The sequence below is a fragment of the Gossypium hirsutum genome, chromosome A05 (assembly GCF_007990345.1).
Source record: "Gossypium hirsutum isolate 1008001.06 chromosome A05, Gossypium_hirsutum_v2.1, whole genome shotgun sequence".
Lineage (NCBI taxonomy): Eukaryota > Viridiplantae > Streptophyta > Magnoliopsida > Malvales > Malvaceae > Gossypium > Gossypium hirsutum.
Genome location: NC_053428.1, coordinates 28,045,783 through 28,106,730, shown reverse-complemented (window position 1 = coordinate 28,106,730; position 60,948 = coordinate 28,045,783). Strand labels below are relative to the sequence as shown.

At 32.0% G+C, this 60,948-nt stretch overlaps 4 protein-coding genes and 1 long non-coding RNA gene across 8 annotated transcripts; 2 read left to right on the top strand and 3 right to left on the bottom strand.

Moving 5' to 3' along the window:
- Window positions 1-13,927: 13,927 nt before the first annotated feature.
- On the top strand, window positions 13,928-15,790 carry LOC107957624 (uncharacterized). The gene is made up of 2 exons (XM_016893169.2): window positions 13,928-14,331; window positions 15,550-15,790. Exons 1-2 carry the CDS (start codon window positions 14,219-14,221, stop codon window positions 15,755-15,757), a joined length of 321 nt encoding a protein of 106 aa, XP_016748658.1. The 5' UTR covers window positions 13,928-14,218; the 3' UTR covers window positions 15,758-15,790.
- A 2,552-nt stretch (window positions 15,791-18,342) lies between these two features.
- Window positions 18,343-22,925, top strand: LOC107957626 (WD repeat-containing protein DWA2). Its single transcript, XM_016893172.2, has 13 exons — window positions 18,343-18,514; window positions 18,588-18,671; window positions 18,793-18,925; window positions 19,230-19,341; window positions 19,447-19,546; window positions 20,286-20,413; window positions 20,731-20,800; window positions 21,552-21,640; window positions 21,839-21,884; window positions 22,110-22,183; window positions 22,272-22,345; window positions 22,423-22,481; window positions 22,608-22,925. The coding sequence occupies exons 1-13, from the start codon at window positions 18,470-18,472 to the stop codon at window positions 22,647-22,649; spliced, it is 1,056 nt and encodes a 351-aa protein (XP_016748661.1). The 5' UTR covers window positions 18,343-18,469; the 3' UTR covers window positions 22,650-22,925.
- A 74-nt stretch (window positions 22,926-22,999) lies between these two features.
- LOC121229008 (uncharacterized) lies at window positions 23,000-24,684 on the bottom strand. The gene is made up of 2 exons (XR_005926425.1): window positions 23,437-24,684; window positions 23,000-23,366 (listed from the first exon to the last, which is right to left on the bottom strand). It is a non-coding gene; the product is annotated as an uncharacterized lncRNA (long non-coding RNA).
- A 596-nt stretch (window positions 24,685-25,280) lies between these two features.
- Window positions 25,281-28,321, bottom strand: LOC107957625 (cyclin-B2-4). Of its 4 annotated transcripts, none has more exons than XM_016893170.2 (12): window positions 27,981-28,209; window positions 27,713-27,795; window positions 27,487-27,622; window positions 27,187-27,243; window positions 27,046-27,091; window positions 26,832-26,960; window positions 26,617-26,748; window positions 26,442-26,531; window positions 26,136-26,357; window positions 25,955-26,053; window positions 25,684-25,862; window positions 25,281-25,603 (listed from the first exon to the last, which is right to left on the bottom strand). In XM_016893170.2, exons 2-12 carry the CDS (start codon window positions 27,765-27,767, stop codon window positions 25,465-25,467), a joined length of 1,284 nt encoding a protein of 427 aa, XP_016748659.1. In that variant the 5' UTR covers window positions 27,768-27,795; window positions 27,981-28,209; the 3' UTR covers window positions 25,281-25,464. The 4 variants fall into 4 exon arrangements, with proteins under 4 accessions (XP_016748659.1, XP_016748660.1, XP_040968048.1 ...); XM_016893171.2 differs by having other exon boundaries at window positions 26,617-26,745; XM_041112114.1 differs by lacking the exon at window positions 27,187-27,243 and having other exon boundaries at window positions 27,981-28,321.
- Window positions 28,322-39,216: 10,895 nt separating this feature from the next.
- Window positions 39,217-40,025, bottom strand: LOC107957627 (oleosin H2). Its single transcript, XM_016893173.2, has one exon. The coding sequence runs from the start codon at window positions 39,939-39,941 to the stop codon at window positions 39,390-39,392; it is 552 nt and encodes a 183-aa protein (XP_016748662.1). The 5' UTR covers window positions 39,942-40,025; the 3' UTR covers window positions 39,217-39,389.
- Window positions 40,026-60,948: the final 20,923 nt, after the last annotated feature.

Sequence of the window (60,948 nt, the reverse complement as noted above, 5' to 3'; positions counted from 1 at the left end):
ATATGGGTCGTTACACAAACCCTTTGTTCTTAGCCTACTAATTTTTTGTTCTTCAAGAATTTTCCCTGATTTTATCGTTTGTTTCATCATTTCAATCTTGTATTAAGAAGAAAAACTACAACTGAGCACTACACTGCACTAAAAAAATCTTAAAAAATTTCCAACTACAAGCTAAATTTTTGCATTCATTGTAGAAATGGAAATTACAACTCGTATTTGCAGATACCCCCAATTGATCAATAATCTAATCTAAACTCAGAAAATTTAGAAACGAGACGAAAACATAACATGAACATAATATCATACTCAACACAAATATATATAAAAAAACTAACCTTTAGGTAAAGAAAAAAATAGTAGTCACAGCCAAGAACAAAGCAAAAAAATAGGGAGAAACCAACAATAATCACTATTTTAGTTCTCAAATCTAAAAAACAAGTGATTGTTTTGTTCCCAAATTTGAAAACAAATAAGGTTGGGAAAGAAATTAGTTTAACTTTCAAGGATAAAATGGTAAAATAATAAATAAAAGTATGATTACTTTTGTCTGTTAAAAACACCTACTGCTTTAGTCAGTTGAACTAGTGCTAAAACCTCCAATCAATTTTGAGGCTATCAGTATGATTGAAATAAATTTGAACGTACTGTTGATGCTGTTCAAAACAGGCTATCAGTGAGGTTGCTAGCAGTTATCTACCTCAAACTGGCATTAAATGTTAAACCAAAGGAAGCCTAAGTTATGTTAAAAATTAAAATATATAGACCAAACCTCAAAATTAAGCATATTAAAGGGATTAAAATTGAAATTTAACTTTTCATTGTAAAATGCAAAAAAATAATGATAAAATAAAAAATTGGTTGAATGCTCTGCGTGTAAAAAGAAGGAAGTTCCTATATTTAGGTATATAGATTATTTGCAACTAACATGAGTAAATTTGTCAATATATGTCACGCCCCGATATATTAGTGATTAGGTGCCTAAATTAAGTAAGAAATGAGCTATGGGCTTAACGGTTAAGTGTTGGCGTATTCATCTTAAAAATCTTAGGTTCAAGCCTTGTTCCTCTCATTCATTTTTCTTTTGTATTTTCGGCAAGCTTGGAAAAATTACTTGTGCCACCCCTAGTGTTTACTAACCCTAGATATTTAATCTATTCCTTTTCCTATTTTGAATTTCACATTGGTCCTTTTCAGATTCTGCCTTCCACATTCTTTTTCCTTTACTTTTCTCTCATTCTTGCACCATATTTCTATTTTTTGTGTTGCCAAATTTCCCTTATTGAATCGCTCATCGTTTATTCGATTTCTAACAGTATTTAGATTTTTTGTTAAATAGCATCCATTGTCTTTGTCGAAGGACGGTAAGTGCATTCGTTTCAATGATTAGATATTGTATTTTCGTAATATTATCATCTCACGTTAATCTTTCGATTCAATTAATCAATCTTTTTCAAATATTGCCAAATCTTGATATCAATTGTGAATTCATGTGTATTTGTCGTTGAAGGATTGGATCTAGGTAAATCGGGTTAGAATTGATCATAAGGAGTGTCAATCGGACTCACGGTGAAAGGTATGTGTTATTTACCAAGTCAATCGATGGTAAATCGTGTGTAATTTGAATGCCACACGGTCTCCCACACGAGTGGACCACATGACCATATGCACTTGTAAATCTTAGGGTACTTGATGAATCACACAGCCAAAACTTGTTACACAGTCTACCACACGACCGTGTCCTTGTTATAGGGCATTTTAGCATTTTCCACACAGTCTAGCCACATAGTTATGTATCCCTTCCACATGGTCTCATAGCTTTACACAGCCTAGCCACACGGCTGTGTGACCCTTGTTTTACAATTTTACTCAAAAATTTGTGATATGTTCATTTTAGTTCCTCTATGGTCTTTTAATTATTTTTAGAGTTTTTATTTACTCAAATGCGTCCTTGATATTATGTATATTCTGGAATTTGTGATCTGATTAACTAAATTTTATTGTTATATTGTATGATGTGTTAATGATACATATCTATTGTCATTGTATATTCGATGATTTGTTACTGATGCTACTACTTCTGTATTATTAACTGTATGTTCAACATCCAACTGCTACAACTAAACTAATTGCATGATAAGCATGACTACTATTTCTATATTGTATTGTTACTAACATGTCATATTGCATAGCATGGGGATTGAGACAATATGAAATGAGAAAGTACTAGTAGTTCTAAATCTACAAACGCTGATGGTTTATCCATAATTTATTGGCAGATTATCTGTAATCTTTTTATCTGAAATTTATCGTGGTCTCTCTATTATTTTTACTGGCAGTTTATCTGTAATTATTTTTGGTTTATCCATAATGCAGTATGTAGGGATTGATAAATTATAGAGAACTCTTATTGTGGTGTGTAGCAGAGTATGAGTAGGAATTTTTTTATTAAACATGAATTGCATTGGCATTCATAAGCATGTTCAAATAAACTGTCAAACTCTATATTACTATATAATTGTGTATAATTGTGATTATTCTGAGAATTGTTATTAAACATGAATTGTTATTCTGAGAATTTTCTTGTGTATGGGCTCATACTGAACTTCATAAGCTCAACCCCTTAATTTTCTTCTTTACAGATAACCCATAAGGTTAGGACACGGGCTTGGCATTCGGAGAACTTGTCTCGAATAGTTTTTTTTCCAAAAAAATATTTTAGACATATTATAATTTATGTTATCTAGGAATTGTATTGCTTTATCTGAACTGTGACATGAGACTTAAATTTTGGGTTAATTTTGGCATGCATGACATTTAAGTTGGTTAGGTTATTTGAATTTGGGAATTTAATTAAAGATACATAAAATTTGGTTTTTAAAACAAAACCCTGTCTATTATCACTTTTTCGCTGCAACATTATGGATGAGTTTTTGAGTAGTAAATAAATTGGAAAACAACTTTTGCGAAATTAACATGAAAACCAAATCGTTTTTTTGAAAATTTGTACCATTTAGTGAAAAAGAGACAACATACTAAGTCTTTTATTCTTCTAAGGTAAGCAAATATCTTAAAAGGGACTATTTTAAAGCTCCAATAATTTTACTAGACCATTTCAGTGGATAATGTAGGCACCAAAATTCAACTGTAACATCTAGGCCGGGTTAGTTTTTATATTTTATTTATATGTAAATATGCTTTGTGTGTGACCAATAACTCTAATTTATTTAATTTTAATTTAATAGGTTTTATTTCTGTTAAGTGTTTTTCTCTGTCTTCTTCAGATGGTAAAGTTATATATTTATATGTTATGATTACTATTCATTGATGTGATATCCAAAATAGGTTCCATGCATGCTAACATGTAATCTACTCTAGACTTAGCACGTTTTTATACGATAGGGGTTCGCCTATGTAGTGACGTGTGAACCCACATCGCACAATCCCATGTATGATCTCACATGTGATCTCATGGGAGGGTGTAAGTTCCCCTCCTGCGAACACTTATTGTCATGCGAGCTCGATATTCGAGTTATGGGTAAAAAAATAGTAAGTATCATAACAATTTGTCCCCCACCTGGTTCGAAGAAGAGTTATACAGTGACTTTTGTTGAAACACGGTTCTATGAAGCAAGAAATAACATAAATAAAAACTTATTGAGTACATTTTATATTTTAATTTGCAATGTACATTTTGCCACGTGTGAAGAAATAGTACAACTATGTACAGCTGATTGTGCCCTCATTCTTGGACATATGAATCGTTAAAGTGCAAAGAAAAACCCTTTTTGTAACATCCCAAACCTGGTCCAATTGCCGGACCTGAGCAATGAGATGCTACGAATAAATCCAGAACAATCACATGCAATTTAAAACATTGAATGATCATATAAAACACATATTAATCATTAAAAAAATGATCATATAAAAACACATATTAATTATTAAAAAAATAAAAATAAGATTAATTCGAGCTTTAAAATAAAATAGATTAGATTCGGGCATGAAAAAGGACCAAACTGTAAAATTTTCAAAACGTGAACTACCAAGGAAATAAGTATCGATTTTTTTGTGATAGGTATCGACACCAAAGTCGATATCGATACCATTTTGGCATTCTGTAATTTGAAAACACTGTTCATTTGGTCAAGTATCGATACCTTGGTCCTTGATATTGATACTTTTATCCAGATGGTCAAAAATCACAAGTTTGAAAGTTCATTTCATGCCAAAACCTATAACTCAGTTCATGGATACAAATAGGTACACGTATAACCTGCATAAAACTCACTCAATCTATTACACACTTGTCATGATTGAACCATGATTTATTAACCATTTTACCTATTATAATTAATAACTAAGTATGAAATTAGGTACCATTATCCTAATACTAACTAATATTATAGCAGTTTGTTTTCAGTGAAATTAGAACAATGGTTTTAAGACCACAAATTCGAAGTCAGAAAATTTATTTTATTATTATTTTATGGTCTACAGTATGATAGAAATACCATATATAGTTAAGAAATTTTACTGTTTACATGCTTAATTTGATAAAAAGGACTAAATTGTGTAAAGTGCAAAAGTTGCGTTTTAATAGCTAAAAGTATTAAATAGCTATAGAATTTTAAAGTGGAGGTCCTTATATAATAATTAGCCATTAAGGTTGTTAGTGGATAAGTATGGGTTGTTATTATTGAAATTTTGATTTATATTTAAGGTTAAATTAGTAAATAGGTATTAAATGATAAATAAAATAAAATAAAATAAACTATTATCATTCATTATCATTATCTTCCACAAAAAAAAAAAAACAAAAACCTAGCCATGGAAGCTTGAAAATTTCAGCAAGCTTATTTTGCTCAATTAAGTATAAATTTTTTGTCCCATTTTTTATGATTTCTATGTTTCCGGGATCGTAGTAGCTTAATCTAGCTAGCTCAGGAGATTAATTTGCAAAAATGTTAAAGTATTAGGGTTTTTCCATTGATGTATATGCTTGAATTTTGAAGTTTGATGATAGAAAATGAATGGTTGTTGTTAGATAAATAATTTTCGTAAAGAGATTTTTGGTAAAATTATCAAATAGAGGCTAAATTGAAAAAGGTGATAAATTTATGGTAAAATTTATGAATTTTGTGAAATACATGGGCTGCTATTAATATGTATAAAAATTGGCTAGGCTTGAGTAAGGATTGAATTGTATGAATTTCATTTTTCGACCCTAGGGACTAAATTACAAAGGAATTAAAAGTATAGGGCAAAATGATAATTTTGCCAAAATTCCATATTGAATTAAATTGAATGAGAATTATATTGAAATGAGTTAAATTTATTTGTATAGATCCTGTCAGATCTCGTACAGAGTTAGATCGAGGTAAAGAGAAAATATCGGATTAGTCGCCTTCATATTTACGTAAACTCGTCGAGGTAAGTTCTTGTAATTAAATTGTTTATTTATATGTTTTAAATTGAATTATATGTATGTGATTTGTATAATTGTCATGTATAAATATCGATCATATATCCGACGATTACGAGTCCCGTTTGAACCTTAGGAATTCGTAGGATATAAATGACATGTCATTAGGATTACCAATTTGGTTGAGGTCCTGCATGTGTTGCGGACACACCACAGCTCGTATGAGCTTACTGATTTGTAGCTTGTGAGAGCTTACTGATTCTTAGCTCGTATGAGCTTATCGATTCACAGCTCGTGAGGGCATACCGATTTATAGTTCGTATGAGCATACATGTACATGATTTGACGGATTACAGTTTAGTACACCTCTTGTGTACTACCTGCGTATCCAATGATATTCTAAATGGTTTAACGGGCATAGTTTTGTTACAAGTTTATAAGAATTCAATACGAACTAGTACAGGTATTTACATGAATTATATGGAAATAATTTATATATGATATATAGATAATGTTACATGTATATGGAATTTGAAAAGTGGTTGAATTACATGACTAACATGGTTGTTGAAGATATGTGTTTAGGCTTTTAGCCAAATTGATTTGGATATGTTTTGTATGCTTACCTTAAATGTGATTAAATGGTAAGTTAATTTCTTTGTTATATGAACTTACTAAGCTTAAATGCTTACTTCGTGTTATTTTCCGTGTTTTATAGTAATTCAGAAGCTCGTTCGGGTTGGAAGCTTGTCGGAGCTATTTCACACTATCTATCAGTTCTTTTGGTACTTTCGGTTAATTAATCCCAGTTATAATGACATATATATGTTAATTTAGCCAATGTTGGCATATAAGTGTTTTGTTGAGATTAATCACTTATTTGGCTTGTGTTTGGTATATTTTGATGTGTATATATATGTGGCCTTATCATATTTAATATGTGTTTGATATGGTTGAATGATGAAAAACTTATAGGTATATTGATGATTGGTTTAAAATGGTACATTTGGTACCAAATGGGTAAGCTTAATATGTAATACCCCCTACCCGTATTCATTGCCGGAATAGGGTACGAGGTATTACCGGAGTTTACGAATTAATTTTTTTTTTAGGAAAACTCAATATAATCCCTTTACAGATATCTAACCTTCCTTGCAATATTATATCGAGACCAATCCAAATCAACCAATCCAATTCAACATATTTTCAAGATAGATTCATGCATTTTTATAAGATAACCTCATCACATAACAAAACCAAGATTTGTTAGCCATACCATTGGCTGACCTTACATTCATTTCATAGAATCATTTACTTTATTAGCTTATACATGCCATTAATTTCCAAAATAAAGTTTCTTTATATACCAAAGTCCTGAGGTTGATAGTGTGATGTGTCTCCGACTAAATCCGACCTCCGAGCTCTTAACACTACAAAATAGGGAAAAAGGAAACGGGGTAAGCACTTTGTGCTTAGTAAGCTCATGTAACAAGAATTATACTTACATAATATTTTCAATACAATACAATAAACATTCCTATATCCATTCAATGCATTATTACCCTAATATGCACAAACTCAACATTCAAGTTAGTACAATAATTTCCATGTACCAATAATATATACTATGATTGATGAGCTCATCAATACCATAATTTCCATTTCCTTGTTATTTTTTCCATATTTATCCCGTTGAATTTCTTGGAATTTTCGATGGATTTTCAAAGATACACTTTTAGTGTACATTTCCGGGTCCGTCAATTCATATTCATGTGCGCACATATCCATTTCAGAGAGCACACTCCCGCGAACCTCAACCTTGCAGCGAGATTACCAGTCCAAGCTAAATCCCCTGTAATATAAACTCATAGAGTATTGTCGGGATTACCAGTCCAGGCTAAATCCCCTGCAATGACAATTACTCTAATGAGCTTGGATCTGAATTACCAGTCCAGGCTAAATTTAGACCCTAATTCGGATTACCCGTCCGAGCTAAATCCATTTTACACATATTCTTCGGGAGGGCTATATCAGGATAGGATCACCTGTCCGGGCTTGATCCTTTTTACCGTCAATTCCTTTTCAGAGATCCATCAAATTTTCCTTTCATTCAACCGGGATTTCTTCCCATTTTATCAAATAAATCAATGTTTTATTAATTTTCATACAATGAACATTCAAATCATATTCACATCAATAACATACAATCTCAAGCAATTTAAGAATATAATTCAAGTTACATGAACTTACCTTGATACTTGTTTGTAAACAAAAAAAATCTACTAATCTCGAACTTTTTCTTTTCCTCAATCTAGCTTCGTATTTGAATCTTCTGGATTTAAATAAATAAATTTAATTATCAATTTAATATATTTCATGTTCATATGCAACATTCTCTATAATTCAACTATTATTTATAGTTCATTCAAAGCTGTCTACTTGAGTCATAGTCACTAAATTATTTTTTTCTTGAGATACAGAACTCAAAATTAGAATCCAATAATTTTCCCTGAAACTAGACTCACATATCTTCTTACTATAAAAATTTCAAAATTTTTGGTTTAGCCAATCAGTACAGTTTATTCTTTAAAGTCACCCATGTTCTGCTGTCGATAATTCTGACCCTTCTTCACTAAAAATTAATTATCTCTTCATACAGAATTCAAATGATGTTCTCGTTTGTTTCTATTAAAAATAGACTCATTAAATATTCTAGAAATATAAATTTAAGCCCATAATTGTTTTTCTTAAATTTTTTATGATTTTTCAAAGTCAAAACAAGGGAACCCGAATTTATTCTGACATTGTCTCACAAAATTCATTATATCTCAAAATTTACAAATCCATTGCTTACAATATTTCTTCTATGAGAAACTAGACTCAATAAGCTTTAATTAAATATTTTTTCATCTTCTAATTCGATTTTTAAAATTTATGGTGATTTTTCAAAGTTAGTCTACTGCTGCTGTCCAAACTGTTTTTGTGCAAGCTGTTTATTACCATTTTTCCCCTAAGCTTTTAATAAATGATAATTTCGTCCCTACTCAATTAGCCTCTCAATTGAACTAATTTATCTCAATTAATATTTTATTCTATCACCTTAAACTAGTTTACAACCTTTAGGAATCAGAATTTCAGCAATAGACTTTAATAATTCCAAGCATTTTCACAATTAGGTCCTAAAAATCAATTTCTATTGAAATTACCTAACAAAATCATCTCATAAACAAATTAAAGCTTTAATTTCATTATATTTCATCATAAACTTACAGCACTCAACCATTATGACTTTCAATTTCATCCATGAATTAAAAAACTAATGAATTTAATAGTAGGACCTAGTTGTAAAAGTCTTAGAAACACAAAAATTACAAGAAAAAGGCAAGAATTAACTCACTTGGTGCAAAAATTATGAAATACCAGCTTAGAGAACCCTCCTATGGCGTTTTTAGCTGCTGGAATTGAAGAGAAATGAAGAGAAATCTAGATATTTCCTATTTAGTCCTAGCTTTATTTAGTTAATTTTGCAATATTCCAATTTTACCCTTAATTTATCAATTTTTCTGCTGATTTCATACCCTTGCCGTCCAGCCCAAATAAATTTTGGGTCTAATTCCCTTTTAAATCCATTCTCATTAGACTCTTAAGCTATTTAATCATTCTAGCAACTTTTACACCTATTACAATTTAGTCCTTTTCATTTAATTGACTACCTAAATATTAAAATTTCCTAACGAAATTTTAATACCACACTAATAACATTTCATAAATATTTATAAAATTATTTTTGACTCGGTTTTACAAGATAGAGGTCCCGATATCTTGTTTTTACCCAATTTCTTCAATAATTTCTTTTTCTAACTAACCACTAAATCGGTAAAATTTTTCAATCAATATTTTCATACGATTTTCCTATCATATCAATTTTCATGCAAAAATATTGAAATAAATTTCTCTTTAAATCGGATTTGTGGTTACGAAACCACTGTTCCGATAACTTTGAATTTAGGCCATTACATGATAAATGATCTACGTGATAGGTTTTGGTACAATTATACATATACGTATTAAGTCACTTAGGTAAATTTGGGGTACATGGTTGACATATTTGCATATTTTCATTTGAAATGCCTAAAGGGATATTGGTTGTATGTGACGATTTTAAACGTTTAAGGCTTAATTTTGGCCTGTTTTGGATGCCTAATTATGACTTGTATATATACAAAATGTTGAGTATATGTGGATGCTAAATTAGGTGAGAAATGTGGCCTGTAAAATGACCTATTTTCATCCACACGGGTAGAGACACGGGTGTGTGTCTCAGCCTGTGTGACACACGGTCAAGTGGCACGGTCGTGTGGCTTAGCCGTGTGACCCAAGTCAGTGAGTTACACGAATACGGACACGGGTTGGGACACGGCCGTGTGTCCTTATTTCAAATGTCCACACGGCCAAGGACACAGGCGTGTCTCTTGGCCGTGTGACCCCTGCAGCATTGAAAAATTTCAATGTTTTCCAAAAAATTCTTTGAGTATCCGATTTAGTCCTGACTTGTTTCTAACATGTATTTTGGGCCTCTAGGGCTCGTATAAGAGACAATATGTTTGATTTTGATTGGTTTCTGACATGAATATTATATGATATGAAATGTTTGAAATGTCTGTTATTTGATCTATAAACTCCGGTAATGCTCTGTAACCTTATTCCGACGATGAATACGGGTTAAGGGTGTTACAAATATGCCATTTGGCACCATCACAAACAAATTCAAACATAAACTCAATTGTACATACAAACAGTTTAACTAAAAATGCAATCATCATGTGAAATTTATTTCATCATCAATAAGGTTCCAAATACTAAATTACCAAAATCACTCATTCATGCTACTTAACAAAGACAAATATACTCACTTCTAGAACCACAAGTTACCAATTCTAAATAACCATTATCATATTGATTCACAAGTAAGATATCAAAACCAAAACATGCCTACCATTCAAATGACACAAAACACATTCAAACCAAATAACATCAACATGACAATTTTACTGTTTCAAAACACATTCAAACCAAATAACATCAACATGACAATTTTACTGTTTACTCCATATTCATCACAAGATCAACATGAAACACAAGCTTACATCATATACCAACATCCACTTATTTTACATCATATACCAACATCCACTTATTTTACATAGTTAACTAAAATTTTAAATTTCATAACTTCAAAACCATATATACATAACACAAACTGAAATAGCCAAGTCAAAAATACTGAAACAGAAGCTTAATAGTGTAAGCCTTGAAATTGATTCGTCCGACTAGTTCTACAAAACGAAAACTACAGAAAATAATAAATATAACAGAGTAAACTTATATAGCTTACTAAGTTCATAATTACTTAAACAAAATTCTTACCTTAGTTACAATTAAGTAAACAAATATAACTAATTTAATACGTATTTCCTGTCAATACATTTACAACAATAAGGTGAGTGTTTCACATATCATTTGTATAATCTCCCAATCATTCAATGCAACATATTTTTGTATCATTCATTCAGGAAAAATTCAACATATACATTGTATTAACCAATTGATCATGTCAATTCATATTCATATTCCATTTCTTTTATACACACAACTTTGTCACCAATATTGCATTTACTAGATAAGCGTTTCATAAATATAACTATAAACTTTCCAGTTGTTTTGATATCTTTTCAAACAACTCTTAAACACATAATTATTGATTATTCAATTTCATCGCTTAACATTTCAATATTCATATAAACACATCATTTCCAAATAATTCATGAATTCAATACATATATATTTTTAACATATAGCCCATTGAACTATAATAAACAGATACAAATACATGAGTAACTACACCACACCAGAATACTCGTAAGAGCTCAAACTACAATACACCAGAGCACTGAAATGTAAAGCCCGTTGGCATCATAGAATCAGTATCAATACATCCTTCCACCACACCAATATCCTTCCACCACACCAATATAACTCAGTAATCTGTAACAAATGTTGGATTCTAGTATAATCAATAATATATTCGTACCATCATATATATCCCGTACAATGCACAAATAACTTTATTGGCATGTCAATCGTATCCTAATCGTTTACTACATTCAAACGGAAATTTAAACTGAATTCATAACATTAACAAAATCAATGGCACTTCCACAGTATCTATACACATACTGTATATTTATTTCATCCATTTCGAGATAATGCCATTCATATTTCACGACCATTTCCCAATTTCTGGATGGTACACTTCTAATTTATACATAATTATATACAATTCATAATTAAATTTTATTACTAAGTATTCAATCAATATAATTTATAAGTAAAAAATAATAATAACATAATTTACAAACATATAAAATTATTTAATAATTCTATGAACTTACCTAAATTATGCATTTGGTTGACTCGCAGGGACAAATCTGTAAATTTATTTTTTTTTGATTAACCTTCGTTCGATTCAATTCTTGATCTATATAATGATTAAATTCAATATATCAAATTCAAGTACATCTTCCAACTCATTTTATGCACATGACCCTTAAGTTTTCATTGTTTATACATTTTCTTTAAAACTTTTATATTTCTCACAAATTAGTCTCTAAATCTGAAATTCCAAATTGAACAAAATTTAATAATTTTTCATGCTAGACGAATTTCTTTCTAGACTAATACAGTCCATAATTATTCACAATTCACAAAATTTCCATGTAAATTTTAATATTTTATGAATTTAATCCTTTAACTAAAAACTAACAAAAATATCTTAACAAATTAATTTAATAAACAACCATAACTATAAATTCACCATTTAACATAAAAAAATAACTAAGATTCATTAATAGTAAAATCCAAAATCCTTAACAATTTTAAAAATAAAGGTACGAGTTAGCTGGACCTAGTTGCAACGATCTCAATAACATAAAAATTATTAAAAATGGGTCAAAAATTCTTACCATTCAAGTGTGTTAAACCATTGCCTAACCTTAAGCTCCTTCGATGGAGGAAAGTGGTTTTGTTTTTTTTGGTGGTAAACCATGAGAAAGATGATGTTTTATTTATTAATTCATTTCTTATGTTTTATTATTATTATATTAACTTAAAAACAAAATTTATATAAAGAAAATGTTTAAAATAAACCCACTATTCGTGCACTAAAATATCAATGGTTTATTTTCTATATAAATCCTTCCTCATTTACTAATTAAGTAATTTAATCAATAAAATTCAATAATAACTAATTTTTATATCTTTTACAAATTAGTCTTTTAATTAATTAACTAATTCAACAATAAAATATCTGAATTGAACTTTCACGTGCTAATATAATAGCTCCTTAATTATTTAATAAAAATATTTATAAGCTCGGTTTTCATAAATGAGGTCTCGATATTTCATATTTTGAAACCAATTTACTTTCGAAACAACCATTTATACCTAACTATTTATTTAGTTAACTAAAATTCACCAAATCAGAATTCAATATCAAATTATAATTGACTCATACAAATTAAATGATAATTAATACGGGCTTACTTGTTGGATTTGTGGTTTCGAAACTACTGTTTCCGACAGAATTGAAATCAGGCTGTTAAACTTTTAAAAGAAAGTTACCAAAGCCCTAAAAATCTCATTATTTGAATCTGAGACTGAGAAAAAAATGATTGTCGAGGAAAGCGATTTCAGAGGTAATCTTCTTAAAATTTCCACTGTTCTTTCAAATTTTCTTTTTAGCTTTTGTTAGCACCCCATGGCTAGGACTAGAGGGAGCGACTGTGTTGCCTAGAACATCCCTTTGCGACATCGTGAAGCGAGGAGTCCAGTGGAAGCTAAGGCCTACATTTGCACCACGAAGGTGGAAGAAATGAATAGAGCATTAACTGTTCAGGAAATTCAAATATCGAACTTCACTTATGATTTCTCAATTCCTGAAGGGTCAAATTGTTTGAGCGACACCAACAATAGTAGCTTTTTACTTCCACTACACGTGATAGAAGCAAGCTTTCATTTACCCCTCCATCCTTTTTTCTATATAGAAGCAAGCTTTCATTTATCCCTCCATCCTTTTTTCTATCATCTTCTTGACGAGTACAAGATAGCTTCCGGACAATTATCTGGTTTTTCATGGTGGGTTGCGATAATGTACTTCATTGAATATAGTCGGCACACTGAAGTGTCATTAATCGTTGTTTTTCAAAATTTATATCAACTGAAGGCGTATAATCGAAAATGTGTGGTAGGTTTATTTTATTTCACTCCTTGTGAAGTCGTGAAAACTATTATTTGAAACAAATGTCTTTCAAAATTCAGTTTAATAAATGGATTGAAAGTTGAATAACTAATTTATCATTACATGAAATTTAATCATACGTGGCTAAGACAAAATATACTGAACGCCCATTCATCACATATAAGCCCGACTGGGTCTTGTGGATGGCAGTTAGATGAAAAACCCGTCAAAAACGGCGGCTCCCGAGTACCGGGGTTGTTTTCTCATTACATTATTTATTATTTTTTTCAGCCGGGGCGGGAAGGAAAAACAAGATAGTAAATTAGGAGGTGCACGCAACGTAACGAACCAAGGCCCATCCAACCCCGATGCTATCCCTTGCCTTTCTTCTAGCTTCAATTCGCACCTTGCTCTGCGATTTCTCAATCGTTCACCATCTCTAGAGTTCCAAAGCCAAACAAAGCTTTAAATCGAAAGGCAGGGATAGGAAAAGGGAAGCCATGATAACGCGATCCAATTTAGCAGATCAATTAAGAGAGTATCAGCTTCGATCTAAGCACGATTGGGCCTCTGTTTCGTTTTTCGCATCAACCTCTAATCTCACAACTTCTAGGTAATCCTAATTCCTTTGTTTGCTTTTTTTTTCGTTATATTTTTCTCTTCATGTTTTGAATATACGGTAGGAAATCTTTGTTTTTTTCCCTGGTTTTGATTCGACATCTTTGTCTGTAAGTGCTTTCCGTGATATATATTTTTTTTCACTTGAGCTTACTTAGATAGGATAGGCTTTTATAGGATAATTTGGTTAAAAATTCAGATGTGGAGATTATGAATATTTTAATTTTGAAATGTATCTTTCGTTTCATTTTCTCAATCAATTCACATACTAAGAATTGGTGGAAAAAATACCTTCAAAGACTCGTAATAGTAATAGTAGTCGTCGTCGTTAAATTATCCGTTTGACAATAGATAAAAACTTCAGGTGGCCAAACAAAGATAAATTGACTCTGGATTTTCTTATAAAGTGCTGTTGATTCCTTATGATGTGGATCCGAAACTTTGAAAGGAAATAAAAAAAAATTGTTGATTCATTTTAATTTTCATCAGAAACTGATATTTAGGTGGCTGAAAGAAGCATGCTACTGGAATGGGGGGATAGAATTAGAGGCATTTCCTTGCTTAAGAAGGAGATGTTTATTGCTTTTGGTTAATTCTGTAACGACTGTTTAAATTCAACTTTAATACTGTTATACTGCTTTTGTCTTGCTAACCTTTGTTTTTCTACTCGTACTTCTGTAATTTATATTTCAAATGACCGAATTGGATGCTTGGTTTTGTAAACCAACCGTTTGATGGTAGGAGTATATGGATGTGCTTAGATAGATCTTGCCACTCAATCGGCTTTTATGATTGTTTATCATGTGTATCTCTAGTTTTTCTGAGCCTCTATGAAGTATTTATAAGAGCAGAATAATTGCCAATCTGCTGGCAAATTATAGAACTGTCTCAATTTGCTCAAATTATAGGGGATTACGCTAGGAGTCTTTGTGCCAAAAGTTGAAAACAATATCTATTGGCCTTTACATTTGAGGTTTTTGTTTTACTTGTGCATGGAAAATATTCATTGCCTTGATATGTTTGTACTTTTATCCTAATTCCAACCAGTTTTGACATGATTTTAGAGTTACGATTTAGATTCATAAATTCGATGGGGAGGGAGATTGCAACTTTCCCCATTCGTTTTGGCCATTGTTGTGTTTTTTGTTCTTCTCTATCTCAGTACAAGATAAATTCTAATAGTTGTGTTTTATTTACTGTTTTCTGGGTGCAGAGTGGATGTTGTGGCCTTTGTTATATGGGAACTCGTTATATTAGCTTTTCTGGTTTTTTCAGCCGTTTCTTTATATTTTAGGCATATGCAACTTGCTTTTATTCTAGTATGCATCACATTGTTATTGCTTCTGTGCATGAAAATCACAAAGCAAGTGAGCGTGGCTGGGAAAAAGAAAAGAAGGATGCTACTTCCATTATCTATGTAAAACACAAAATGATAATGAATTTGTTTAAAAGGAGACAGCTTGTTGTGTAATTTTGAAAATTCTCGATCATTGCATCTGGCCCATGCTCAGTTTGGTCTACTGAAATATGTAATTGCACTTGAAGCAAGCAAAGGAGTATGATTTGGTATGTTCACCTCAAATGTCAGTGAACCATGGCGAGTCTAGTTATTTGAGATGGAAAGTTGGGATGTTCTAATTGAACTATGAGTTTTAAGGTATGGTGTCTTCCTTAGTACCTTTGAGATGCATGCATGACTCTGAGTAACAATACTGGAATCGTAGTCCAGGTGGGAATGCAGTGAATAATATTTGCTTTAGTTTGTAATTTACTTAGTTTGGTTGTAGTTTAAAAGACGTCAGAGGAAAGAACTCGGTGCTGAGTCATTGGAACATTTTTGCATGTTGGTGTATCCATACAGTTGATTTGTAACAGAACTCTAATATGCACGATTTACGGTTTCTGAAGGCGATTTGAATTCTTGTTTGAGTGGATCTGTCTATTCAAGGGGTATGTAGTTTAGTATCCACAGATTTTCAGAAAGTTAATTGAAGATATAATCATGGGATCAAGGTTTCAGGCCTACGAATGATAGGATACTCGAGCCAGTGCACAGGGACTGTAAGATACATTCAAAGAAGTGGCACAGGTTTGACATTGTTGCTTCTTTGACTCACTGGCGCGGCCATATTCAAGGTAAGTTTTGAAAAGCAAGTTCTACTATGATCATGCAGCCATTGCTGTATGAGGTTTAAAGAAGTGACTGTTCCCTTGGTGATTATGCTCCATATTGCTTCAGTAGTCACCAAGCACGGAGACGATTCCTAAAGCTCCTATCCTCGTTTGAGGCACCAATGTGGACTAAATTTGTGGGACTTATTGACTATCACCTAAATTTGAATGGGATATGCCATGGTGATTGCTTCCAAGCTTGGCAAGAAGGGTAGTGCCACAACTGGGAGCAAAGTACAGGGATTATTCCACAACTTGAGTGAAGTACTGTGACTATTCATAAATTTGACCAAGAAACCTATAATAGACCCCTCTTAACAATAATGGAGTTCAAGCCGAGAAGTTAAACAATAATAATGGCTTAAGTTAAGCTGTTAACAATAATGTATTCACGCATATGACGTTAGAAGCTTTTGGTATTCACAAACATAAAAGCATTCATCATTTACGTATACACCCACAAATATGCGGATGTACACGTACACATACATGATACAGAGCCGAATCTGAAGGGGGCAGGTGGGTGACTTTGTCCCCAAAATGAAAAATTTTCAATTTAATCCTTTTATAAATAGAGAAATTATAAATTAATACATAGTGAAATTGTACTTTGACCCTCTAAAATGAAAAAAAGAAATTCAATTCAATCCTCTTATAAATAAAGAAATTATAAATTAATATATAGTAAAATTACATTTTAGCTCCTATAAAAATGAAATAATTTCTGTTTAGTCCCTTTAAAAAGGATGAAATTATAAATTAATATATAGTAAACTTATAATTTGATCTATAAAAAGGTTATAATTAATTTTTGATCCTGCTAAAAGGAAATTCTAGATTTGCCCCCGCATACATAATAGCTTTTCAAATTTTGAAAATGAAGTACTCATGCAATTTCATTGAAAAAGAATTTAAAAATAACAAAATGAATTTCAAAAGAACATAATACATAAACAGAAAAAAAAAAAATTAAAGTGACAATCGTATTAAACAAGATCAGAAGAAAAACCCTGAAGTAAAACAAAGTAACCTCCACTCCGAATTCTAGGAATATCCAATAAACCTTGTACATAAAAGAGTAAATAAATAAATAATAACTCATAACCATTAATTCATGACGCTGATTAATTAATGCAAAAATTAAGCACTAATGATATTTTGAAAATATAAACTTTGTTGGTGAATTTTTTTAATAATTAATTTAGATATATGTTTTAGAAAATATAAATTAAATTAAAGTAAATATTTTTAAAAATAATTATATTCTAAAAGGAGAGTAAAGTGGTTTTTAAAGTGGGTGATTATTTTAAGGGGGGTGATATGGATCTAGTCGAATTTTTGAATTCATCATAATAATTTGGTTTAGTTTTCAATTTTTCTATCATAATTTTTGGTTTTGAACTTTTAGATTTATTTTAAAAAATGAGTTTATTTTATGATTTTTGAAAATTATTTATCAACATTTCGAAGCATATTTCATAAATATTAAAAAAAAATAATCTAAAAATTTCATATTAGTTTTACTATTTTAAATATATATTTATTTTTATACAATAAAAAATTAAAAAATAAATTAAATAAAAATAAATTTTAATTTGATTTTGGAGTTTTTAAATTAACATTTCGTAAACCATCAAAACAGTTCGGTTTATGTTAATTTTCGATTTTTTAGTTTTTTCCCTAAGTCCTATAAATTGAAATGCATGTAATGGAAAAAACTATAGGTGAATAACTCAGTCCGTTCTACAGGCCTAACTCTCTGCAATAACCTTTTGGAGACTATTGGGCTCGAATTGGACTGTCAAACAAATAACCCATTCTCCACGCAATAGCGCATCTATGTCCAATTGACCCAGCCGAGGCAAAACGCGTGCGTTTTAGCAAGAAATTGAGGAGTTGAACCGAAGCACTTGAAAAGCAGCGGTTGCTCGTTGAATCCGGGGGTTCCTGGTGGTGCAACGATGCAAGGAGGATCTTCTGGCATCGGCTACGGCCTCAAGTATCAGGTTCACCCTCAAATTCTCAATTCTACTATGTTATCTCGAGGTTTAAGAGCCTTACATAATTTTAAGCTGGCAGGCAAGATGCATTTCGGATGTCAAAGCAGACACGGATCATACCAGCTTCATTACGGGAACCCTCAGTCTCAGGGAAGAAAATGAGGTTTGGTTTTGCTTCTGAATTAATTTTGATCTGGTTTAAATTTCATGATCACGGTGTTTTTATTTTTTATTTTTTTACTTTCTAAATGTCATATTAGCTAATTCAACTGAAATCTGCCCAGGTGCATCTGATTCGGCTATCTTCTGGTGGAACCGAGCTCATTTGTGAGGGCTTGTTTTCCCACCCTAACGAGATCTGGGACCTAGCTTCCTGTCCCTTCGATCAACGGATTTTCTCTACCGTTTTTTCAACCGGTAGCTTCTTTGACCTTGATTTACGTCTATTTCTTCCATATTTTGGTGCACTTGATATTATCTGCCTCCAGTATTATTTCATTGGTTTTTGTGACTTTAAGGCTAAGAGATAGAAGAACAAATAGATCCCCCTATTTAGTCCATTTCAGGAACCTTGATTGTTCTTTTCTGTATGTATTAGTTTTACTATCAGTTGAATTAGCTGTTGCAGGAAATTGTTAATTAGAAACAGCAACAAAAGTTTTGTGGCTTAAAGATGGGAGACTGGCTTGATATATATATATATTTTTTTTTGTTGTTGAAGGTGAATCTTATGGGGCTGCAATATGGCAGATACCTGAATTGTATGGGCAGTTAAATTCACCACAGTTGGAACGAATTGCCTCCCTTGATGCACATGTTGCTAAGATTAATTGGTAAGTTCCTGCTTCAAAACTTCCCCTAAGTTATTAAAACTGTATATTCTTTGTATTTCCTTCTGGCCATTTTTATGAAATTTACTTTGGCCTACTTATTAACAGTGTTCTCTGGTGGCCATCTGGAAGACATGATAAGTTGCTCAGCATTGATGATGAAAATCTTTTCTTGTGGACTTTAGATTGTTCAAAAAAGGCTGCCCAGGTTAGATTCTGCATGTATTTCTTCTTAACATCCATGGTATTTGTACTAGCATGTGAATGCTCAACCTGTTGGTTTTACATTTGTGAAATTAGTACATAGTTAATATAATACCTTCTTCAAAGACACAACTGACATAAATTTGTAATTGGTAGCATTATTTTCTCACATATCTTTTAGAATCTCAATATATTTAATATCGCTTCATAGTGTCTGATAATAAATATTTTGACAATTGGAAACTTTGCATTTATCTAACTGGCAAAGACATTGACCACACATCAGTGGCTGTTATTAAAAACAAAAGTATCTAAATGCCTATCTATGTTACATGGGCTCAGCACTTTAGGGTGCCATGTCTGTATTGACATGCCATGGGTACCAACACAAAAATGTGTTGGACTCCTTGCTGTATATTTCAACACATCAGCCAACAACATTGCAGAGGTTGTTCTTGGTGGCGGGGATGTTTTGGGGTTTCAAAGTGGTGAGAAGGAACTGAGGAAGAGCAAGTGGCAAAATGGAAATAGGAGGCAAAGCAGTATTTGTGTGTGAAATTTGGTGAAAATACGACAGTGGTTGAAGGTGGCAGATGATTATTTTAGCAAACGGTATATCTGTCCCTTAGATTAATCTGTGTCAGATATCCAAACCAGAGTCCATGTAACATTGATTGCTACAACATAGTTTAATTTTTGAGTCTCTTTGTGATGCTTATTCAGATCTTATTGTGGAAATCTAGGTGCAATCTAAAGAGTCATCTGGTATGCTTCATTACTTATCTGGTGGTGCATGGGATCCACATGACATGAATGCTGTTGCGACAACTTGTGAATCATCAGTCCAGTTTTGGGATCTACGTACAATGAAGTATGTTGTCTCTGCATATCTTAGTTTCCTGATTAGTTCAAAACTGTCTAATTATTATGCTGTTGGTCATTTAATTTGGTGTTCCATTTCCCTTGTGAATTGAGTCCTTCTAAAATTCATGGACCATAATTCAAATATTTACTATTTCATCACCTGTCTTTCACTAACTGAAGAAATGAGGGTAAAGGGAGGACTAATGTCGTTGCTTGTACCTTTAACTATTTGGTTTCTTTGCAGATCGTTTTTCTTAAAATGCTTAAGCTATTGATTGCGCTTAGAGTTATGCTGTACTTGACAACAATTTTATGTATTCACAGGAAGACAAATGCAATTGAGCGTGCCCACATCCGCAATGCTAACTATGATATGAAGAAAAGTCATATACTTGTAAGGATATAACTTGAATATTTTACCATTTAACATCATCATAAAAATTTACTGGCCATTGCGTTATTGCTTTTCTATTGTCATTTTTGTTATTTCTATTGCAACCTTGATTTTTAGAATACCTTTTCTTTTGTTGTGTGTGTATTTTGGGGGGGGGGTTGGGGGGGGATGAGTTGGCATTTTAAAATGCTATTTTCTATCAAACAAAACTTCCATGTGAATTCTAGAACTTTCACCTGTTATACCTAGATAATATATGTATACACTGGTAATATAAATTATGATTGTCAATATGATGTGTTAAGGTTGAGAAATTGCAAGGATTTACTGGCCAATTAAGCTATACTTTGAACTTGGTCAAAGCCATGGCCAAGCACGGAACTTCCCTGTCAAAAATCTGCCATGCACAATGCACCTACACCACTTCGAATTTGCACCTGAATGATTTACATAGATGAAACTACATATCGACTATTCAGATGTTCATTCCATTTTCTAGAAGGATATTTAGCAATTTTGGATCACGCTATTATTTTTTTACTGGCATGTGGGGATTTGATGGAATGAAGTTGATCCTTTGCATTTATCCATCATAAGAGACACTCACTTATAAATGATAGCTGTTGAGATCAGTAAAAGAATGGTGAATAATATAGAAATGGTGACTGTGATTTGTGAATGCACCTATTTATGTGAGATGGTATTTCTTCTGGTTACTACTTCGAAGTTGTTATTGTCTCTTTTATCACAGGTCACTGCAGAAGATGAATCTGGGATACACATATGGGATCTTAGAAAGCCCAAAAGTCCTGCCAAAGAGCTTCCTGGACATACACACTGGTAATTGACTTGCTCCTCTTTTGTGGGTCTTTTTTATTTATGTTTAAGGAATTTTACTCTTTTTATTTCCTACTTAATTGATTTATAGCTAATTTCATTTGAGTATGCTTTGAGTTGTTTGATTCCCACTAGAAAGAAATGGGTTAAGTTCAGGTACTTCTAGTTCACTGATTGTGACCTGTTTGATAATGTTGGCAGGACATGGGCTGTCACTTGTAACCCTGAGTATGATGGGCTAATTCTGGTTCTCTCTCTCTCCCTTTCCCTCTCTCTCTCTCTCTCTCTCTGAGCATTCATCTTAACTAGATTAGTTTTTAGGTATGGGCATTAGGGTCTCAGTTGGACTAAACTGGTTACAAATATTCATTTGAATCAACTAGGCATATCCGTAGATACACTCTAATAGAAGCTGCAAATTGTTGTTTATGGTATATTTTGGAAATTCTTGACAAGAATTTCCCTTCTGCAGAGTGCTGGCACAGACTCAACTGTTAACTTGTGGCAGGCTCCTATATCTGCAGAAGATAAAGCAACATCTGAAAGGTTGTTTTGTTAGCCCCTCTCTGAAGCTTTGCACGACTTAATGTTTTATTGGTTGATTGACTCTGATACTTTATTTATCTTTTAACAGCATAACTGAACCACTCAATCAACAGGCCGACCCATTGCTTAATTCCTACAGTGATTATGAAGACAGTGTATATGGTAGCTGTCCTAACTTCCACCTGTGTTTTATGCCATGCTTTTAAAAGATGATATAAATCTAACAACCATATTGTCAGGCCTTGCTTGGAGTTCTCGTGAGCCTTGGATATTTGCTTCTCTATCGTATGATGGCAGGGTAAGAACTTTCTGCAACTCAGGAAGCCAGAAGAAACATAGATATATAGCCCTAAACCATTAATACAAGAGTAACAGTTGTGTTGTAAAATCAATTTCATTTGTGATGGCTTTTTATTTAATCCAGGTGGTGGTAGAATCAGTTAAGCCATTCCTTTCAAGAAAATGAAAATGAAGGTGTTATTTGTTGTCCCTATGGGCTTCTACGGCTATTTTTTGTGGAAAGTTTCCAAGTAGCAACAGCAGTGCTCGAAGTGACTTGAAATGAAGAGGGGTAGCATTAGCACTCAAATTAAGTTTTTATGACTTGTGCTGGCCTGCCAGCCCGGCCACTGTATTCTTTTGTTTTTTTTTTCCTGTCGAGATAGTATATCTGCTTCTTATAATCAGGATCATCTGACATCTGTTATTTTCCGTGAATACTGAATCATGCTTTTGTTGTTTAGTTATGTTTGTGTTAATAATACATGACAAAAGTTTAATAATTGTGGAACTCTAAAGTTAAAAGCCAACAGAAAATGAAGTAAACGATATAGAAGAGTGGATTCTCCTCAAGTCAAAACTCATAAAAAAATACATGATCAGTTGAAGTCACCCCTAGTGTTCGAGGAAGCAGAAGCAGTGCATTTGGTCCAATTACAACCCATTATGCATATTGACTCGGCTTACAGATTCTTTGCACATTTATCACTATCTCATTCACTGCTTCCCACTGACAAAATTTAATAAGCAAACGCAACCCTTACAAAAAACTTACCACCAGAATAGTATTCCTAAAAGTTGTGCAGTAGTCAAAGTGCATTCCAGAATTCCTTTCACAAGTTTTTTGGACGAGTTTACATGATGGGATTGATGAATTCACTTGAAGAATTGGAGGGACAGGGTCCTGCAGCAAAGTTCAGTAGTTAGCTACACAATACAACCGCCTTATTGTGCTCACTTGCAGGGAAACTAACATATCTGCAATGTTGGCTACTTCCTGTCCATTGAACTTGTGCATAATGGATAAAAACTCATGTTGTATTACCATCTTCCTCTTGGAGGAACTCCATCCCTGCAGTGCATGTAATATGTACACATCTTGTTTTTATAATCAGCTATTATAAAAAGGGGTCTCTTCTTGTTTTTACCAAACTCAAAGAAACCGCAGCTTACTTGGCCGGTTCTATTATTTTTATTGATACAAAAAAGAGAAAAAAAAAAACCCATAACCAAAGATATATGCATGGCTCCAGCGAAATACCCAAATCAAATTATTTCATAGCATATAAATTAGTAAGGTAGCTGTTGAGGCATTCTAAAAGCATTTTGCAGCAGTCCTGACGAAGAAGAGAGATTCCATGTTTTTGTCAGACAACGGAAGGAACTGGAGCAACAATTAACAAGGTATCAAAGTCCTCGTTCCCCACTGTGAATGAATTTAAGCATAGCCTTCAATGTTGGTTGCTGGGGAGTGGATTCCAATCACAACCAAACTAAGAATCACAAAAATTGTTCAAATTGAAGAGGACATGAGCCCAACTCTCTCTTCCTTTTATACATAAATATGAATCCACAATACTCACTCATTTTCTGTTGAGTTTTTTTTTCCCTAGTTTGGTTCCTTGTCAAATCTTAATGCAGAAAGCCGCAATGAACGCCAGCTTCTGGTACGCACATCAAAATACTTTATTCAAATCTTTGACATGCTTATCCTTTTAATAAATTTTGTGCTGCATGTGACGAAATTGGAAAGTAATCAGAGAGACGAAGAAAGGTGGAAGGGAAGTGGAGGAAAAAATCCTAATCGATCGAGTCAAAAGGGAATTAGCGATTTGATAGAAATGAAGAAAGAGGGCCTTCAATTGATAGATCACGCAACACTGAGATATGGGCCTATTGGGAGCAGATCTATTGATGGGCACAGTCCAACAAAAAGAGATGGTCCAGAGTTATTGATGACTCAGCTATTAGCTATTTTATTTTCTGTTATGCCAGCTGTATAAAAATAACCGTCCTGGTACGACAGCAATTTCCTTGTAAGGACAAGTAGAATTATGAAATGAAATCAGGAATTCTCTTCACAATCTTTTCACCTCTCGAACCCTATTTACTCTCTCTAAATACTCCAATTGATCAGTGTCATACCACACTGCATTTCTCTACCGCATAAGCTGAGAATCACTTTATGTGCCCCAGCAATGACAACTTTTCATTTACTTTTTAATTTGAGATATGGGCCTATTGGGAGCAGATCTATTGATGGGCACAGTCCAACAAAAAGAGATGGTCCAGAGTTATTGATGACTCAGCTATTAGCTATTTTATTTTCTGTTATGCCAGCTGTATAAAAATAACCGTCCTGGTACGACAGCAATTTCCTTGTAAGGACAAGTAGAATTATGAAATGAAATCAGGAATTCTCTTCACAATCTTTTCACCTCTCGAACCCTATTTACTCTCTCTAAATACTCCAATTGATCAGTGTCATACCACACTGCATTTCTCTACCGCATAAGCTGAGAATCACTTTATGTGCCCCAGCAATGACAACTTTTCATTTACTTTTTAATTTCTCCTTTGTTCCTCTTATTGCTTCAGCAACGGATATCTGCGACTTTTTTTTTCCAGCTTTACAAAAAGTCTAAAGCTTTTGGCTCGCTGTCAATCCTAACACCACGTTCGTTCCAAGGATAATCTTAAATGGGCACCGATGGTAACAACTTTCGCTTACAACATAAAATATTTGAAGGAATTTGCAGAAGTTAAAATCTGGCGTTAGTGATGATGGATGGTGGCATTGACACGTAAAAGAATGAAGTTGGGACCAAAGAAATGAAATATCAAACCATGTAATCACTTTTACAATATTTTCAAAAGAAATGAAATATTTATAAACTCAAGGGGAGGGGGCAACTTAAGTTGCAGGAGGGGGCACAATTCCTAGTTAGGCTGGATTTTTATCAATGGATGGCAATGCTAAGCAGCAAGCTGTGCTAGAAACTTTAAGCCTCCAATAGAAAAGTTGGTGCCTCTGTTTTTGCAGCATAACCGTACTTAGATGTACTGTACTTCCTTTGTACGCCTGTAAGTTTCCCTGTCCCTGCTTTCTGGTGAAACCTAATCATCATTCTTGAGCATTCCCTACAGATGAAATTTGCTACACTTAGTTTCATCGCAAATACAACAACAAAGAGACAGACAAAGAACCCAAAGAGACTTACATAAGCTGCTCCTCCGAGAAGGTAGTATACCACTCGCTGGTCTTGCTCCAATATTTACACCCACTAAGACTACACTGAGCAGTGAAAATAGCAGCAGCAGCTAACAGAGAAGGTGGGAACTTAAGCATTTCATATTCAACTAGGCAAAGCTCGATCATGAAAAATGACAGAAGCTCAAGCTGCAAGGTTTCAACAAACCCATCTCAGATTCAAACATTGTTGGATACTTGCATAATAGATGCAAAAATGTCAAAGTTCCTTGTCACCGTACCTTCTTGTTTGACTGAGCAGCTTTGAGAAATCTCCTCATAAACACATACGGCGTAGGAACCGATAGATTGAATTGTAAGGTGTTGATCATCAGTTTCTCCTACAAATCATTATGTCATTTCTATTTCCTATTGAGCCATCAAATCATTAAATGAGGCAAAAAAAGGGTTTAAATTACAAACCATATCAAGCACTTCTTGCCTACTGTAAGCCTTGTCAGAAATGAGAACCAGATCCTCAATAACAGGAACAGAAACTTCTTCATATTTGCAGGCTAGAAGCATGGCTGTTACTCCAACCAGCTGAAGTTTCTTCCTTGCTATTTGCTTAACTGCTAAAAACCTATCAATTAGATTGATCGTGAGATACAAGGTCTCCTCCATCAGCTCAAACTTGTAGTGAACCTGGCATCCCATTATTCTCATTAATGATGGGTTATTCATCTATAACAAGGATGTAAGGAAATTAGCTAATCATCTGTATGTTACCTCTATCAGCCAGTCAATGAGGATACCTCTCATCCTTTGATTAATATCATATTGCTGTTCCATATAATTTGGAGGAACACAACCAGTACACTGCAAAAAATTAAAAAAACAAGTTGAGTGAATCAACCCCAATAAAAATACTTCTTTTTAAGTTGCAATCACACACGTGAATCACCTCTGCTTTCTTGTAGAATTGGTATAAATCATCAATATACTCAACAACTGCAAGCGGATTCGTTTTATCACAATTGTCAATGTCCACAAGAGGATCATCATCATCATCCACGTCTTCCATTTCAACCTCCTGCTGCAGAGGACACATAGAATCAATGTTATTCTCTCAACCATAAAAAAAAAGAAAAGAAAAGTAAAGGAGGTTTGTTTCCCTACCATCCGCTCAATCTCCTCCATCATAGCTTCTGTGTGTTGCACAAACATTGGCACATCCGAGTTATCCACATCTATGATGCTGCAATGTTCATTTGAATCTGGCACTGACTGGATTGGTTTCTTAATTTCCTGTTAAGAGTAATTAACCACTTATATAACGTGACAGAATAATCGAGGATGATACCAAAATTTTTTTATTGTGAAAAAATGGTACCTCAGGTTCCATTTGCTGCTTGTTAGCCATCTGGGCAGCGAACTTCCTGAATTAAAAGGAATCATAAACAGAAAGGATCAAGAAGATGATATTGTTTTGGCAATCAAAAGAGACATCATTAAACTAAAAGGAGGTGCTAACCTAGTAATTGGTCTATGCTGAGGTATGGGTGGGATCTTATCACAGACTGCATTTCTTCTGACAAGATTAAAAAAATCGTTGGACAGTGATTATCAAAACTTCAATTTCATGCTGCTGAGAGAAATAGAGCAACAGAAAAAATTTATGTTTTAAAAGTGAAAAAAAAAAGGTCTTGTTTTGGATCATTGAAATACCAAGACAAAACACCCCTTCCCCATATTACATAATTAATTCAAAAGGATCTACTTTTTATCAGTTCTCAGCAGTAAAACAGAGAGAGAATTTTAATGAAGTACTCACTCGGATAAAGGTCTCTTACTGACTGCACAAGGGAAAGGTGGGCCTTCAATTAGGTTCCGGTTAATAGTGCTCAATGCTCTTCGATTCTGCCCAGTCGCTGCCACGAACTTCCCTCTTTCGCCAGCATGTAAGCCCCCTTTTTTTTTTATCAAAATTTTACTTTAATTTAGAAGTTCTACTTAAACATTAAAAGAAAGGGTACATAAAATGGGGTTGAGTTAATCACCTTGATTTCGGGAGGCTCCGATGACTCCAGGATTGTTTTCGTCCGATCCAGCCATTATTTCCGGTATGTACAAACAACAACAACTGCAAACAATAAGAATCCTCTTAAGATAGATATCCCCAAACTATAGAAAAAGATAATCAAGACACCCCTTTAATACAAAATAAAATTAATCCCTTTCTCTTTTCTTTTTTTTTTGTCGAAATATTTAAAACTGAAAGAAATAAAGAAAGAAGATTAAAAAAGAGGAGGAGAAATTTTCAAGAACCTTTGTGAAAAGAGTTTCCGACTAGCCGGACGATGGTGCAAAACGTCGTTCGAAGTGGGAGAAGGAGAAAGAGGTTAGTCAAAAGAATAACATGAGAGGCTGAGCAGCAGCGAAGCAATGGAAGGTATGTCTTGCACTTCTTGATCGGGCAGGTGAGGCTTTTTGACTCAGAGAAAAGGAGACGCAATGAGCGGATGATATATGTATTGTCGGCACATTTTTATTTTTAAAACTAACGGCTAGCATATCTCAGCCGTTCGATTTCTAGATGGACTTTCATCCTCAACGGTAACCTTATCATGTGCTTTCAAATTTTCCCCTTCTGGCTTCTTTCCAATATGACTATACCGTTATTCTTTCTTTTATTCTATATATAAAAAAACTTCCTTTTTGTATATTTAGGTTATAATATGCTTTACCTCCTTGTACTTTTTGTATATTTAAAATTTAGCTTTTTTTATTTCAAAAAATTTAATTCTCTATTTTTATATTTAAAAATAAAAATTTAATTATTAACTCTGTCAAAATTATTTTATTAATTCAATACCATTTTTTATAATAAAATTACAGAGTTAACATTTTTTTAATTTAAAAATATTATACCAACAAATTTTAATAAAACTTTAATTATAGTAATAATCGGACCTAAACTTTATAATATGAAAAATTCTAAAAATAAAAAAGACAAAGAATATAGAAACAACGTCTTTGATCTGATTTAGCAAGTAATAATATTCTGCCACGTTGACCATTTGTCTGCCGACTGATGATTTTTTTAATAACTTGTCTTTTCATTAATCAATCCTTGTTTGTTAGGGTTTAAACTTCATTAGCAGGTAGGTTTGTCAGTAAGTTCACTGACTCTTGTTTCTCCTTTCTTAATCTAATGCTAATACCAATAGTGGTACTATCTTTTGTTTTTGGTATCACCACCAATATTTGATGTTTTTTTTATCCCTTTTTGTTTGTGAATAAATAATTATACCTTCTTTGGCTAATTTGTGCAATAACATAACAAAAATTTGATTTAATACATCATAAATATTATAATAGTTGCAATAACGCAAATATTTAAAGTTTGATAAAAAAGCGATTGGATCTTAACTCGATTAGCATTGATATTGTTATTAATGTAGGAAGACTTAAGTTCAAGTGCATTGAAGCACATTATCTTCCTATTTAATGGTTGGAAATATATTATAGATAATTTTAAATATTGCATCAAAAGAAACCTATAATAAAATTGATATTCAAATGAGAAGATATTCTTATCAAATAAGATAATAGAATTGTATACAATAAATTTTTTTACTGTTAATGCATCAATACTTTTATAACACTATGATATGGTATTTTTAAACTAGTTAAGATATGGCACTAATGGATCAAAAGATTTTTTAATCATTCTTTTAAAAATAATATTTATATCTAGTAATTTTATAATTACCGGAGTATTTAATAGACATGTCTTATTCATATTAAATTCTTTTAGATCTTTTTTGTATATGTCAATTCATATATGAAGATTTCATACATTAAGTGCTAGATCCACTAGTTTAGATAAAATTTTATTTTTCTAAAATTATTTATCTCAAATATTTTTTTAAATAACTTATTATTTTATAATCTATTGAGGAGTCCCAATAATAATTATTAAAAATAAATTCTAATCATGATCCTTTTATAAAAATACATACGGGTATGTTAGACTTTTTCAACTGTTATTCACTTAGTCAACTTTATCATATATATGTGTAAATCATATAAATATTTATACAAATGTATTTAACAATTTTTTGAAAAATTCTATATGCTTCTAGCATTCTATTCCTTTAGAAATTTTAAAAAGCCAGTTAAATATTCATTAGACACAAGTCAAATTTTCATGAACCGCTATATTAATAAATACTTAAAGATTATTGCATCAACCACAACAAAACATCATACCTTTTTATAATCAATTTCAAGATTTGAAAAATCCTTATATTATAAGTTGTAGTTTATACCGTAAAACTTCATTTTCTTTACTGTTTTTTTTTTTTGCAAGACTATCCATTTGCATCTTGATGAACTTATACCTTTAGATGTTTAAACTATTAGTTTAGAAACTTCATTGTTGGATATTTCTATTTTAGCCAACTATTCTATACCTATATTTCTTGATGAATTTGTATTCAAAATCCTCATTTGCTTTCATTATTTTAACAATCATATTACATATATTGTAAATCAATTTTTTATTTGAGTTCTATATCTTCTTATAATAATATAACTTAAGATAATTTATTGAGATATCTTTATTTTCAAGTACTTGAATCAAGTTTTGCAAAGAAATCCTCGCAGCAGATTGAAAATATGCTAAATGCTATCATTCGACATATAAAAAAGCCTAGCTGCTTTTTCTGGGGTTGCACCATTGGAGCTACACCCATTAAAACAAAACCTCCAAAAGTTGCTCAAGTACCATACCTTGTTGAACTTTGAACTCAGACGATGGTGTTAAGTCCCGGTGACAATTTATCTAACGAAGGAGCCAAGCGTTTTGCAAATAAAGGAAGAATCAACTCAAGAGAGAAGAAAAATATTTCAGCAATACTTTTGAGAGATTTTCTTATGACTCAAAATAACATACACCAGGAGAACCCTCAAAGGTAAGGGTAAACATGTTCTCAAAACTAATTGAAGAAGGTTCTCCTCAACGCTTCTTACAACAAGAAAAAATGCATACAAGTAAGGTCTGATAGTCCTTGAGTCAGAGATATATTTGGGTTTTGACAGCAGCAAAAGAAGAGAACAAGACAGAAAACAAAAGAGCAAGAAGCTTGACATAATTTATTTGTTCACAAACGTGCAGCAAAAAAATAATATGCTTTATACAACTGATATGCTTGCTCATTAAATATGAAAACAGTACACTTATAATTAAAATATAACACCAAATATTCAACTAATTCCACTAATTAGCATTGGACTATTAAAACATTGCTTGTACACATGAATAAGCTGACTTATCCTTATCACCTAAACCCATCAAAACATCAACAACTAAATTCATTTTTAACCAAAATTAAATTACATTACAACTAAAACAAAAAAAATGTTGTTGCAACAACACAATTGCTGTAGCATGCGTACAAGCTATATGTACTCAACAAAATCATCATAGCACTATGCATTTTAACAAAAACATAACATTAGCATGGTTGGCCATTTTCAACAATATAACACTGTACAATCACGAAACCTCTCTACAAACCATGAATGAAGGGGCAAGAGGAAGCCCCTTCCAACAAATACAAAGAGAAATTGTTGGAATATTTTCAAATATTTATAGTATCCCAATAACTATAAATGAATGGGTGTAATTAATCAAAATATAAAACTTTTGGTCATTGGTCAAAAGTTATATCATTTGATTTTTTAAAAAAGAATTATAACTATTCAAAAATATTATTTGAATAGTTACAAAATTAAATGAATAATTATTATTATTATTTATTTATTCATAAAGACACCTATTGAAAGATGTCTCTATGAAGAGACATGAAAATTCCTATAAATAGGAATGGGATTTCATTTGGAAATCATATCAACAAATTCTAATATTATTTCTTCTCTTCCTTCATTTTCTAATATTATTAGATTATTCTATAAAGTATTGCTGCAGAAATCCTTTGTAGAAATTGAGTTTTTGTTATACATTACTCAATGCATAGTGGACTATTCTCGTCAGTGCAAAACGCAAATAGTCATTGGCTTCATTGTATCCTCGAGGTTAATTTGCTTGGAACTCGTTTGCACACTGAAGATAAGTGGGGGCGAATATAACCTTAAATATAGTGGCTTGATACACGCCTTGGAGCCTGTCCTATTTCTTCTTTTTCTTTTCGAGTTCCGATTGTGTGTTCGAGTTTTTTCCTTACCGGAGTTTTGTACTAACAATTTTAAGGTTATATTTCATGATGACTACCACAACACATGAAAGTGGAACACTAAGGGAGTTGGCTTCCAACTTTGTTAAACTTGATCGTTTTGATGGTGGTAATTTTCGACGATGGCAGAAAAAGATGCACTTTTTGTTATCAACTTTGAAGATTGCTTATGTTTTGGATACTCCAAGACCTGAAGAGAATGAAAATGAATCTGTTGCTGCAACCCGAGAATGACAAAAATGGGACAATGCTAATTATATGTGCATGGACCACATATTGAATGGTTTATCTAATGGTTTGTTCGACACCTACCAAAACGACGTCACCGCTAAAGAATTATGGGACAAATTGGAGGCAAGATACATGACCGAAGATGTTACAAGTAAGAAATTTCTTGTCAGTTGTTTCAATAATTATCAAATGGTTGATGGTCGTTCTGTTATGGAACAATTTCGTGATATTGAAAAGATGCTGAATCAATTTAAGCAATATGATATGAAAATGGATGAAATGATTGTGGTATCCTCCATAATAGACAAACTTCCTCCATCTTGGAAAGACTTTAAAAGAAGTCTAAAACATAAGAAAGAGGAAATATCTCTTGAGGCTTTGGCAAATCATCTTCGTATTGAAGAAGAGTATCGAAAACAAGATCAGAACCTAAATTCTGAAAATGCCAAAGTACATGTTACGGAGGAAGTACAGACTACTAAACCATTCAAGGGAAAGTTCAATCAGACTGATAGAGCACCTAAGTTCAAAAAGAAACAAAAGGGCTCATGCTATCATTGTGGAAAGCCGGGACATTTCAAGAATGAATGTCGATTTTTAAAAAAGAAATCATCTTCTAAGGCTGATAATAACGAAAAGTTCGTTGCAATGATATCTGAAATTAATATGGCACAAGATGATAATACATGGTGGATTGATACCGGAGCAACCAAACATGTGTGCAAAGACAAAAGCATGTTCACAAAGTTCACACAATGTGAAAATGACAATGTCTTGTACATGGGAAATTCTTCCACCGCAACAATTAAAGGCAAAGGGTCTGTTGAACTACAATTCACTTCTGGAAAGGTTTTAACCTTAAATGATGTATATTATGTACCAGAAGTTAGGAAAAATTTAGTGTCTGGAAGTCTGTTGAATAAGTTTGGTTTCAAACTTGTTTTTGAGGCAGATAAGTTTATTTTGTCTAAGGGAGGAATTTTTGTGGGAAAAGGGTATATGTATGAAAGCATGTTCAAATTTAATATTATTAATAAGAATAAAAATACTATTTCTGCTTATATGGTTGAATCATTTTGTTTGTGGCATTATAGATTAGGTCATTTGAATTATAGAAAATTGAATGACATGTATAAATTAGATTTAATTCCTGTTTTTAATAATAATATTGAAAAATGCAATACCTGTATGTTGACTAAAATTACAAGAAATCCTTTCCCTAAGGTTAAAAGGAAAACAAAATTGCTTGATTTGATACATAGTGATTTATGTGACTTGCATAATACTCTTACATTAGGTGGAAAGAAATATTTTGTTACTTTTATTGATGATTGTTTTAGATATTGTTATGTATATTTATTGCATTCAAAAGATGAAGCGCTTGATAAATTTAAAGTTTATAAATCTGAAGTTGAACTTCAGTGTGAATCATTTATCAAGTGCTTAAGATCGGATAGAGGTGGAGAATACTATAATCCAAGTTTTTTGAACTCACTAGAATTGTCCATCAAGTTTCAGCCCCTTACACACCACAACAAAATGGTGTAGCTGAAAGGAAAAATAGAGTCTTGATTGAAATGGTAAATTCAATGTTATCATATTCAGGTCTTGGACAGGGTTTTTGGGGAGAAGCTGTTCTAACAGCTTGTCATATATTGAATAGAGTTCCTAATAAGGAAACTAAAATAACCCCTATGAACAATGGAAGAAAAGGAAACCAACCTTAATTATTTAAAGGTTTGGGGTTGTAGAGCTATTGTAAAAGTTCCAACACCTAAACGTAAAAAGTTAGGTGAAAGAGGAATTGAATGCATATTTATAGGTTATGCACATAATAGCAAGGCATATAGGTTCATAGTAATTGAACCAAATGATTCAATTTCAATTAATACGGTTATTGAATCAAGAGATGCTATTTTTGATGAAAATAGATTTAATTCTATATCAAGACAATTACAACCACAACAATTGATTCATTCTTCAAATGAGAATGAGATTCCATTGAAACAAATTGATAATAATGATGAATCTTGTCAAGAATTAAGAAGAAGTAAGAGGAATAAAAAGGTCAAAGATTTTGGACCAGATTTCATTATGTTTCTTGTAGAAGGAAAAGGTGAAAGTATATGCAATAAGATACCTTATTGTTATAATACCGAATCTGATCCTATTACATTTGAAGAAGCAGTGAAATCTCAAGACTCTGCTTTTGGGAAAGAAGCAATAAATGATGAAATGGATTCAATAATGGGAAATCAAACTTGGATCTTAGTTGATCTTCCACCAGGTTCCAAACCAATAGGTTGTAAATGGATCTTCAAAAAGAAAATGAAGGTCGATGGAACCATTGATAAATTTAAAGCAAGGTTGGTAGCAAAAGGTTTTACACAAAGACAAGGTATTGATTACTTTGATACCTATGCTCCAGTAGCAAGAATTGCTACAATTAGACTATTAATATCACTTACCTCTATATATAATTTGGTTGTTCACCAAATGGATGTTAAAACTGCATTTTTAAATGGTGAATTGGAAGAGGAAGTGTACATGGAGCAACCGGAAGGATTTGTTGTTCCAGGACAAGAGCATAAGGTATGTAAGCTTGTTAAATCTTTATATGGGCTTAAACAAGCACCAAAACAATGGCACCAAAAGTTTGACAAGGTTGTTTTAGCTAATGGCTATAAAATAAATGAATCCGATAAGTGCATATATAGTAAATTTGATAATGGAAAGGGTGTTATAATTTGCTTATATGTAGATGACATGCTCATTTTTGGCATGGATTTGGAACAAATAGAAAACACAAAGAAATTCTTGTCAAACAACTTTGCTATGAAGGATATGGGTGTAGCATATGTTATTCTTGGGATTAAAATAACCTGAGATGAAAGCACTATAGCTTTATCACAATCACATTACATTGAAAATGTGCTTAAAAAGTTTGATCTTTTCAACTGTATACCAGCATCTACACCCATGGATCCTCAATTAAAATTAGTATCTAATGCTGGTAGGAAAATTGATCAATTGAAATATGCAAGTCTAATTGGTTGTCTTATGTACATAATGACTTGTACAAGACCAGATATTGCATATGCTATTGGAAAATTGAGTAGATACACAAGTAATCCAAGTAGTTTGCATTGGCAAGCTTTAAATAGAGTACTTAGGTACTTAAAGAAAACTATTAACTATGGATTGTGTTATAATGGATATCCTCCAGTTTTAGAAGGGTATTCGGATGCTAGTTGGATTACAAGTTTGGAAGATCATGCATCTACTAGTGGGTGGATCTTCATTCTTGGTGGAGGAGTCATTTCTTGGGGTTCCAAAAAACAAACATGTATTACTGATTCCACCATGACAGCAGAATTTATTACATTAGCCGCTGCATCTAAAGAAGCAGAATGGTTAAGAAATTTGCTTTATGATGTACCTTTATGGCTTAAGCCAATTTCACCTATTTCTATCCGTTGTGATAGTGAGGCTACTCTAGCAAAGGCATATAGCCAAGTATATAATGGAAAGTCTAGACACATTGGATTAAGACATAGTTATGTCCGACAATTAATCTCTGATGGAGTGATCACTATTAATTATGTGAGGTCAAGTGAAAATTTGGCAGATCCTTTGACAAAAAGTCTTGCTAAAGATGCAGGAAAAAGGACCTCAAGAGGGATGGGACTCAAGCCTATTAATTAGAGTCACCCATGATGGAAACTCGACTCAACGCTTGGTATAACGTCAAGTCTTGAGTTCAATGAGACAAAGTACATCATTAGTATGTGACTGTTAGCACTATAAATAAATCCATCCTAAGATTAAAGTGCTAGGTACCCGTAATGATAAGGGAAGGATGAGTAATGTACTCTTAATGGACCCATAACATAAATATGTTAGAGTGTTATAATTACGGGAACACTTTTGATGGGATCTACCTATGTGAGTGGAAGTGTGGCCGCTTCTAGGAGCTTAAGGGCTTGGCTCTGACAGCACTCATGAAAAGAGGACATAGACACATGGCTATAATAGTGTCCCTAGATACTATGCATTGACTGATGTTGAAATCATTGTGTGAGATGTGTTCAGTTAATCAAATGGAATAGTTGGTTCAAAGCTTAGTCTACCATACAATTTCGATTAACTTTAACATGTTTTCACTAAGTGAAGGTTCAATCGTAAGACACCTTTATTTATGCAAATTGATTTCCAAGAATATCAAAATCTAAATATTTTGAAAATGGGGGGAGATTGTTGAAATATTTTCAAATATTTATAGTATCCCAATAACTATAAATGAATGGGTGTAATTAATCAAAAGATAAAACTTTTGGTCATTGGTCAAAAGTTATATCATTTGATTTTTAAAAAAGAATTATAACTATTCAAAAATATTATTTGAATAGTTACAAAATTAAATGAATAATTATTATTATTTATTTATTCATAAAGACACCTATTGAAAGATGTCTCTATGAAGAGACATGAAAATTCCTATAAATAGGAATGAGATTTCATTTGAAAATCATGTCAACAAATTCTAATATTATTTCTTCGCTTCCTTCATTTTCTAATATTATTAGATTATTCTACAAAGTATTGCTGCAGAAATCCTTTGTAGAAATTGAGTTTTTGTTATACATTACTCAGTGCATAGTGGACTATTCTCGTCAGTGCAAAACGCAAATAGTCATTGGCTTCATTGTATCCTCGAGGTTAATTTGCTTGGAACTCGTTTGCACACTGAAGATAAGTGGGGGCGAATATAACCTTAAAGATAGTGGCTTGATACACGCCTTGGAGCCTGTCCTATATCTTCTTTTTCTTTTCGAGTTCCGATCGTGTGTTCGAGTTTTTTCCTTACCGGAGTTTTATACTAACAGAAATAAAAGCCTTTCCCATTGATCGTAACTTAGCTCATCCTGTGATCTTGATGTAATTAAGAAATAATATTATAATGAAGAGATTTGAAACACAACAATAGCAACATGGTTGTCATCTTCGCTGTAGTGTTGGTGCATAATCGTTCTTCTCCTTTACTTGGAAGTATTATTCGCTTGAAATCTCAAAGAATTGTTGTCTATTTTCGAAGCCAAGACGACAAAGGCAAAAACAAGAGATAAGAAGAAAAGATTTCTTGGTGAAAAACAAAGAAAGAAGATTACAGAATATGAGAAGTGACACTCTAAGAAAGCCATATTTATAAATATTTAGATGAGAAATTGAAACAACACTCAAAGAGAGATTTTTTTTTTTGAAAAATTCCAGTGAAAAGCAAGCACGTTTTTGGAACTAATTAATACAAAGACACAATGACAGAAGACAACAATCATTACCTTTTAAAATCACTTTAGGCCTCACCATAACTCCTAAAAGCCTTAACCAAGATTCAAGTCAACCCAAATCCCTTTATCTTACCTTTCGTCCATGGGGACAGTTGTCATGCCCTAACCATAGAAGAACTTGGTTAAGCTCACTTTGTGGCCTTGCTAGAAGGATAACATTAATATCTCACTAGAGCACCACGTCAATAAAATGGGCATGCATATTCCCAAAAAGATATTAGAGAAAAGCTCTAGCATCTCTTAATTCATCTTCTCCCTAAATTTAATGACATATGTCTAAACTACTCACTTGATCTCCTCATGTCGATTCCAATAGTGTGTAGATACTAATTGAGTTCACATTCGCTGCTCTAACTTTTGCAGCTATAAAGTGAGGGTAGCTATGAAGTGAATGTTAGATTTATTAAAATAAATCTATAATAAAACTTAATAAATCAGTATCTCTCATGTCAAATCATCAAGAATAAATCAAGAATAAAATTAGATGTGGAAGTTAAAACTTTCTGGATCTTAGTGATTTGATCTTTCCAAATTAGCACACAAGAAATTCAAAGAATATTTGCTCTCTCTTTCCTAATGATGGAATATTAGAAAAAATATCTTGTGTGTAATTTAAGAACCATAACCCTAATATTTATAACCGTAGCATATTAATTCTAATCAAATTCTAATTAACCTATCATTAATTAGAATTTGATTAGAACTCAATTAGTAGAGTATCTACACATATTTGACCCATATTTTATTTAATAATTAAAACCCAATAAAATTTTAACCAAATTAGATCACTTTTAATTTGGACAAACTTATCATAATAATAAATAATAATATGTAATTATCCTTTTAATTTGGACAAACTTATCATAATAATAAATAATAATATATAATTATCCTTATTATATATAATAGTAAATAATAATATGTAATTACCCTTATTATATATGTAATGTGATGAGCATATTTTCTATGCATCGAGCCATCTTTCCTCCATAATTACGTCATTCATTTTAACACCGAAACAAGATAGAGGAGAGAACAAGTTGAACTCTACAACCTACACCTTACTCAAATACCACTTCTAACTCAAAAGATCATCCTTAGTGACTCCTGCGGTGAACCACCGTCTACCATCTATGTTCATTGTTCACCCTAACCCTCTCTATAACTTAACTGTTATAGCAAAAACAAAGTGACTAGAGGGTTAAAGAATCGTATTACAATGTTGATAAAAAGCTTTTTCTTTTTATCATTTATGTGCTCTCTTCTTGTATCCGATATTTATAGTTGAGTTTTACATCCATTCGTTTTGTTATAATACTTACCTTCATAAGAATCCTTTGTAACTTCTTTGTTAAAAGTGAACACCCTCGGAGACAAGTAATTGTAATTATCTCATTATAATTTTCTACCATATTTACGATTTTCTAAATCTACTCCAAGACAGAGAAGTTGTGGCTACAATTTGTTATCTAAAACTGTATCTAATAACTAATAAAAAGTTTCTTAGTTAAATCACTGGCCTTTTTTTAGATAAATAATAATATTTAAATAATATAACAGCAATATGAGATTAAATAAATCACTAAACTACCTAAGACCTTTTTAGCAGCGATTAATGTTGAGAAGGCAGTAAAAAAACTTGTCGGAGATTGAGCTTAAAATGGAAGACAAATAGCAGGAGATGCAGCGTTTATAGTACTACTTCTTTGAATTATAACCCAGAAATTGAAAACGAAAAGAAAATGACCAGGAATTTATTTGAATACAGAGAGCTGCTTACAAGTTACAATATACAACCACATAGAGCAGCACAAGGACATAAGCATAGAAGCAGAACAGAGCAACAAAATTGATAGATTACTTTCTAGCATATCAGCCGACTGCTACAATAGGAAACTTCAACCCACAGTCTTGTTTCCACCTTCTTGTGTCTTACTCTTGCCACCTTCTTGTGTCTTACTCTTGCCACCTTCTTGTGTCTTACTCTTGCCACCTTCCTGTTCTCTGCCTCCCTCAGAGATCCTTCCTCCTCCTTGGCTCCTATTCTGGATCTTCTGCTCCATACTCACTGCCGTGTCCGGCAAGGGCCACTTCACTGGGTCTAGCCCCTGAGACATAGAGCCCCTGCTTCCACGAATATAAGTAGCAATCCACGACAGCGATGACAGTCCAGTGATCCCAAATGCTCCGGAGGTCAAGAATCCGGCTATGGAACCCGCAATGAGAAAAGCAGCAGGTACCAAAACAGGGCTGAAAATAAGGAAAAGTGGGGCGGCAATAGCAAGACCTATGAGGGATCCAATAAGGCTCAAACCAGCAAGCAAGAGGAGGATGCCACCAACAGGAAGGAGGGTGGCAACCATAAGAACTTTTGATGTTGAGGGTCCATTTTCATGGAAGAAATTCTTCATGTCATCAGTTCGGCGCAATTGCTGGTGATGCTCAGCCATGGCTGCAGAGGGTTCTTTTTTTTTTTAAAAATTTTTTTCTTGTCCTTCACTGAAATGAAAATAGAATAAAAAAGGAAGGGTGAGGGAATGAGCGGATGAGTAGTGGATTTAAGGAAACAAAGGGGGTTGACGCGTGGAGTTTGACGACAGTTGTTTGATAGATAGTGTAAAGTGGTCTGCATGAAAACATGTGTTCCTAAGTATCTTCTGCCGCTTTGTCGTTTCTTATAAATAGGAATAATATTTTATGATGAAGTGGTACTGCTCGACTCTTTGTTGAAATACACAGATCATTAATGCATGAATATAAAATTTTCAATCTCTTGTATTGTACAATGTGCAGCACCACTATCTGTAAAATGAATCAACTTACTGGTGGTAGGGTTAACTGATCCGCAGATTTCTTAAATATATTTTTAATTTTTAAATATTAATTAATTATATTTGTTAAATATATTTTTAATTTTTAAATATTAAGTAAATATTAATTAAGATTTCTTAAATATACTTGATTAGCTCAAATGAAGTTACGCTTACAAGAGTTTGGAGTACACATCAAATTTAAGTTTCCGGTAGAGAACCTCGTTTTCGCCAACTCTGAAAAGTCATGTGATCAAAATTTTGGCTGGGCTTGGGATTCTGTTCCATAAGTGGTTTATTAATTTGGACTATCAATAGAAGGTTTCTTAGGTGAAGCCGTGGAGGCCCACAATCAGCCCATTGCAATTGCAACTCAAATTATGGTTTTGCTGTCATTAATGCTCAAACTTAGGATTTAGATTAACTCTTTGAGTTGAAATAATTAATAGCGTTAATTATTTAAATCATTAACGAGGATAAAATTATTCTAAATTAAATCTTAATTTAAATATAATATGGAGATCAAAATCATATTTTGACTGAGAATAGCATCACTTCCCTAGCACAATGTATTGAATGATGTATGTTACTGCAAGCTATTGTTGCAACAATACAACCACAACTTTGACTTTGTAATTTTGTTTTAGAATAATCCTTGTTTTATAAGTAGCACAATTTCGTGGGTTTCTACTTTTCATCCTTGAAAAAATGGTGATCGAAAAAGTTGAAGGATTTCAAACATAGTCTATCTTATCCTAGTTTCTAAGAGATTGGTATATCGCCTACAGTTTTAATGAGGAATGAGCATCTGTTTGATACACTTAGAGACAGAACTATTCAATTCAAATTAAATTAACATTTTTTTAGAGCATCATTGTGAGCTTCTTGTTATCCTTTGAGAGTTGTGTCACAACTTTTAGTAGGAAAAATTGAGTGTTGGGGAGTGAATTTATACCAAGTGTATGAGGATAAAGCTGCAACAATCACTGGATTAGTTGGGCTTAAATTAAAGCTTGTATTGTGATTCAATAGTGAGGATTCATATCTATATTGTTTTTTTTTACTTTATTCATCCTTATTCTTTCATTCTTTGTTGCAACAACATGCAAAACAATCCAAAAATTAGACATTATTCATTTGGTATTAGACCCTACCACCTAAATTATCTAGTGTGGTCTTGTGTTTGGTTATTGAAAAATGGACTCCATGAAAGATGGAAGCTCAACCTCATGATCACTCATACTAGATGACTCTACATATGCTTATTAGAAGGCTCAAATGAAAGTGTTATCAAGTCTATTGATGAAAAGGCTTGGAAGGCTATCTTGATTGGTTGGGAGCCTCCTTACACTATAAATACAAATGGGACTTTAGTGGTAAAGCTAGAGCAACATGGACTACAGATGAGGACAAGGCTACAAATTACAACTCAAAAGCTCTAAATGCCATTTTCAATAATGTTGATCCTCAAGCATTTAGATGTATTTCTAAGTTCGTATCTATTGAAGAAGATTTATGCTTCTCAAGATGAATAATGAGGGAATTCCTAGAGTGAAATTTTTAAAATTACAAATGCTTAAGATTAAGTTTGGAATTCTTTGGATATAGAAAAATAAGATCTTAAGGGATTTGAAATCAAAGGCACAATAGTAAAAGAGGAAAAAAATGTCAACACAATGAGAATGGATAGCTAATTCGTCCCTCACAAGCTTTTGAAATGAACCTAGAAGAAACCGAAAGGAAAAAAGTCAAGGTTGAAAAGAGTGTGTCATTGAATGCCAAAATAGTTTTTTGCAATGAACACTTCAACAACTATCTTTGTAGAAGATTTAGAAGAATTGTTAGTTTTCCTTTCAAAAAAAAAAATTCAACAAAGATTTTAAGAAGTTTACCAAGAAGGACATGAGTGACAATAGTAGCCATTTTACAAATAGAAACAAGGGAAAGTGTAACACCCTATACCCAACCCGATCGTCAGGTCTGAGCTATGGGATACTAAATTTTTTATTGAAGCAACGATGATTTCAATAGAAATTCAATTCAATAGTTTATATATACTATTATGTTAAATACATAATTACAACATGTTATATAATCATATTTACAAAAGCTCTTTCGATAACCTAAAACTTATTGAGGACTAAATATAAAATTTTCAAAATTATCAGGTAGGCATTATGAGACTTCGCGACTTTCACAAAATAATGAGTATCATCGTGACAGAAGTCTCTATGCACAGAGATTGAGCCTAAACAAAATAAATTAACCCAATACCATGAGTGTGAAGCTAATGGCCACATTTAAGCAAAATAAATGAACACTATTAAGAAAAAAAAGTTATTTAATGTAACTTAAAGTGACAAAGACAAAAAGAGTGATAATGCGGAGCATATAACCAATTACATTGCTTTACTTAGAATAACTACAAGTATAACTGCCAATATTGCAATATGCAAATAAATAGACTTAGAATAACTACAAGTACAACTACCAATATTGCATTATGCAAATAAATAAACTCAAACATTAACTATGATAGTGATGATGATAGGGTTGAAATCTAGATAAAAGAAACTTATAGAGACATGTTGGATAATGGGATCTTATTTGTAAAGTTAATGAGAATTTACAAAAGGAAGTACTTCGTTTAAAAGGGAGAATTAAAGACTGGTTAAATTAGGAGAAGAAAAATATGCTTAATTGACATATTGGGAAACCAAATTGAATAAAATTGAGAATGAGATGGTAGCTGTAACACTCATAACCCGTATCCATCGCCAGAATCGGGTTACGAAGCATTACCGGAGTTTACAGATCAAACAGATAGAAATTTCAAACATTTCATACCATATAATATTCAAGTCATAAACCAATATTAAACTTATAACCTCATTTACAATCAATCCACAAAATAACTATTATTTAGACACTCTAGGTACATGCTGACACAAAAGATAGACATCACCAAATTTAAGTTCGGGATCGTTGTTGGATGCTGAATTGGTGATCAAAAGTTAAGTACCTAACTTGCGCACGGAAAACAAAACCGTATGCTAAGTAAAACTCATTGGTATTTCTATAATTCGAATATTAAAGACAAGATAATATAATATGCACATATTCATTATAAGCACAATTGAACATTTAAAACCATATTTATTCATACAATGACATTAGCCATTCAATACTCAAATCATAAATACATCATTTTATACCATACTCAATTCTCATCACTTGCTATATAATAGCTTTTCATAATTTGATCCACATATCATTTAAACAATAACATTATTCATTCCATATCCAATTCATGAACATATAATTCATGTATCTCATTTTCATGTTTCAATTTACTATCCCGTTTTCAATTCACATACAATATCATCCAATATCAATCATAGTACCGTTTTATTTAATTACCCCTATTAACACAACTCGAACTCGGATGGATACACGAATCCAACCAACACACCAGTTTGGCACCCAGTGCCTCCTCTGATAAATCCGAAGTAATATGCACCCAGTGCTATATAAATTGACACCTAGTGTCTCATCGGTTAAACCGAAGTATATTGGCACCCAGTGCCTCATTGACTCGAGGTCGAAGAAATCCCTGAACTCTTCCTATCCTATGGCATATCATTTATATCTGACTTAGCCCAATACAGTTAATAGTGTAACGCCCCTAACCCGAATCCGTCATCGGAATAGAGTTACGGAGCATTACCGGAGTTACCGATTTATTTATTAGATATTTTTATTTCATCTAACGTTCATATTTGAAACCAACTAAAATCAAACATATTGTCCCTTAAACGTACTTATTTTTTTCTCGACATGTTTTACTTGAATTTATTACTCGTCTCAATATATTTAATTTCTTTGTATCAACGTATCAAAGATAATCACATATTTACATGTCATGATAAATATCATTCTCTTGCCATTTCTTCATAAACATAAATTAGGTAATTCATTATATCGATATTTCATGCATTTAAAAATACAATTCAGGTTACACTAACTTACCTCGTTGCTTGTTCATGTTTATAATTTCATTAATCCGATATCTTTTCTTTTCCACGTTCAAGTCTCGTATTCGAGTCATCCGGATCTTTATAAATAAATTTGATCGTCATTTTCATTTATTTCATGTTCTAATACATTCAATTAATGCTCTAAACTAAATTACCATTTTACACATTTTACCCCTAAACTTTTAATTAATGACGATTTTATCCTTAGACTAAAAAAAATAAAATTCTTGCAATTTAATCCTTATTTCCAGCCGTTATTCTCATACAAATTGATAACAACCCATGAATTCTATAAAATATCAAAATTTTCCATAATTTCAACATTTTTCAATTTAATCCTTAAAACATGTTTTTCCCCGATCTTGAACTAAATTAATAATTTCATTCAATTTTGAAATTTCAAATAATAAAATAATCCATTTCATGCAAATTTGTCATTTTTAACATTTTTACAAAATTGCCCATAAAGTTTTACTTTTATTCAATTTAGTCCATGAGCCTAAAACATGCAAATTAGCCATACTAGCTGAATATTCATACATATTTTCCTCCTCCTCCTCTCCATTCCACATCCTTTATTTATATAACATGCTATAAGTAACATTATCAATAATTTCACTATTTACTTATATATATATTCAAAACTATCAATTTGCGTCATAGTCACTAGATTATTTATATCTTGAGCTGCAGAACTCGAAATTAAGATCTACTAATTTTTCATGAAACTGGACTTATGTATATTCTTACCATAAAATTTTTAGAATTTTTGATTTAGCCAATAAGTATAGTTTATTCTTTAAAATCACCGTTGTTCTGCTGTCTGAAAGTTCCGACCCTTCTTTACTAAAAATTAATTATTTCATTGTACAGGATTCGGATAATGTTCTCGTTTGTTTCTATTGAAAATAGACTCATTCATAATTTTAAAAATATAACTTTAAGAACCTAATTATTTTTTTTCCAATTTTTGATGATTTTCCAAAGTCAAAACAAGGGAACCCGAAATCATTCTGACCTTGTCTAACTAAATTTGTTATATCTCACAATTTAAAATTTCATTGCTTACACTGTTTCTTCTATGAAAAACTAGACTCAATAGAATTTAGTTTTATATTTTATTCAACTTATAATTCAATTTCCACAATCTTTGGTGATTTTTCAAAGTTAGACCACTATTACTATCCAAAACTATTTTAGTGCAAGATATTAATTACCATGTTTATAACACCCTTATTTTCTTTTTCTACACTATTTCTCATCACTTTCTCTTATTTTCTCTTTACTAACATATCAAGAACATAGGAACATATGCAAGGAAACTCTACATTAACATCAATCCCATGCTTTTTCAATAATATCAAACTTAAAAATATATTGAAATCATGATGTTCTTACCTTATTCTATTGATTTCAATCTTCATCTCGATTTTCTCTCTCCTTCAGCTTCCATTTCTTGAATCCAATTTGATATTCTAACTTTTCATAGTCTCCTTAACATTTTTCTCTCTTGGTAGCTATGGAAATTCTTTTGATTTTTTGGTGAAAATGGTGAATTTTTAGTAAAAGGACCAAATTGTAAAGAAATGAAAACTTCTTTTCTTCTTCTTCTTCTCACATCGGTTTTGCATGGGAAAGATGGATGGTGTGTTTTTTTTTCCACACACACACACACATATATATATAGACTAACTAAAATAATAAAATATCTTATTAAAATATTAAATAAATAGTAATTATTTAATTAAATAATTATAAAATATCACCAACATCATCATTACTTTCTAGATTTATCTCTCTTTCAATTGACCATTTTTCCCTTCATGATCTTTTAAAATTTCATTCTTGAGTCATCACTTAATTTGGTAAAATTACAATTTAGTCCCTCATAATTCTTCACCTATGCAATTTGGTCCTAATTCATCAATTTTCCTTGGTTTCTAAATCATTCCACCCTTAAAATATTTTCACTATTTGTCCTTCAACTTTTCATATTTACACTTTAATCCCTCAAATTTTGAGTATTTACTCTTGGGCCACAAAACTTTTCTCACTTTTACAATTTAGTCATTTCTTGAATCAATATGTCATAATATACTTCCTAGTAACATAACTCAATTTTCCTCTTCTTGTCACTTTCTTTCCTTATTTTACTATATTAAGAATAATATTTTACTGTAGAAATTTTCAAGGTGTTACAAATAGGGTTCCAATTCACTCTCCAAATACAACCAATATCCAATTATCAAAGTGCCAAATAAAATTTTCATATAATCTCATATACACATGAAATCAATTCAACAATCAAAGTGCCAAATACTCACCTCAATCACTTACAATATGCAGTAAATCAAAATACAACAATTAGTAACTAGGTTCGGATTATAGAAATATAAACCAGGAATTTTGAGCTATTCGACATTGACTTTATCTTTCCCCTTTTTAGTCGAGGATTCCGGTACAACGTTAGCTATGAAATTAAAATAATTAAAATTCATCAATATAACACAATTCAATTTCATATAGAATATTTCAACTTTTACGCAATATTTACCTAAATTTCAATTTAGTCCCTAAACTGAGACATGTAACACCCCCTAACCTTTATCCGTCGCCGGAACAGAGTTACGGAGCATTATCAAACATTACAGATCAAATTCGAACAATCATATAATAACATAACATACACATCATAATTTAATCATAATTTCTCTTTACTGAGTCCCCGAGGCCCAAATCACGTGTTAGAAACAAGTCGGGACTTAATTAGAAACTCAAAATTTTTTTCGTGAAATCTTAAAATTTTTCCTAGGTACAAGGCACATACGTCCGTATGGTCAAGGGACACGCCCGTGTGACCCTATGACATGCCTGTGCTTCAGGCCGTGTCTTATCTCGTGTAACTCCCTGACTTACCTCACACGGCCAAGTCACATGCCCGTGTGCTAAGCAGTGTGGTCAATTTATTTTTTCAAAAATTATGTGCAGTTTTCACACAGCTAGGGCATATGCTCGTGTTCTAGACCGTGTTCCTCACACGGCTGAGACACACGTCCATGTCTCTCTGCCCTTGTGGTAATACCTAAGCATTCTGTTTTGAAAATTTTAAATTGCAAGGGACACACGACCTATCCACACGCCTATGTATAAGCCGTGTGTCTTACACAGTCTGGTCACATGCCCATGTGCCAAGCTGTGTGGACTCAAAATGAGCCTTATACATCAAGTTTACCAACCCTACAAATCTTGAACAACAAGAAACTTATAATCCAATTGTTCAACCAATTCAAAACACATTCAAATACCTTTAATACATGCCAAATTCATCAATCTAAATATCTAATTAATGTACCAACATAGATACTTTACAAATACTAACCAATTCAATTAATTTAACTTCATTCAAGTCAAACCAAATTTAATACCAAATATCAACCTAAATTTGCATATATTAACTTCATTCACACTTTAACCCAAATATGCCATTTTATAACCTCAACATAACACATAACTTATATTTATGTATATAAGGAATTAATATCATTCTTTAACATTATTTACAATCATTTTCCAAAATGACACACATATGACATCTTAGGTACATGCCATTACCAAAAAGAAATACACTTCACCACTTTGAGTTTGGGATTAGCTTTGGATGCTGATTCAACGATCTGACTTTAACCTAACCTGTGCATGGAAAACAAACCGTACGCTGAGTATAAACTCAGTGTGTAACAGCCAAATTTTTCAGTGGTGTCGGAAACAGTGATTCGAGATCACTAAATCCGACGAGTATGTTTAGAAATTTTAACAAATAATAATTATAGGCCAAGTGCGAACTTAAAAGAATTGTTTTTAATTAGTGAATTTTGCGATTTTAAAAGAATTAATCAGGTAAATTTGGTTGAAAATAAGGTATCGAGACCTCGGATTTATAAACTGAGCCATAAATATTTTTATAAATATTTATGGAATGTTATTAAGTTAGTATTAAAGTTTCATTAGAAAATTTTAACGTTTGGTTAGTCAATTAATTAAAAAGGACTAAATTGAAAATAGTGTGAAATTTATTAAATTGTGATTAAATAGTTTAAGTGATTAAAAAGGAGGGATTTAAAAGGCAATTGGACCCAAATTGTATGGGCTGGACGGTTGGGCCAGAAAATCAGCAAAAAAGACAAGGAGAAACAAGGGCAAAATGGGAAATTTTGCAAATTAAACATATAAAACAAGACAAATTTGAAAAATCTAGAGATATCATCATTTTTCTTCAGCAAAAACGCCATGGGAGGTCTGAAAGCTGCTGGTTTTTCATACTTTGACATATGTGAGTTCAATTCTTACCCTTTTCTTTTGAATTTTTATATTTTTGTGACTTTTACAATTAGATCCAAGTGTTTAATTCATTAGTTTTTGATTTTATGAACAAAATTAAAAGCTATCATTGATAAGTGTTAGCTGTTTATGATGAAATAAAATGAATTTGAAGCTTTGATTTTGTTGTTTGATGATTTTATCAAGTAATTTCAATAGAAATTGATTTTAGGACCTAATTGTGAAAAAGTTGTGAATTAAGGTTTAGTGTTAAAATTCTGATTTTTAAAGATTGTGTAATAGTTTAGAATGATGGAATAAAATGTTAATTGATAAAAATTAGCTTAATAGATGGGCTAATTGAGCAAGGACTGAATTGTATGACCTCTAAAATTTAGAGGAAAAATGGTAATAAACATCTTGAACTAAAACAATATTGGACAGCAGAAGTAGACTAACTTTGAAAAATCACCATAAATTGTATAAATCGAATTAGAAGATGAATAAAATATGAAATTAAAGCTTATTGAGTCTAGTTTTTCATAGAAGAAACAGTGTAAGCAATGGATTTGTAAATTATGAGATATAATGAATTTTGTGAGACAATGTTAGAATGAATTTGGGTTCCCCTGTTTTGACTTTGGAAAATCACCAAAAATTGGAAAAAATTAATTAGAGTCTAAAATTTATATGCTTAGAATCCTTAATGAGTATATTTTCAATAGAAATCAATGGTAACATTATCCGAGTTTTGTACTGTGATATAATTAATTTTTAGTGAAGAGAGGTCAGAACTGTTGGATAGTGAAACAGGGGAAACTTAAATGAATAAAATGTACTAATTTGCTACACCAAAAATTCTTAAAATTTTATGGTGGAATGATATGTGAGTCTAGTTTTAGGTAAAATTTACGGATCTTAATTTTGAGCTCTGTAGCTCGTAAATAATTGAGTAACTATGACTCATGTGAACAGATTGATGTGAGTATTAATAAGTAAATTGTGAAATCGTACTTACAAGAATGTTATATACATTAAGGATGTGGAATGGAGAGGAGGAGGAGGAAAAAATATATATGAATATTCAGTTAGCATGGCTAATTTGCATGTTTTAAGCTCATGGACTAAATTGAATAAAAGTAAAACTTTAGGGGGCAATTTTGTAAAAATGTCAAAAATGACTAAATTGAAGGGAATAAATTGTTTTATTATCTAAATTAATAAATTAAATGAAATTATCAATTTAAGATTGGGTGAAATTTGAGAAAATGGTAAATTACCAATATGCCCCTAAATCTTGGTATTTCTGCAATTTAGTCAGGTAGGTTCGGATACCCTGAATGAGCAAGTAAATATGACAATTTAAGTATTGTATCGTATTTTATATGATATTTTGAATTGAAAATATGAAAAGGATGTTACATGAAACATGAAAATGAATACTAAATAATATAAATTAATTGAAAGTATTCTGAAAATTTCGGTAATGCCTCGTATCCTATCCCGGTCTCAGGTTCGGGTATGGGGTATTATACAGTGGTATTTCTATAATCCAAATATTTAAGTAATTAGCATAGTAAACACACATATATATATTTAATCTCACAAACATCAGTTAACCAATAAATCAATTATCATACATTCAATTCTCATCAATAAATATCTCAATAGCTATTCCCAACTTTGATTGCCACATTCATCTTTCAATGTCAATTTCCATTCCATGAATTTCATGATTCATGTTTCTTATTTGTACAATTCAATTCACTATCCATTCCAATTCACTTACAAAACCATTCAATATCAAACTTATTGTCAATTTATTCATTTACCTCTATTAACACAACTCAGACTTTGGCGGATACACGGATCCAACCAAAACACAACAGTTTGGCACCCAGTGCCTCATCGGATAATTTGAAGTAATAGATTGACACCCAGTGTCTCATCGGCCATGCCGAAGTAAGTTGGTACCTAGTACCTCATCGAATTTATCCAAAGTAATAATGTGACACCTAGTGTCTCATCGACTCATAGTCGAAGTATCCCTGAACTCTTCCAATCCTATGGCATGCCAACTATATCCGACTCAGCCTGATACAATTAATAGGGTTTTCAAATCACTTTTCTATTTCAATCAATATTCATTCCAATTCAAATATTCACATATGCTCATAAAATACATTCAATTCAATTCAATATCACAATATAAATTACTCACCTTAATTCACTTACCGTACACATTAAATAATAAATTCAACAATTAATTATTAAGTTTGAATTATAAAAATACAAACCGTAATTCTTGAGCTACTTCTCAGTAATCTTGTTTTTCCTTTCTTAACCGATGTCTCTGGCCCAACATTAGCTAAGGAATTAAAAAAAATTTTAAAAATCATTAATACAACACAATTTAACATTGAATATTTCAATTTATACACAACTTTTGCCCAAATTCCAATTTAATCCTTAATCAAATTTAACCTTATTTTCTTCACAATTTTATTCTTTATTTTTATTCAATTACCACTTAAAACTAAATTTAACTCTCTAATTTTCACCATAAATCCCTAATTTCAAAATTCTCTCAGTTTAATTCCTATTACTTAAAACTTATGATTTATTTTACAATTCTATCCTTTTCTCAATTCTAACTTGAAGTTCTATCAATTTAACCCCTAATTCTTCAATTTATTCAACATGAACAACATCTAAAAATTTACTAACTTCTAAAATTTCAACATAAATCAAGTAGTATTTTGTTCTAGAATTCTAAAAACATCAAATTACAAGAAAATGAACTAAATTGACTTACCAATTAAACCCTGAACCTTAAAACCCTAGTTTTTCCTTTCTTTTTCTTTTCTCCTTTTTTTTTTCTTTCTTTCCCCTGTTTCGTTCCCAATTTTGTTCTTTTTTTTATGTTTTGTTTATTATTTAATTATTATAATAATATATTATTTTATTATATACTTAAATATTAAGTATTTACATATTAATATTTTATACTTATGTATAATATTTATACACTTGTATTTGCTTTTTAACATACAAGTGTTACATATGGTTTATTTTCTCATTTAACCCCTTTACTTTTCTTTAATCTATAATTAAACTTTCACCCTTTATTCAATTTAGCCCTTTCACATAATTAATCTTAACTCAAGCTAATTCATTTAACCAAAACCTAATTAATCACACGACTATCTTTGTAAATATTTTTAATAAATATTTACAAACGTGTTTGTCTAAAACGGAGACCCAAAAAACACTTTTTGGTAACTGTAAATTTCGGGTCATTACAAGAAAAATTTTTATTCTTCACATTGAATATTATATTTTTACACAAATTTCACTTTAAAACTAAATTTAACTCCCTATTTTCATTAAATCCCTAAATTTCAAAAACTTCACAATTTAGTCCCTGTTACTCAAAATTTACAATTTATTCTACAATTTAATCCTTTTTCACTTCTTGTAACACCCTTAACTCGAATCTGTCGCCGAAACAGGGTTACAGAACATTACCGAAGTTTACAAATTAATTTTCAAACATTTCATTTCATCTAGCATTCATATTAGAAACCAATTAAAATCTTACATCTTGTCCCTTAAATGAGCCCTCGAGGCCCAAATTACGCATTAGAAACATATAAGGACTAAGTCGAAAACTCAGAAATTTTTTCAAAAATATTTAAAATTTTTACAAGTGTCACACGGCCGTGTGGCTAGGCCATGTGACTCACACGGTTTGGAGACACGCCCGTGTCTCAGGCCATGTGGGCATTCGAAACAGGGATACACAGCCATGTCTCATCCCGTGTCAGTGCCTGTATGAGTATACTGACTTGGGTTACATGGCCAAGTCATACGCCCGTGTGCTAGACCGTGTGAGCATTCTATTTTGTGCAAATTTAAGATGCAGGGGACACGTGACCGTGTGTTACACACGGTTGAAACACACACATGTGTCTCTACCCGTGTGGATGAAAATAAACCATTTTACAAGCCATATTTCTCACCCAAATTTTATGTCAATCTACAATCAACATTACACATATCAACAAGCCAAAATAAGTGGCTAAACCCAACAAATTACATATAGACCATCACTAAGCAAAATACTTATACATGCCATTATAACCAAAATCAAAACATTCGAAAGTATCGATAGAACTGATGGATAGTGTGATACAACTCCGACAAGCTTCCAACCCAATCGAGCTTTCAATAATCTGAAAAGTAAAGGAAAACAAATACATAAGCAATGAATGCTCAGTAAGCTCGTATAAACTTTAATCATAATACATTTTTTCAAATATGAAATTTATACATATCAAGAATAATTCAAAATTGATATCGCAATACTCATGAAGCTATATCATCCACACACAAGGTGAATCAATCCACAACCTCACTTATACATATTAATCCAAGCTTAGTAGGATTTAAATAACTTTAACTCTTCAAAATTTCTTTATTTTCATTTGCATTTCTTTACTTTCCACACTTATTCCATATGCATGACACACAAGTCATAAACATACCATTCAACCATGGTTACAAGCTAGTGCATTTAAACAAAGCCTTTTTCGAATTGATCACATGGTAAGTCATTTCGTAAGAAATTGCACAATTTAAAACTTACCACTTTTTCATGAGCACTAGCATATTTTCTCTTGAGTAATTTCCACTTCAATGCATCATATAAATAAACATTTTACCATTCTACCAATAGCTTGGCACTTGTCTAAGCATCAAACAACAAAACTTGTTAGTGTACTTGCACATATTTCATAAAATTACAACATCAATAACCTTATTATCTCTACATGTCACACTTGAATTTATGCTCGTCTCAACTTACATAATTTTCATGTATCACATATCAATATATTAATATATATACATTTCATGATACATATCATCTTTTACTGTTTCTTCATATATCATCTAAGACAACTCCCGATAACTTACCATTCGAAGAACGACTTACGGATATGAGTACATCGTTCTCTTTGTGCCATAGTCCTACTATGGTCTTACACATGTATTGCCATGGCCCAGCCATAGTTTTACATTCATAGTGCCATAACCCAGTTATGGTCTTATCATCAGAATGCCATAGCTCAACTATGTTCTTACTTATAAATACTACTATGGTCCAACCATGGTCTTACGTTCATAAGTGTCATAACCCAGTTATGGTCTTTTCATTAAAATGGCATAGCCCAGCTATGGTCTTACTTATAAATATTGTCATGGTCCAACCATGGTCTTACCCGTCAATTCATCCTTTGCTATAAAACGATTGTATTTAATATTGCGTTCCACTCGTTTTGAACATTTAATTCAATTTCATAATTTAACAATAATTTTATTTTCAGCAATAGATATGAATAAATACATAATACCATTCATCAATTTAATAAAAAAACATTATAGTTTAACCATACGAACTTACTTGAATTAAATTATAATAATTGCAGGAGTTCAGGGACTATTCTGCTATTTTTTCTTTTTCACGAGTATCTATAAAATCTTGATTCTAAAATATAAAATTACTCATTCATTAGCATATATTTCAGTTTCAATTCATTTCACAATCTATACCCTTCAATTTTTCAAATTTACTCTTAAGCCACAAAACTTTTCTCACCTTTGCATTTAGTCTTTTCTTGAATTAATATATCATAATATACTTCCCAAACAAATTTTGTTGACATAACTCAAAATTCCCCTTTTTTTCACTTTATTTCATTATTTTATTATATCAAGGAAAATATTTTAGTTTCTTACTGCAGTAACTTTTGGGGTATTACACTTCTAGCTTAAAAATCTATCAATTTAATCCCTAATACTAAAATTATTCAACATTAACAACATTTAAAAGCTCAATCAATGCTAAAATTTCAACATGGGTCAGGTAATTCTTAACATCAGGATTTCAAAAACATAAATATTACAAGAAAAAGGGACTAAATTGACTAATCAATTGAACTTTGAAATTTTGAAGCCCCTAAGGCCGTGCATCTGCTTTTTTCTTCTTTCTCTTTTTTCTAATTTTGGTTTTGGTTTTGTCTTTCTTTATTTCTTTTGCTTATTTTGTTTTATTATTACTATATAATATATATATTTACTTAAATATTAAGTAAGCATATTATAATATATATTTTAACTTTAGTTATTATAATATATATAATAAATTTACACCTAATTTACCTAATGCCGTCCTACTAAAGAAATAATTGTATAATTACTTTTTTAGTCCCTTTAATTATTCTTTAATCTATAATTCAACTTTCATCCTATATGCAATTTAGTCCTTATACCTAATTACTCTTAATTCATACAAATTCACTTAACCAAAACCTAATTAACTACACAATTAGTTTTGTAAATATTTATTAAATATTTACGAGTCTAATTTATAGGAATAGAGTCTTGGGAATGCACTTTTCGATACCAGTGACTATCGAGTCATTACAGTAGCTGTCTAAATCATCTTGAAGAAAATGGGATCTAGAACTGAAAAACTTAACAAAATCTTTGTTGCATGAAGTAGCAGGACAACTATAAAAGGCTTGGAGACATAAGCGAGTCTTCTAATTCAACCATTGTGTTTGCAAAAGCCAAAGGTGTAGTAAAGGTGTCAAAGAAGAAGAAGAATGGACAGGTTTCTGTTGTAAATCATCTTAAGAAAGGAAATAGACATGTATTTCACTATTGCTAGGTAATTGGTCATATCAAGCCAATATGTTACATGCTTCTTAATGATCTCAAAAGGAATTACTATGTTTTTGTAACACCCCTAACCCGTATCTGATGCCAGAATAGGGTTATGGAGCATCACCAGACTTATAACTTAAACAATTATCAATTTCATAATTAATTGTCACTCAAATAAAAAACCATTCAAATACATTCATACCATCCTTAATACGAGTCTTCGAGGCCCCAAACAGACGTTAAAAGTGGTTTGGGACTAAACCAAGTACTCAAGAAATTTTTTTGAAAAACATGGAAAATTTTCAAAATGCAAGGGACACACGTCCGTGTGGCCAAGTCGTGTGTCTCAACCGTGTGGGCATTTGAAAGGGGGTCACATAGCGGTGTCTCAGCCTGTGCCCGACCCCGTGTGACTCATTGACTTAGATTATACGGCCAACCACACACCCGTGTGCCAGGTCGTGTGCCAATTGAGATGGCTTCACATGCCTGTGTGCCAGGCCGTGTGCTAGGCCATGCTAAAACTAGAAGGTATACTAACTTGTGCCACACGACCAAGCCGCACACCCGTGTGCTAGGCCATGTGAAGCTACTGACTTGATTTCTAAAGGATTATCAAGGGACACAAAGCCGTGTCACCTGGCCGTGTGTCACACACGGCTGAGACACACTTCTATGTCTCTGCCCGTGTGGACAAAAATATGCCATTTTCCAGGCCATATTCCTCACCCACACTGAAATCAACCTATACACAAACATAACCAAGGCATAAATAGGTATTAAAAACCCACAAATATTATGCTTATATAGCGAACTAACCACACATACAACATGATAACCATAACCACATTCACTAGACCACTTTAACCCATATCAAACCTATTTCCAAAGTCTACCTAAATGGTCAATTACAAATATGAGATATTGTGCTAAACCTAATATGTGTACTCATCTCAAGTACAACCATTTAGTACCAAAACACACTTGCACAAGCAACGTATTTTATAGCAATTTCACACCACATATCATAAGGTCATTTATAAATACTAAAATACATAACCAATTCACAAGCCAAAACAAATGACTAAAATTCAACAAGACATATAGGCCATATTAGCCAAAATACCAATACATGCCATTTAACCCAAAATGTAAAGTCCAAAATACCAAAATAAGAGTTTGATAGTGTGGCATGATCTCTGACGGCTTCCGAACCGAGCGCTTCCAAAATACTATAAAACACAGAAAACATAAACAAAGTAAGCAATTAAGCTTAGTCAGTTCGTATGACTATTAAATTCAACAAGACATATACGCCATATTAGCCAAAATACCTATACATGCCATTTAACCCAAAATGTAAAGTCTAAAATGCCAAAATAAGAGTTTGATAGTGTGGCACGATCTCTGACGGCTTCCGAAACAAGTGCTTCCAAAATACAATAAAACACAGAAAACATAAACAAAGTAAGTAATTAAGCTTAGTAAGTTCGTATGACTATTAAATACATCTTACCAAATCATCTACAATTCAACTAAGCATAATTAAAACATAGGTAAATACCAATTTGGCCCAAAGCCAAACACAAAATCGCAATTGTATTAGCAAAAACATCAACTATAAATTATTTCTCGAAATTTCTCATGAATAACTGTACTGGTTTGTTTCAATCCGAATAACTTTGTAACATCCTCTGTATCTATTGAGTCATTTAAAGATCAATGGATACACTTATTTTAGATCAATACTAATGATAATCATAAGTCTTTCTATATTAATTTCTATATCACTTACCAAGTCTTTTTGAATCTGAGAACGGCTTACGGATATGAGTACATTGTTTTCCCTATGCCATAGTCCAACTATGGTCTTACACATACATTGCCATGGCTCTGCCATGGTCATACATTCATAATGCCATAACCCAGTTATGGTATTATGTTCCGAATGCCATAGCCCAACTATAGTCTTACATAAAAAATATTGCTATGGTCTAACCATGGTCTTATTCGACAATTCATCTTTTGCCAGAAAACGATTATACTCAATCCTGCGTTTTACTTGTTTTGATCATTTAATTATATTTCATAATTCAACAATAAATATGAAAAAATTCATAATAGCATTCATCAATTTAATAAATAAACATTATAGTTTAACTATACGAACTTACCTCGAAATTTGTACGGATTAAATCGACCGATCAATCTACCACTTTATCTTTGCCTCGATCTAATTCCGAATGTGGCTTTTCTTGATCTATATATATATAATAAACTTTAACTAATTTAATATTTATTCTAATCAATTCAATCCAATTTCATGTTATGGAAAAATTACCATTTTGCCCCTAAACATTTGACTTCCTTACAAATTAGTCCTTAGGCTCGTAAAAATTGAAATTCATGAAATTTCACTACACCCAAGCCTAGTAAAAACTTATATATGCTTATAACAGCCCATACATTCCACAATTTCATTCATTTAACACATAGGTTTCAAAACTCCCAAATAAACCCCTAATTTGTAATTTCATTAAAAATCCCTTAACAAAAGTTGTCTAATTAACAAAAAAGACTCATATTGTTCCATTAAAATTTAAGACCAACTAAAAATCTCTCATGGAAAGACCCTATACTTTCAACCATAATGCAAATTAACCCTCCATTTAGCTAGATTAAGCTACAACAGTCCCGAGAGCATAAAAATCAACAAAAACGGGTCAAAGATTCACTTACATTCTAGGGGTTTATGTTACTGAAATTTTGAGCTCTCCAATGGCTATTTTCTTGTTGAAAAAATCGATGGAAGATGAAGAAAGATGAAGCTTATTCTTTTATTTTTATTATTTTATCAATTTATTACCTAATATCAACCTAACCTTACAAATTTCATGATTACACTCCATGTAAATCCACTACATAAATTAGTGGTCTAATTACTCAATAAGGACCTCTACATTAAAGTTCTATAACTATTTGGCACCTTTAGCTAATAGAACACAACTTTCGTACTTTATGCGATTTAGTCATTTTCACAAATTGAGTAAACAAACGGTAAAATTTCTTAACGAATTTTTTATACCATAATTCAAACATGCTATAGATATTAAAAATATAATAAAATAAATTTTACGATATCAAATTTGTGGTCCCGAAACCACTATTCTGATTTCACTGTAAACGTGCTGTTACAGTTTCAACCAATGTTGCAACACAACAAAAAGCCTAGAGTTAAAGAATATGTTTATTGTTGAAAGGCTTAAGGCTAAATTATCAGTATTAATTGGTTGGGTGATCAAAGACTACATGTTAGTTTCAACAAAGAAGGTTGTGACGTGATGGAACGAGCGAACAAGCAGGTTTGAACATGTGTTAAGACTTTCGATAACAGCTACAAAGTTGTTGACTTATTGTAGGGCAACAAAGTTTCTACACAATATCTAGAGACACAACATCAATGCATTCATCATATGAATTACAGAAGACTTCATAAAATTGATAGATATAATTTAGTTTGTGGGTTTCCAAAACTTGGTGGAGTAGTGGAAAGTCCATATGATGAATGCATGATTGGAAAGCAATATCCTATGTCTCATAAGGTGTTGCAACATATCAACATAACAAATCCATTAAATTGTTTACACATGGACCTTTGGGGGACAATAAAAATAGAAAGTCTTGGTAGAAAAATGCATATATTTGTTTGTATTGATGATCTCTTACGTTATACGTCCAGTTGAATTTTGAAGGAGAAATCTGAATCTTTTAGGGTTTTCAAATAGTTATGTATAAGGCTAATGAATGAGAAAGGACATGTGATTAGCAAAGTCCTCATAATCAAGAGTGATGATAGAAATAGGTTTGAAAATAGAAAACTTTCCACTTTCTTTAACCAAGTTGGGATTGCTTATGAGTTGTAGGATTTTTAAGAGGCTATTAAGGTGACCATTACACTTGAGGGAAATTGTGAAAAAAAAAATAAAGAACACACAAATTTTACATGAAAACCCTTTCGGGAAAAAAACCATGGCAGAAGAGAAGAAATTTCACTATGTCGAATTCGAATGAAATACAAGAGGAATAGGCTATGTCTATTTATAGGCTTGTAAAGCCATATTCTAGTAAGATTGAAACACCTTATTCTAATCAATATAAAATAGATGGAGTTTAATAAGGTTTAAAAAACCTTATTCTAAAATAAAATAAAAGAAGTGTAGTTCTATATGGATTTTACTTTTATTTTATTTTACCACTGTATTTTATTTAAAAAAGGATTCAGGTCATTTAATTCTAACAATCTCCACCTTGACACGAATTCTTAATGAACAAGTTTTTCATCGCGAACTCTTAACGAACAAGTTCTTCACCTCTTCCATAAAACCCCTTAAGGGTTTAACGTCAACAATGAACACCAACCAAGTCTAAGCAATGCTCAAACTTGGTTATAGGAAGTGACTTAGTCATCATATCTGTAGGATTTTCATGAGTACTAATTTTGCTCACAACAATATCACGAACAAAATGATACCGAACATCAATGTATTTTGTTCTCTCATGAAACATTTGATCTTTTGTAAAGAAGATTGCACTATGACTATCACAAAATATTATACTGATTTGAAGGTCTTCATTGAGTTCACTAAAGAGTCCCTTCAACCAAATAGCTTCTTTACAAGCCTCAGTAATCACTATGTACTCAGCTTCAGTGATAGACAAAACGACTGTAGTTTGCAAAGTGGCTTTCCAACTAATTGCATAACCTCAGATTGTAAAGACATAATCTGTGAGAGATCTTCTTCTATCAAGATCTCCAGCAAAATCAGTATCAACATACCCAATAACTCCATCTCTAGTTCTTCAAAACCGTAAGTAGACATCAGTAGTACCTTGTAAGTATCTTAAAATCCACTGAACTACTTTCCAGTGTTCTTTATCGAGATTCGTCATGTATCTGCTAACTGCATTGACTGCATATGATAAATCTGGACGTGAACAAACCATAACATACATGAGAGATCCCATTGCACTAGAGTATGGAACAAGTGACATGTAACACCCTCTAACCCTTATCCGTCCTCGAAACAGGATTATAGTGCATTACCGGTCTGTACAGTTCAATTATAATCTTTTATTAAAATAAATATTTCTAACCCTGCAAATTAAAACTTCAACCAATACAATTTGATAACATTCAAACAATCCAAATACACTTAAATATGCTCAAATCTTACCAATCTAAAACATTTTATAACCTATCCAATGAATCTTTTTAAATATATCACTTACTATATCAATTATTTCAACTTCATACTATATACCATTGACAACCATAATTTACTCATTTCATCAATACTTCTACAACCTAAATGACTCTCACAAAACATCCTAGGTACATGTCATTACCAATACTCAACATACTTTACCTCATTGAATTCGGGATCAGCCTGGGATGTTGATTCAACAGTCTAGCCTTAACTTAATCTGCGCACGGAAACAAACCGTACACTGGGTATGCACTCAGTAGTATTTCTATAATCTGAACACTTAAACAATTATAAAAC

What these genes read in the sequence shown, in the direction of transcription:
- LOC107957625 (XM_016893170.2), bottom strand. Translation starts at nt 27,767, where the DNA reads ATGGCTGGATCGGACGAAAACAATCCTGGAGTCATCGGAGCCTCCCGA. An exon ending in CAGCATAGACCAATTACTAG is followed by an intron (nt 27,092 to 27,186) that starts GTTAGCACCTCC and finishes CTTTTAATTCAG; the next exon opens with GAAGTTCGCTGCCCAGATGG. An exon ending in TCATTGACTGGCTGATAGAG is followed by an intron (nt 26,358 to 26,441) that starts GTAACATACAGA and finishes ATGGGATGCCAG; the next exon opens with GTTCACTACAAGTTTGAGCT.
- LOC107957624 (XM_016893169.2), top strand. Translation starts at nt 14,219, where the DNA reads ATGATAACGCGATCCAATTTAGCAGATCAATTAAGAGAGTATCAGCTT. An exon ending in TCTAATCTCACAACTTCTAG is followed by an intron (nt 14,332 to 15,549) that starts GTAATCCTAATT and finishes TTCTGGGTGCAG; the next exon opens with AGTGGATGTTGTGGCCTTTG.
- LOC107957626 (XM_016893172.2), top strand. Translation starts at nt 18,470, where the DNA reads ATGCAAGGAGGATCTTCTGGCATCGGCTACGGCCTCAAGTATCAG. An exon ending in GTTCAAAAAAGGCTGCCCAG is followed by an intron (nt 19,547 to 20,285) that starts GTTAGATTCTGC and finishes GTGGAAATCTAG; the next exon opens with GTGCAATCTAAAGAGTCATC. An exon ending in GATAAAGCAACATCTGAAAG is followed by an intron (nt 22,184 to 22,271) that starts GTTGTTTTGTTA and finishes ATCTTTTAACAG; the next exon opens with CATAACTGAACCACTCAATC.
- LOC107957627 (XM_016893173.2), bottom strand. Translation starts at nt 39,941, where the DNA reads ATGGCTGAGCATCACCAGCAATTGCGCCGAACTGATGACATGAAGAAT.